This window comes from Macrobrachium rosenbergii, chromosome 26, assembly GCF_040412425.1.
Source record: "Macrobrachium rosenbergii isolate ZJJX-2024 chromosome 26, ASM4041242v1, whole genome shotgun sequence".
In the NCBI taxonomy this organism is placed as follows: Eukaryota; Metazoa; Arthropoda; class Malacostraca; order Decapoda; family Palaemonidae; genus Macrobrachium; species Macrobrachium rosenbergii.
Window position 1 is genome coordinate 8777498 of NC_089766.1, and position 72089 is coordinate 8849586.

The 72089-nt window shown below is 38.2% G+C and overlaps 2 protein-coding genes across 13 annotated transcripts in view; one reads left to right on the forward strand and one right to left on the reverse strand.

Annotated features, from left to right (window-relative positions):
* Positions 1 to 4873: 4873 nt before the first annotated feature.
* On the reverse strand, positions 4874 to 33794 carry LOC136853010 (kinesin heavy chain-like). 2 transcript variants are annotated; one of them, XM_067128146.1, is made up of 19 exons: positions 33081 to 33794; positions 24130 to 24217; positions 23640 to 23867; positions 23371 to 23514; positions 23041 to 23165; positions 21634 to 21887; positions 21332 to 21419; positions 20729 to 20864; positions 20388 to 20548; positions 20005 to 20211; positions 19408 to 19557; positions 18912 to 19178; positions 18607 to 18732; positions 18242 to 18379; positions 17905 to 18060; positions 16390 to 16578; positions 15015 to 15150; positions 8856 to 8981; positions 4874 to 8680 (listed from the first exon to the last, which is right to left on the reverse strand). In XM_067128146.1, exons 1-19 carry the CDS (start codon positions 33234 to 33236, stop codon positions 8667 to 8669), a joined length of 2889 nt encoding a protein of 962 aa, XP_066984247.1. In that variant the 5' UTR covers positions 33237 to 33794; the 3' UTR covers positions 4874 to 8666. The 2 variants fall into 2 exon arrangements, with proteins under 2 accessions (XP_066984247.1, XP_066984246.1); XM_067128145.1 differs by having other exon boundaries at positions 20708 to 20864; positions 33081 to 33770.
* A 9120-nt stretch (positions 33795 to 42914) lies between these two features.
* The window catches only part of LOC136853011 (protein PRRC2C-like), a 30228-nt gene continuing 1053 nt past the window's right edge, over positions 42915 to 72089 (forward strand). Inside the window, exons 1-17 of one of the 11 annotated variants that reach the window (XR_010857294.1) lie at positions 42915 to 43101; positions 48079 to 48214; positions 50061 to 50336; positions 50499 to 50616; positions 50814 to 51377; positions 51550 to 51642; positions 51894 to 52054; positions 52486 to 52742; positions 52921 to 54110; positions 58637 to 59096; positions 59448 to 59573; positions 60208 to 61999; positions 64741 to 65995; positions 66671 to 69340; positions 69989 to 70179; positions 70420 to 70780; positions 71277 to 72089. The exon at positions 71277 to 72089 is cut by the window's right edge and continues 1053 nt beyond it. Coding sequence is in view for 6 of the 11 variants with exons in the window: in XM_067128147.1 (XP_066984248.1) it covers positions 48134 to 48214; positions 50061 to 50336; positions 50499 to 50616; positions 50814 to 51377; positions 51550 to 51642; positions 51894 to 52054; positions 52486 to 52742; positions 52921 to 54110; positions 58637 to 59096; positions 59448 to 59573; positions 60208 to 61999; positions 64741 to 65995; positions 66671 to 69340; positions 69989 to 70179; positions 70441 to 70780; positions 71277 to 71398 (9696 nt within the window). In the remaining 5 variants the exon portion in view is untranslated. The remainder of the gene's footprint in view (positions 43102 to 48078; positions 48215 to 50060; positions 50337 to 50498; positions 50617 to 50813; positions 51378 to 51549; positions 51643 to 51893; positions 52055 to 52485; positions 52743 to 52920; positions 54111 to 58636; positions 59097 to 59447; positions 59574 to 60207; positions 62000 to 64740; positions 65996 to 66670; positions 69341 to 69988; positions 70180 to 70419; positions 70781 to 71276) is intronic. The other 10 variants (XR_010857295.1, XR_010857296.1, XR_010857297.1 and 7 more) reach the window with 10 other exon arrangements.

Genomic DNA, 72089 nt, shown 5'->3' on the forward strand with positions numbered 1-72089 from the left:
GAGCTTTCAACATGCGTCTCATTCGTTATGGAAATGGTGATGATCTCATAGATGTTAAATTATTTTGGTAATTGTCTTCCAAGAGCGGATGGATATTATTATTATTATTATTATTATTATTATTATTATTATTATTATTATTATTATTATTATATATTCTCGAACTTTGAAAAGGCAGGCGAATTCCATCCATCAAAACAAAATTCGTAAAGTTATTAACGGCCCAGCCAATCAGAATAGGCCTACGGGAAAAGGGCTAGCCAATGAAAACGCACATACTCTCATTTTCTCTGCTGTTAATCGCCCAGAGAAAGACTCGACTCTCTCGCCCACGTGTCGATCAGGTAGGTCATTTAACCCGAAAATAACTGGCGGGCGGTGATCAGTGACCTGTGACTGTAATGTCTTTGTATGAAGCTATTTGAAGGAAGTCATAGTACCGAGGTTCGTTATCGATATAGTATGTCTACCTGGAGTGGATCGCATGTGAAGACTTGGTAAGTAATTAATTTTTGCTCTTGTAGAAATGAAGATATTAAGTTTCTGTGACCCGGAACACAAGACCGATTATTTTTATAGTGGAAACTATAACCCTTTCTATTTCCTTACCCTTTATTTATACACGCTTGCTACTTTATCCATGGTTTGCCTGTAAATCGAATAACTAACATTCCACTACATAGCCATGTGACATTCACTGTTCATGAATAAACTGATTCAATTGTTAATTTTGCGGAGCTAGGAGTTAGTGACAAATTACGATGTATTGTTATTATTCTCGAACCTAGAAAAGGCGGGTAAATTCCATCCATCAAAGCAAATTTCACAAAATATTCCCGGCCCAACTAATCAGAGTAGGCCTACGGGGAAAGAGCCCGCCGATGTAAACATTTTCTGGTGCTACTCGCCCATAAGAAGACTCGATCGGCGGTCTTGCTTTCTCGCCCACGTGCCGATCAGGTCATTTAACCCGAAAATAACGCAGCGGACGGTGACCAGTGACCTGTGACTGTGTGAAGCATGACTACTTTAGGTCTTGGTGTAGAGTCTAGGCCTGAAGCTATCTGAAGGAGGCGCACAGTATAACAGATATCGATATAGTATTTTTATGTGAAGTAGATAACATTTGAAGACTTGGTAAGTAATTCATTTTTGCTCTTGTAAAAATCGAGATATTTGACTTTTCGTGGAACAATTTATTGTAACAGCCGTGACCCTGTACTTAAGGATGATTTTGTCTTTTATTATTTTTCGGTAGACTATACCCCTTGTTTATCTGTAAACAGGATAACTAATACCCCAACGCATATTGTGTTTATATATTTATATATGCGAACATGCCCCTTATTACATACGCTAATGATGCTCAGAAAAGGGTGTTTGCGGAAGAGATAGCACGGGAACAAGATGGAGTTCAAGGTTACTGGCTTATTGTCAAGGTACCATAGACGGACGGCCGTGGGATGCCCCAAAGGCAAATAGAAAACAAAAACACGATTTATTGGTCTCGACTGATGGCGCGTGGCAAAGGGTTCGTTTTCTTTGTTTCTCGGTTATCTTATCGACAAAACAATCGGTAATATATTTACTATACCCGATCCCGAGATAATGTTTTATAATTTTTGTTGGTTGTGTAAAGAAAATAAATATTTTTAAGCTGTTTCTGTTGATTTTTTTTTATTGTGATAAAACTTGACGAAAAGACAACGGCTGGAGACGGCGGAGAAAGAAAGCGATTAACAGGAAGGGACGAGAGGAGAAAGGAGGTTGGATTAGATCGGGTAATTAGCGCCGGAATAACCGACCTGGTTGTAGTAAACTGTCAATCCCCTACACTTTCTCTTCTAAACAACAATGCTACCGAGGGCGTCTTTGTTGGGTGTGAAAGAATGGGACGAGGAAATGAGCATGGTTTTGAAAGAGTATTTTACCTACATAGACTATCAAATATGCAGGTGTTTCTCTTTTTTTATAATTTCGGAGAATACTTAGGGTAATTATCTTTTCTAGGTGAAAAGTTTTCAACTTAATGAGCACAAAGGCAAAATCTATTTGTCGCATTGATGCAACCGCCAATTTTTCTTTTACTTCATATATTTTAGTATAAATAATGTTTAAAATGTGGCTTTGTCCTACCGTCCTATATTCGACCACCGCAAAAAAAAAACTATAACATCAGCCACTCCACACACCTACAAAGATGTAAACAGTCGCACATCACGCCGTTCGCACAAATACTGCGTCACTCACCTCGATCTCGTGAATGCGTCACTTCATAGCGTGTTGACTGAGAGAGTTATGGATATCCAAAGCAAGTCCGGTACTGCAACAAAAGTGTTAATATTGATAACAGAGCTACCTTTCAAAGTCATGTTAAAATAATACAGTACTGTAGTGATAAGAATAGAGCATCACATTCTCAGACTGACTGGTAAGAAAGGGGTAAGCCTGTTTGACTGTTTTGAGTTCCTGAGACCTCTTTAACAGAATGTTCTGAGCAGCTTTGTTCATGAAAAAGTATTTTTCCAAACCAGATTACTTCTTGCATTCATGTTACTGTAACGAGCATTTTATCTCTGAAAGTCTTGCGTTACTTCAACACAAAGCCTTTAAGATGACCCGTTTTCTGAATTAGTCCACACACCTTGATACTTTGGAAATATTTCTAGTTTATGCACTGTTATTTTTAATGTTTTCAGGTTTTCCTTTCAAGGGTCTACCTGATATGAAATGTGTTGAAGTCTATTGTACTTTCTGCTTGGAATTCAGTTTTTAGTACTAATATTCATCTGCACATTTCCACTGGTCTTTATTGTATGTACTTCTTATTTGACTTCATTTCTTTCACCCCCATCTAATCAAACTGGCAAAATATTTCAACCTGGTGTTTCCCAGTTATTCATTAGCCTCATGGACAACATGTTAATTTGCATTACTGCTCATTATTTCATTCCCTGTATTTCTTAAACGCAGTTTAGCTGAACCTCTATATTCTTATACCTTTGACTCAGCTGCATTCAGTTATACAGGTCTTGTACACACGCAAATCATTTTCATAAAAAAACACATTTAGTAATATAGGTCTTGTACACACACACACATATCATGATATCTTAACAAGAAGTCCATTAATCTGTTTTCACTTATAGGTACCTATTCACTTCATCTTCAAGTCTGGTACGTCACCAAGCTACAATAATGGAAATTTTTGATGTCCTCCCTGTTAGCTCTTCATGAGAATGGGCAGGAATTACAAAACACACAGTACGTATGCTGTACTTGTCACAGTTATTTAGGTACTTAGTGGACTAGACAGAGTTATCAGACAGTGGATATTCCATTCCGCACGCTAGTGGTAGCGGACAGTGAACAAACACGCTCGCAGGTGATCAAGGCGTTTCTGTATGTGCCTAGGACGGTGGGAATGCCTTGATGTTGACCGATACTTTCCTGGCTGGGGCTGTGAGGGTGGACGGTGAGCAAATGCATGCGCACATGTTCAATGCTTTTCTCTTTATGCATCACATTTGAAGATAGTTCTGTATGCATTTAATGTGGGCCTACCCCTTCTCTCAATATTTTAAACTTAGTGTAAGTTATTTGCCAGTCTTTGTTACTTGTTGGGTTTCTTTTTTTACTTACCAGAAAGGGCAGATATCCGGAGATGTCTGTTAAGTTCAGGTCACATTCTTGATATTGCATAAATTGATTTCCATTCGTCTTTTCAGTTCCACATGCAAAACATTTTTAAACCTGTACACTGGATGGATGAATGCATTGCAATTTGAGCTGATGATCATACACTGGAGCCAAGAGAGCCATTCACTTCAGCTGCACCAAATCTCATCGTGGGGTACAGCTTCTAGTAAGCCTTTGCAGCAACCCTCGGGTTCCCAGGTAACTTATTGTTTGTTGACATTCTTCCGCTATCACTTTGTGCTCTTTCAATTGTGTTGTTCAGTTTCTTTTCTTTTATACTTTAAACTTGATCTTTCACATAACCCCTCCTCTACATAATTGGACTAAATAGGGTCATTACACTATGATAACCATTCCCAAAACTTTCTCTGATTCTGCCGCCAAAAGCAACTCATTTTGCATTATCAGTTCTGCAGTTCTTGAAAAGACACCAACCTTCGTCTCCAGTTCTGTCAATTGTGGTTTCCACCTCGTGATTTCTTTTTTTTTTTTTTTTTTAGGTAGCATTGCCCACAAGTTATTACATTATCAATGCAGTAATGTTCCAGCCTTCTCTCCATAACTGTCTCTGTCTCGGTATAAAAGCTTTCTGTAGACCTTTGAAAACGTTTTTCACAGCCTCAAAACCCATCCATGAGGTTTGACAAGAGTTGTCTCCAAATGGCTTGAAATATCTTCACTTTTCTTAACCTTGCACCACATTATCCCTTATCTTGGCAAGTTCCAGCAGTCTTAACTGCTAGACAGAATTCAGTAAAGTCAACTCCCTTTCTACATTACTGCTGTATTACAGAAACTTCACTTGTGCCACTATTGATTTCCAATGTAATCTGACAAACTCTTCAGTGATGATTTGTCAGTGACCACCAGCATTTATGTTGTGGGATACCAGTCATGTCACATTCTTTCCATCTGGTTATTTCTTACTTTATCTTACCTTTCTCATTTTTTCATCCTTCAATTAAAGGCATTAATTTTTCTGCCAATCTTTACCCTAGACATTTTGACCTCTGTTTCTCATCTGCCGTGTGAAGATTTCAGTTTGATTACTGACACATCTACCCTCTCAGTCATGGATTGGGTTCATATATTGGAGGCCAGACCCAGAACTTTAACTAACACAGACTATAGCCGTTCATCTTCCGCTTCGTAAGGGTAATGGAAACAAGTCGAGTAATTTGGTGAATTTACTATGGTATCTTCTTCATAGTACAAGCATGTAAAGCAGAGGCAGCAACTTTAGTGCACTGTAATTAACCGATAATCAGTTTGAATGGTAGTGTTTTGTTTTTCACCGCTGGCCGCTGACAAGGACTAACTCTCGAGCATCGACTATTGATGACCAAAATGCATGGATATAAATGAAAAACTGACAATCAAGGTGATTTTACATGATATACTGAATTTCAAAATTGGCTAAAAAGCGGCACACCCCTTGCAATAGCTATTACCCAGTCATTTGCAAATGAATCTCTCACCAATTAAAAGGTATTCAATTACCAAATACAAATACCATATGGTTGCTTAACACGATGTGGACGTCTGTTTGGGGATAAAAAGTTATAACTATACTTTGTGTTAAATAACCACACTTCTCTGTTATTTCCAGCCAATATACGTAGTGTAGCAACATTAAGTATGTTTGGCATTGGACAAAGCCTTAAGCATGTAGTTATACGCTGTTTTTAGATACATGACTGTAAGCTCCGAAAATTATGTTATACTACTAGCATGAGCAACTTCCAATCCACTAGCAACAATCACGATACGCAAGAGGCTCTGACCTCAATTCTTCTTCGTGAAGAATTCAGCTGAGCACAAACAAATATGCTCTCAACACGAAGTGCATAGGGATACCGCTGAAGGTAACGAAGAGGCACCTTTTGTAGCACGTGTGTACATAGCCATTTATTTACCATGTGATTCAGGGGGACCTTAAGGCAACAGATTTTAGTTTTTGGCTACATACATTAGCTGAACATGAAGGCTGTTGACATATTCACACATTTTGAGTTTTAATCAAGGAAAACTCAAGAGGGATTTCCACCCAATGTTATATACAGTGAAATTTCAGGTCACTTTTAAATAGGAGCACAATGGACGAGCACTACAAAAAGCACCTTTTCAAGACTTCAGAAGCACCTTTTTTCCATGCTAGTGTATCCAATTTCAGGGCATTTTCGGTGGTAGGAGAGAACACAAAAAAAAGGCTCTTTTTAGGGAAAAAACCTTACTGGAATGCAAGCCATATATTGAACGTACCAATAGTTGGTTCCTATTTCAACTAGACTTCTGCAATCAAGCCGTAACTTGGTATTATATTGTTGCATTCAATGATAACCATGTCGATTCCTGATATGAATAGTATACTGCATAGATACCGTAAGTTACAAAAGAATATCTATTATATGTCTACGGAAAGGCATAGCTGTTCTGAAGTGGTACAAGAATTATACATTTCATAAGATTATAATGACGCTTTGATTCACTGTTATAAAAGAATATCTTCCAAAGGGTCAAAACAGGACTAGGCTAGCATATATTCCATATGGAATGCACTCCAGCATTTATGAATGGGCTCATCAAAGTGAACTACGGCTGGTACAAAAGGGGGACTAATGAGAATTCTCTGCATGTCTGAGACACAACTGAGCGGATCAAAAGAATGTTGGAAGGGGGTGGCTGGCACGGCTAACAACAACAAGTAGTGGTGATGGTGGGATGGACTGTGTGGTAGCTGCTCTCATACTATAAGGAGTACAAGTATAAATAAATAACTTAATCCAAATTAAGACGGTACATAAAAAAAAATCTCCACCAGGAATGGATTAAATTAAGACGATAAAAGTTCAGGCTGACTATAGGTCTAAGTATTAATTTTCAGGATATTAAAAAAAAAAAAAAAAGAGAAGTCGCTAAACCTCCACATAAATTATTTCCACAGTAAAACCAAGACACCTCAAATTGAGTGAAGTGAAGAATGGCTTCTATCCCTTGTTACTGACCAATCATTAGTGGTTACGTGGAACAGATGAACAAATCACTCCACTATTATGAAAAGGCTCAAATTAATAAATTCCATACATAATGACTATTTTTATCATTACAAACCAGCATGACCGCTGGCATATTTCTCCCTGGCCCTGTAAAAGAGACATAAAGCACAGGAAATCATCCTCCTACATACACTAACGAGTGCAATTGAAACATACAGAGGAACAGCATCTCAAGCACTGTCAGATCTGGCTCATTTCATTTTCGTTATCATACAGTACATCTATCAGAAGAACATTATCTGAATCAACTGGCTGCACCCAGTTCCCTATAATAACAATAATCTTTCCCAATATAAGAGACTACACATAAAGGATTTCATTAAGTAAAAAGTAAGAAGTAATAAAAGATCACGTTCCTGGCATAAGCTCAAGACTTCTCGCTCTCTATTGCAAAATACTAACTTCAAGGTCATCATGAAATGTTCTCTCCTCAGGAATAAACAATAAAAAAAAATATTAAACTTATCCACTGTCAAGCATAATCAAATCCCTCTTATAATCATTTGAGTATACACAGGGGATGTAAAATTTTCATTAAAAAAAATTTAAGTCAGACTTACTGATGCTGATTTTGACTGACACCTCACCCAACATTTCACAATGACTAGAACAAGGGGTACAATCAACTGGTTGAAAAGCAACAGCGTAATAACCATAACAAGCAGTTAACTTCATCGATCTCCTTAAAAACCTGACATCCAATGCTTATCAAGAAAAGAACCAGAGACTGCAATTGTGATGTGACAGGAGTGCAATAAAGAAACTTAGGTTGCCAAAAAATAAAACTACTCTATACTAACTAAACCAATTGAGAGTACCCTCATATAATATATTTTTCGAAAAATAAATCCCTCAAAACACACTGCATTCACTTCCAAATAAGACTTTACAGTATAATACAAATGCAGGAAACTGTCACTATAATACATTTAACGGTAAAGAAGGAAGGGGGAAAATGAAAAGACACATTGCACATAGAGTGGAATATTCTTAAAGTTCAACAGTCATGTGTGTGTGTGTGTGTGTGTGTGTCCCTCTGATCAATCATTAAAGCTTCAGTTAAAACAGATGTGTTGCCAATCGCAAAGAGTCCTTTTTGTTACTGCTGTTCCCAAGAAGGTGTTGCACAACCATCGTACAACATACAATCATTCTCTCCCATTCAGATGCAAGCAGGCACTGCTACCCAAACACTACCCAGACTCTGTTATCCAGTCTGCATTACCAGCAACTGCAAGCTAGTCACAGCCTATTACCTTGGTAACAAAATGACAAGCTTCAAAACCTTATTGCCTTCACCCCTCAGCAGCCGGGATTAAATGCAAGAGATTATTTACAGCAAAATCACACAAACCATATTTCATCGAGGACGCGCAATTTCTGACCTGACCACTAAAATGTAAAGGAGGAAAATGGCAAATTTCATGCCCTTTAATCCCGGACTCACATGACAATCTCACTTGGCAAAAATTCACTTTCTCCTTCATGTTTTGTGCTTCTCCTCAACTCTGTAGTGAATTACGCTGCATCTTCAGTTAAAGAACATTCGCCCTAGACAATTCTGACCTATGTAACTCCTCAAATTCTAAACTTTTGTACTTTCTCTGGTGTTTTAACAAAGTTTTACTAATAAAAGCAATTTAAAAGTGAATAAATTAATGGCAGAACTTGTGATCAATACAATCAAACTTAAGACTGGATAACATAAATTCAAACATGATCATCATAAAGAATCACTTCTACCCGATACTTTAAAAGATGCTCAAATTAACACCAACTGATAATAAATAGATTGAAAGAAAGCAGCCATACAATAATTATAACTTATGTTGGAACTGCTCAAAAAGAACTGGGCTGTAGCTATAAACGGAGGTGGTTTCAATACAAGGAACCTGACGATCCATTAGAAATTTAGCTGGAGTTATCTGAAACAAAAAAAACAAAAGAATGAGAGTAATGTTCCCGAATAAATCTGACAACCTCAAAAAAATCATAAACTTGTTGCACATTGTAAGTTCAACATCACCTAATTCAGGACAGCCTGTTTAGATATGAAGATTATCACTACTGACATCTTGAACAAGTATTCATTATACATACCCATTCTTGCCCCACTTAGTACTCTCTTTTGCATGGCAGGAGGTTGATAGGGTTGCATGCCCCCTCGAATAACTGGAGCAGTTGTATGGTTTGGCTGGGGAGCATGGCCAGCACGGATTGGCTTAGCTGAAGGAGAGAAGAAAAAAAAAACACATCAGCTCAGGGAACTCATAAATAATAAAGGTAAGTTGCTGTTATCTGGAAATTTGGCCAGACCGACAGGTCAAAAGGCCAAAACCCTTGACTCTCATAGGGCTGAAATAAAGGTAAGATAATCATCGATGTGCACATATATAAAATGTAAAATAAATTTTGTTTTATTAAAAATCCTAAACACTTTCAACAACCAAGTCCACTTTCCACATCAAGTCTCTTTACCTGAATTGGTGAACATGTAAAAAATGTTAAACATGTAAAATTATGGGAAGGCAACATTCACTGCACTTACCAGGTGTGAAATATACCCTGTACTACAATCATGTGTTTGTTATATTCCAGTACCACTGTCATTCTAAATGGCACAGTTACAGTAATGAAGCCAAAGGAGCAGAAATGCACAATACAGTAATTATAAGCAGCACATGCTGTAAGGCAGGGTAGATGTATGTTAAAATTAGCCCCTTGGATAAAAAAAGAATTACTTTCCACACCCTACATGTAGGTGGTAATCAAGTGGCCAATGTCATCTACATGTTTGCAAGAGATTCTCAACCTCAATGGAGTTCTGAACAAAAAGTTCTCATACAGAAAAAGAATGAGAGAAGGGTGGCTAAGGTTATAAAAAGGTACCCTCTGTCATGTTACAATTGAGGGTTTAAAATATTTCACTGAAAATTACTACTAGAATACAACAATGGAGCATTTAAAATTATGAAAAAAGTATCTGAATGATAATCACAAAAGTCTTGGTCAGAAAGAGGACTTCTTAATTACAAGCCAGAATATTCTTCTAGGAGTATACAAAGACACACATAAAAGCTAGGACCTCAAAAGTCACTGAAACCAACAGAAAGTTGGTAAACAAAAAGGAGTAATCTGTTAATAAAGAGCAATAGAGGGAAGCAGGAAGGTAAGTGAAGGGCATATGAAGAAAGGAGACAGACAGAGGGCACCACAAAAGAAGGAAACATACAACGGTGACTTCAGCATTGTCAAGTGATGATGAAAATCAGCAAAGAGATGCCCTTAGTAAATCCTATTAGAACAGTTAGGTATCCAATGCTAGGAAGTGGCAGGGGGTTACAATGAGAACCCAAGAAACATAGTTAAGGACATATATGTACTTGAGGCATAAATCATCAGTGCAACAATGCCTCTAGAAAGGCATTTTCCTTGAATGAATGAAAAGCTTTCATCCAGATATATAACTATTTTACAGTACATTTTATGTCAAAGTCTTTGTGGCTGCATGTGATGGGGTAGGATGGACATCCATAAAAAGACAACCCACAACTTTACCTAAAGTACAGGTCTGCATGTGTATACAATGTGTTTGACAGCTTTACTTCTATTGTGTAACTTTTGTTGGTTGTTAATTGCTTAAATAAATGTGATATTTTTGCATTCTTGCTCTTTCCTTGTATTCCTCCTTAAGGTTTATGTTGACATTGTTTTTGCTCTTTCCTTGTATTCCTCCTTAAGGATTATGTTGACATTGTTTTTTAATCTCTAATTTAATTCTATCAAATCTTCCAAATAAAGCTTTTCATATAAAAAAATTAAATTTCAGCATAACAATGACTAAGTCTGAAATGCATTCCCAAGTTAAACAGTATGTAAATCTGAAATGCATTCCCAAGTTAAACAGTGTAAATTATCTTCAAACATAAACTGGAGACAAAGTAATGTGACAAAAGACAGTGTAATGAAGTGAAGGACTAAGGTCACTTATTCTTTGAGAATAATACTACTGCATATCTAGGAGCCTGTCACTGTCATGCAAGGCTTAAGTGGATGGAAACATTAAAATTTATATATGGGCAGCTTTTTTGTTTCTCTGACCATAGGTAGTCATCATCTTCATATGCTCCACAAAAGTGTCATGAACAATTAAGTCACTGAACTCCTTTGTTAATTGTCATACCAAATAAGGAACTTCCATTTCCTTCCTTGGGCATATGGTTTCATAATTTAAATCAGCTAAATATTTTTAAGCATTGCAAGCGTACGGAGGATGGAAGCTTTCATACATTTCACAAGGGGAAGGAAAATACAACACAGACAAAAGAAGAAATATTCAATCAAAATAGCTTAAAAATAGCATCAAAAAGTAAAATTAAAAAGCACACAGGAAACAAAATTTGAAAAGTTGCAGAAATCAATGTGAAATGCTGCAAAAACTCTAGTCTGGAATGAAGCATTGTCAACAATCTAATTCAAATGACATTTTGTAGAATAACATTCCTTAAACCTAAACAGCAGATATGACAAAACCTGGAAAAATCGTCTTTTCACAAATAATCAAGATTTGTTTCTGCTGAAGCTAAAGGTGATTATTTATTGTAATGCAGAAACAATTACAAATCTACTTCAGTCTCTAAATCCAAATGTTTATCACTAAAAATTCCTTACTTAACTTATTTCAGTAATATTTTCTTAACATAAGAATGTTGATTAAACCAGATCTGGACTAAATACTAGAATTATTAAGTCACTACACCCTGTGAACCAATCTACATTGATATGAGATTCAACAGTATGTTATGTATATTCATTAGCACCTTGCACGACGCATTCAAGACAAAATAACACCAAAACCTTTAAATGACAATTTTCCTGCAATGACCATACAACTGACACCACTCACCAGAAAAAACTGCCTACCTTAATCAGACTACCAAGACAAACTTTACAAGTCCTGAGAGCACAAATGTTACTTTTACTGGAAATAATTCTCAATGCACTCCTAATGCACTTCTGATTTTTATCACATTTCAAAATGCCTCTTGAAATCAAAAGCCCTCAGAGCACAATTATTTTCACTGATAATCACTATCATAAGATCCATTTCATACTTTCTACATTATTCGAATACTTACCTACTTTTTAGTTTCTAAAAAGACTACGTGATTATTTTCTACCCTTATTTGAACCATAGAGAAATATTTACTGGAAACCCCTAAGAAGTTATTTTACCTAATCATAACTAAAAAAACCCCTTATATTTCCTAATCTTCATTACACTTAAGACACAAGCTTGTCAGAATTAAGTCACGTGTCGTTGAAGTACCAACTGTGGTAATTTCCTGGATCATTAATATTCAAACATTACTATCAAAATTCCAACCTTTAATCGGGCTGCAGAGACTAATAAGTAATAGTTCTCAAGAGAACCTAGCTTATTACCCTATCATATTACCATAATCTCACTAACAGATTTCCCAACAGCACTACAAAGAAAACTTACCAGTCCTCTGAATACTAGCCTGCTAACTTTCCCTTACCTTAACTTAAAAATCACCAAAACTACCTCAAAAAACATGACTACTCTTGAGACATACTTTTACAAGTAAAAGTCCTCAGTCAGTCACTGAGCTAATTCACCTTGATTGCTTTCCCTTACCATAACTATAAAAGATCTCCAAACATCTCAAAACCATGACTAGACTACAGACAAACTTTTACAAGTAAAAGTCCTCAGTCAGTCACTGAGCTAATTCAACTCTGATTACTTTCCCTTACCATAACTATAAAAGATCTCCAAACATCTCACAACCATGACTACACTAGAGACAAACTTTTACAAGTAAAAGTCCTCAGTCAGTCACCAAGCTAATTCCAGTCCTCAGTCAGTCACTAAGCTAATTCAACTCTGATTGCTTTCCCTTACCATAACTATAAAAGATCTCCAAACATCAAAACCATGACTACATTAGACAAACTTTTACAAGTAAAAGTCCTCTGTCAGTCACTAAGCTAATTCACCTCTGATTGCTTTCCCTTAACATAACTATTAAAGATCAACAAACATCTCAAAACCAAGACTAGATAGAGACAAGCTTTTACAAGTAAAAGTCCTCAGTCAGTCACTGAGCTAATTCACCTCTGATTGTTTTCCCTTACCGTTATAACTATAATAGATCCCAAACATCTCAAAACCAAGACTAGACTAGAGACAAACTTTTACAAGTAAAAGTCCTCAGTCAGTCACTACGCTTCCAGCTCTTCCCAGGCTACCAAGAAACTTTTCTACGTTAGTCCTCAAAGAATTAAACCTACAGCCTACATCAATTAGTCTACATTATAGTCATTTGTAAAAACAGATAAAAGCTGGATCAGATATGCTGAAGAACATTTAGTTATCAAACATACAACAAAGAATACCCAATCAAAAGTCCTCAGAGCACAATTATTTTAATTGATAATCACTATTATAATATCCACTCGCCACTTCCTACTTTATTAGGATACATAACTAATTTTTTGTTTCTAAAAAGACTATCTTAACATACATATCAAAATATTACAAACACATTTTCTACCCTTATTTGGCCTACAGAGAAACTTGCTTTAACACCTGAGAAGTTATTTTCCTAATCATAACTGTCACTCTTCCTTATATTTCCTAACCCTAATTACACTCAGGATACAAACTTGTCAAAATTAAGTCACGAGTCATTTTTCCTAATCAAAAATATCCTCACCTTAACCTGACAAGAGACATCTGTTATAATTAAAATTCCTCCAAGTACAAAGTGTGGTATCCCTTGATCATATAACTATTAAAACATTACTTGGACTGCAGAGACTACCAAGTAAACATCCTCATCATATTATCACAACCTCATACATTCTCTAACCTTAACTGGACAACAAAGAAAAAGGGCCTCAAGAACACTAACCTGCTAACTTTCCCTAACCTTAACTACAAAAGATCTCCTAACATTTCAAAACCAAGTCTAGACTAGAGAAAACTCTGACCAATGAAAGTTCTCAGTCACAGAGCTTTCCCTGATTGTAATGATCAGTATCCCTAACACACTTCCATCTCTTATCAAACTACCAAAACACTTTTCTAAGTCCTCAAAATTTAAATCCACAAGATATTGCAAATTCCAGAGTTAATACAGTGCTTGTTATTTTTCCTGAAGAGCTACGGGTTATCCTGTTCACAGGATATATTCCAACACTATATCTTCCTATCCTATTTGCAGAGAGAATGTCTCAGAAAACTCCAACAATACAAATACTGACAGCTTTCCGCTATCAAATGTATTTAGCACCTTCAATGGTGTTGAAGATTTATTCATGCCTGGAGGCTACAGACATGATTAAATATGCAATGCATTTTTGAAAATGTTTACTATCATATAAGTAAACATGAGAAAAGCATCTTATCTATACAACCTACATCAATCTACCTATGTAATATTCAACTGTAACAAGAGATTTAAGGTGGTTCAGATGTGCTCAAGCACATTTAATTATCAAACATACAACGTAGAATGTCCAGTAGCGTTCTTCCAAATACTCGGTCGTTTTCCTGGCTTATCAGCTCCTTCCTTCTTCAAGACAGGAAAAAATTTTCTCAAGTCTGCCCAAATTTGCCTTCAAGAGACTGTTTTTCTTCTGCTTCAAAATCTGTTACAATGGACTCATTCTTTTTTATACTAAATAAAAGGCTGAAAAGAATACATAGCCCTCATTTACAGCAGAGTCATGAGCTCTGGAACAAGACGATCACACACCAGAGCAAAAAAGGCTGAAAAATACCACTTAATCAATAATAAGGCCACGAAATTTAAAAAAGTACAGTAACACTGGAGAGAGAGACATCATACTGCTAGGAAAACCCCCAAAAGGAATGTTTAGAAGACTTCTCTTCTCACATCAAGACAGAAAGGAACAGAACAAATTTTTAAAATAATAAAAAAAGCATAAAATCAGGTAACATTTAACATAAGAAAAGGTATTAAATTCTCACATCACATTTAAAATCTTGAAAATAAAGAAAATCTGCACCTACTTTGTGTATTCAAGTCATTAAAAACCCACAATATGAAACCTTGCAACATGAAGCCCCAAACTAAGCCCCAAATAGAAATGAAAAAACAAAGCATGGCTGCAACACAAAAATTCAGTTACAGTTATAGAATGGGTTGCGGCCAAGGAGAAAGAATTAGCAAAGACAGAAAAAGTCCACCAGTTTCAACTGCTTACCTATCTGAGCTGCATTGCCTCTGCGTGCCAGATTCTTCTGCCGTACAGCTTCCTTAATTCTATCAACCTCTTGCTGATACCTTTTACGATCCTTCATTGCTCCTTCCTTGGCTTCTTTCAACGCTGTTTCTAGAGCCTGGAAGAAAAATGTTACCTGTAACTGGGAGTATTTGCAAGTTGTGGTACACTTAATAGTTTTGCAGCAACCATAAAAGTTACATTTTCTTTTCTGCTTCAATGTCTTCAAAGAGCCATACACACTTCCTACACTGTCCAAATTGTCCCAAAAATCTAGTTTCAGCAACAAACTTTAATCCGAGAAGATTAAGTGAGAAAAGTTCCAAAACTTAGACCAGATTGTGAGGATCATTTTTAAAACATTGATCTGTACATTAAAAATATTGAAATTTCTAAAAATATACCTGTACATAATAGGCAAGTATAACTAACACTGTGATGCAACCTGTAATCATCTCTTTACTTGCCATTTCCTAACATTCTGTAGACCAGGGTACATCGATATACATTAATACAATCCAGATCAATCCTTTATTTTAATGAAAGACCTAAAATTAAATTACTAAAGAACCACCAACATGTCTCATAATTTGACTAAAGGTGGCTTTATGGATATTAACTGTGTACTTCAAAACTGCAATGTATTTACTGGTAACCTGTAACAATGACTAATGTTCCACAGCAAGGAAAACTGTTGATGCACAATTTCATTATCCTTTTTCATTAAAATTCCTTAACCAATCAGCCATAGGACTACAGTACTTTAAAGTCAGTAATGAGTATCTGCTGAGGTACATATCACAGACTGTAAATAATTTAAACTGGCCACCTTTCCCGAAAACAAAGGACTCCTAATCCAATGCAAAGTTCTGAGTAAGGACATCTAAGAAACAACACTTGCATCAAAGATTTGTCATCGAGACCCAATGTAAGGTTTACATCACTGATCAAAATCTGTGCTGGAATCCATCCCAGGGTTCTCCTATATCCCTGTGGTCATATAAGTTTTACTTTTAGAGCATGAATTTAATCACCCAAGAGGGGAATACACCAAAGGAACACTCGCACTATTTATAACTATCAAAGCATATAAACATTCTTAATTAACCTCCTCAAGTTAAAACTCCAGTTTGTTTCCAAAAATTAAAACAAAAATTACTAAAATTATACACACATGTATCAATAAATTAAATGTATAGACCTACCAACCTTATGTACAAACTTTTAATACCTATGGCATTGTACTGTAATGCTTGAAACAGTTCTCTGCCATAACCTCCACAGTTGTAAAGGCTTGGGTAGCACAATGAAATATACACCAATACAACAAAGACCAAGTTCAACACTTTTGACTTGCCTTAACACGTTCCATAGTGGCTCTCAACCTTTTCTCCAACTTGGGAAGCTCACACCGCAGATCGGCATTATCACGAACCAGTTGCTTGTGAACCTTGGTGAGCTGATCCAAGTTATTTTCAAGGAACTGAATCTTCTGCTTTTGAGCCAAGGATCCTCCAGACTCATCGGTTTCCTCGCCTGATGCAGACTGGTGGGAAATAATGTGATGTGAGCTTCCAGCATAAAATATATATCTGAGTCAACGTACACTATATCTGAGTCTGAAAGCTACAACTTTGTGGGAAAAGCTAAAGTTACTTTTGCTAAGGTATTCATGGTGGTGAACTTATACATTATACTATACAGAGTGCGAGAAGAATGACAAGTCATGGTTTTGTGATTTGGAGATAAAATGACCCCAGTGCCTATGGCCTATCATTAACTATGCACAACGTATTGTTTGCATATTCTAAACTGATTATATTAATGAGGTTTACCACAATCAGAATTCTGATATGCCTGTTACTATATCCTAGATCTTTGGATCTAAAATAACAATAAACATGCATATTACATGCTTATGTGCGAGCTTATTAAATAATATAAAACAAGGACTGCAAGTTAAAAATCTGACAGTATGACCCTGTTACAAAAGAAAAATCTACTGCAATGGGACAAACGGTACTAGACTGGAATAAACATCTCTGACTTAAAGGCTACCTAATGTATAAGAGAAGAAAGGTAATGCGCAAGAACACTGCCATTCATTTAGTTGCCTCAAGGCTACCTAATGTATAAGAGAAGAAAGGTAATGCGCAAGAACACTGCCATTCATTTAGTTGCCTCTGCAACAACTATACCACAATGAAACATTATGCAAATTAACTACACCAAAAAGTCAAAACATATGAATATAGAATTTAGGCAAAAGCCCAAGCACTGGAACCTATGAGGTCATCAGCGCTGAATTGGAAACTGACAGTAAAAAGGTTTGAAGGGCATAACAGAGGAAAACCTCAAAGTTGCACTATAAATTAATTGTTCTGAGAGGGTGGAAAGTAAGATGGAAGAAAGAAAATATGAAGAGGTACGGTAAGAGGAATGAAAGGGATTGCAGCTAAGGGTTAGAGGGGAAACTGCAAAGAACCTTAAGCAATGTCTACAGAGCACTGATGGCACCAACCCCCAATGGGGAATATGATTCATAGGAAAGACTATGCCCAATGGTTTCTTGTTTAAACAGGATAATCTTTATGAACTCAAATTTTTTAAAACTAAAGTACCTCTCTGGAATGCTGGCAACTGCTGGCGGATTTCATAAATACTAACGTATCTAGGAAACTTAAGAATAAGCGCCGCAAATTTGAAGTTTCATTTGTAACAGATTGCATATAACGTATCTAGGAAACTTAAGAATAAGCGCCGCAAATTTGAAGTTTCATTTGTAACAGATTGCATATAGAAAACAGCATATCAATTCACCCTTAACTGCAACATGACATTTTGTAATAACAGGTTCTACTCTGCTGATTACCTTTTTAACCCTGGACTGAAGATCTTGTACAAACAGCTTCCTGAGATTATGAAGAGTTTGCAATTCCTTGGCTACAGTCTCCTCAAGACCCTTGAGATCTTGCTGGGCCTGCTCCTTCCTATCATGGAGCAAGGTCAATTCACTCAGTTTCTGAGTCTGAAGAGAAAGACAAAGATAAGATATCTCTTATGACAGTTTCACTGATAAATGATAAATGGAAATTGGAAATTACACTACAATATTTGTACTGTATATTCAACGCCATTACAACGTCAGAGTTAACATATGAAATGATTCCGTCCTCAGTAACGAAAATGACTATAAATACTGTAATTACCTTCTCAGCAACCTCGGCTTTTATCTTCTCGTACTCAGCCTTGAGCTGTTCTTCGGTGACCATTCTCTTCTGGTTCTCGTCTTTAAGCTCATCTATGTTCTGCTGTTTTTCCGTTATCTCATCACGTAATGCAGACAGCTGTAACCATAATTACATGCACGTATTAAAAGACAGTAATTAACAAAATGCTACAAAAAGTTTCAACTAAAAATTCATTTTACATTGTACATTAATGAGAAAGGTACAAAAACCACAATAATTTCTTCAAGGAAAATACAAGAGAAATGTTAATTGGACTAAGGTGCACTGTAGTGCTACTATCTACATATGTGGAGAAGATCATTAGACAAATAAAACCAACACACCTGCTTTTGATGCTGTTCTCGGTGCTGAGCAATCTGTTTTTCTAGAGCTTCCCTAACCGTGCCATCTTGGTCTGACACCTTTGAAACGGCTTTCAATCTGGCCAATTCTTCGTTCAAGGAATCAACCTGTTAGGAATGCACAAGTTCAGTATTAGAACCACAATAAAACCAAAGGTCAACTTGAGAAATTACTGTAAAATTATGAGAAAATTACTTCATCTGAATTCAGTTCAGTGCCCTCCCTGGACACGTAAACCATAGATACGTGATTTTCATGCTGTAAAACAAACAGAAATTCTTCCTACCTGTTCTTCCAGAGATCTCTTCTTAGCATCATTGTCCTTCATGGACTGAGCTAGAGTCTTCATTTTTGCTTCATGTTGCGTAACCAACAACTTATGTTCATTTAGTTCCTTCTCTGCTTCGTCCATTTGTCCTTTAATTTCTAATTCCTTAGCTTCTAACGTAGAGCAACGAGTGGTCAGGTTTTTAACCTCGGAGCGCATCTTTGATATGTATAATCTAGCGACTGTAAACTCTTCTTCAACTTTACCTTCTACGTCACCCAGGTTCTGTAAAGACCAGATCATCAATGAGAGAGAGAGAGAGAGAGAGAGAGAGAGAGAGAGAGAGAGAGAGAGAGAGAGAGAGAGAGAGAGAGAGAGAGATAACATTCTTTTAAAGCAACACTACAATAAGATTGGCAATGTAAAAAACAAAAACTGATTAAAAGTAACAATACAACTAACTATTCCTTAAATATAAACAACAACCACATTTACTTGTAGCTCAATTACCCACCTTCATGGCATCATTTGAGGTGCCAATAATGGTTCCCACTTCCCCGAGGTCCTTAAGGAGCGACACCAGCATTTCGTTGATTCGCTTCTTTTGGTGGACTTGAGAATCCTTGACTGTTTGGAGTTCAGACGTTGCGGAGTTCAGCGACGCCTTTTTGAAAGCAAAGGAAAAAATATTACACCCATTAAGATATTTTTACAATCATTGTCAGTTTGCAACTCTTCACTTCAATAAAGATAAATGCAATTATCTTAGGAGAGTTCTATAATGGAGCCAAACATTTCCAACAATCCCTGCATGCAAGAATCAAATACCTGTTCCCTATTCATGATTTTGAAAAATTTCCAAAACACTACGACGGCAGAAAATGAAGCTCACATACCTATCATAAAAACAGTCCAGATACCATGATATGACTCCCATTTAGAAATACATTTTATAATTACTGCTGAAATTAACCCCTACTGTGTGTGTGTGTGTGTGTGCAGTTTCACAAATCTGTGGAGTACATTCAGTACACTGCAGGACTCTGTACTGTTCAGTGAGGTCAAACAGGTATAGTTTTTGGAGAATCCAATTCATTTGGAAAGTTCTTACCTGCTTCTGGTTGAGCTCTTCTGTGAGTGCCTCATTCTCCTTCTCCTTCCTGTCAACTTCCTCTGTCTTCTGGTCATAGTTGACAGCAAGCTCCTCCAAGGCCTGCAACACCTCCTTGACTTCCTCTTTGGCCTTCTCATTTTCATTAGTTAGTCTGTTCATTTCTACTTGCAACAGCTCATAGTCCCTTCTGGTGGATGAGATCAGCTGGAAATAAGAATAAAAAAAATGTGACATTTACTAAAATAACAGCCCAATGGATTCCCTTGACGTTTCATGACACGGTTTTACAAAAACATTGCACTCATAAATGCGTCATACCACCAGACATCCAAGAAATGATCATGGTAGAAAGAGTCAAAGTATAATACACGTTCCCCTACCTCTTCCTGTTCTAACATTTGTTCTTTCAACTTCTCGACCAACTGTGACTGCTGGTTGATTTCATCATCTTTCTCATCAAGACTCTGATACAAACGTTCCCTTTCTCTTGCCCACTCGGCAGCATCACCATCAACAGCCATGGGAGGTACAGGTGCAACAACTAAAAAAAAAAAAAATAAATAAATAAAAAAAAAAACAACCATTAATGAACATCAATAAAAAGTCTGGTCAGGGGTAAATGTATCCATTCAGTTTGATTTCAACACAAATCTTCTATGATATACATTCTTTTTATACACTTGGGATCTTCACCAAATACCTGGAGATAAACACAACATACTCAATTGCTGTGAAGTGGCAGAGGCCTCCATATCGAAGGCCAATCCCACTTGTTCGTCTGTGCTAACAGATTCACCAGCACGCCATCTGTTGAGTTCCCGGTCCATCTTTTCTAACTGTGCTTTCAACTTAGTTACCTGAAACACATAATTTATCCAAATAAATCAAGCTGTGCCATACCTGACCACCTCATTTCTATTTGCAATTCAATAAATTACACTTAAAGTTATCCATCTCATAGATAGAAGACCTAGCCTTTGTATTCTTGCTTCTTGCTTGATTCTTTTCCTGAAACTTCCTTGAAGGATTTGAAGTTCCCTTCTATAAAAAAAAAAACCACACACAACCTTCATGAAGATAAAAGTATGCTGGCTTTGTGCAATAAGTCGGTTTTTATAATTAATGAAGCAATTACAATTTGAAGCTTAAAAGATTAAGACTACTGTTAACCCATTAATGCTTAATCATCACTTCCTACAGCAAACACTCCACTGGATAACTTTCAAACAGTCCACCTACATGTGGTTAACTTTAAAATGTTGCAACAGAGTAAAACTTCCTTGCCACAAATACATGAACATTACTGCAGTGCGTAACAACTCACCTTCTCTTTCTCCTTTTCATATCTTCGTTTCCATTCTTCGGCTGTGAGTTCTTCATTAACAGTAACAACATTCTTCACAGTCTTTGCTCTGTAGGTTAACAAATATTTTAATACAAATGCTCAACATTAAGTATCAATAAGTCAAAATCTCCACTTAGCACAACCCTTATTTCCAGACCCCATAAAAAAAAAAAAAAAATCACCTGTAGTAAAATTTTCTATTTACTCAAAACACAATTCTGGTTCTGAAAATTCAGAAAAAAAAAAAAATAATAATACCCTCTGTCAATAAAAACAGTTACCTCTTTCCAAAATCTAGGGTAGACTTGGTTTCAGGCTCATTGAAAGATGCTGGGGAACAGCAGATCACGATGGTGGTTCTCGCGTTACCACCGAGAGACTCCTGCAAAATTCTTGTGAGTTTCGAGTCTCTGTAGGGGACGTGGGTTTTCGTACTATCGGCCAAGGCAGATATCACGTTGCCGAGCGCCGAAAGAGACTTGTTGATGTTTTTGGCTTCGTCTAAAACTGCTCCCTCAGCTCCGGTTTTACTAACCTATAAGAACACGCAACAGCATTAAATAATGAAACAATCTGGCTCAAGTTTTCTTTACTTGTTTGATCTCAGATAACAATAAGTGTTATCTCTAACAGAACAATAAAAATAACTGAGAATTATCAGTACCTTTGCTCAGCTTTGATAAAAATAACCTATCGAAGTTGATCATTTTATCATCTATTGCAGTTAATCAGAGTTTTTAAAAGAACTCGATCCTTTGTCTCTGCTAGATAGCATTTGCGATAATGAAAACACTTACGAATTTTCTCTACATCTACATTAGACCTGCACAAATACCTGCACTAGCGGTGCACATCCCCTTTTATAAGAATCTCCCCATAATGGGGCACCACATACTACAGTTTCTTTACAGCTACCTTTTGACCCTAATGGCTGCTGACTTCTTCAAATTCCTTGCAACAATTCTCTGTCCTTAAATTTCTTCTGACAACCCCTCATAGGTCACCTGAAATGTGACTGTCTCACAATTTTGATCATTAATACTATTTCAGCTATTTTCCCAACCTTTAACTCAAGTGACATTTCAATTACTTTTGATGTTGCTGTATTCCTGCCTAATGTTTTCCTGTTAAAGTCTTTAAAATGAACCCATCCCCACCTCTTTAGTCTGAGAAACTCAATCTTCTCTTGTAACCATTTCTAAAATTCTTTTAAGATTAACCCACATCAATCCCCTCTGTCTGTAAAAACAGCATTTTCTTGTATCTATTTCCAATACAGTCCCTATGGAACTCCCTCATTCCCAACATTGAACACATCCTCTGCAACACCAAAATCTGTCCAAAGCCTAATTCTGATACAATGAGAACACTTAAATTGTTCAAGCTAGCCAATGATCTATATATAAAAAAAAAATTGCACCTTGTTCCAGGTAGGGCAGATGACTCCAAAAAATCAGGATTAAGACTACAGAAGAAGAAACCAGTAGTTAGTGCTTGAAAATATTAGAAAGTTAAATAAACGGACTCCTCAGATCAGTTCCTATTCTCTAATATGATTAATCACTTGAATCCCACCCCTTAATTCCATTACAACTGGTTGCGGCATTCCACAGAGTTTACTGTGAAGCAATTACAAAACGTTCCAGCTCACTTGAAATGGATACGAAGCAATGTCCTGTATAGCTTACCTTCTCACTACCGGCCAAATCAACCAAATAGAGTTTTCCCAGGAGTTTCTTTTGCGATTCTATATTTTCTTGTTTGACTTGAATCAAGAAGACACTGTGACTTCTAGAACTGTGCTCATTCATATCTGGAAAAGGATTTTCCTTCATTACTAAGACAAATCATGCATCAAAAAAATTCAGCCGGTAATTTATTCAAAAACATTAGTTACCCTGAAAATGTGAACTGTAAAATAATGGCACCATTTAAATTCAATGCTCTTCGGAATACTCAAGAAAATAATCAAATGAGTAATTCAGTATTCTAATCCAACTGCATAAAAAACTACTTACTTGTTACTGCAACATGACGATTACTTTTGCCCAATTCTATAACTTCAAACACCTCTTCTGGCGATGACACGAAACGTTCCGTGGCCCCTTTCACGAAGGGAACCCTATTTTTGTCTTCATGTACAGCAAGATTCACTTTCGACACTGGAAATAACAAGCAAATTACCTTTAAGAACTTCCTGGATTAACAACTCATTACCTGATGAATGACAAACAAAAAAACTGCAGAATATATCAAAATACACAGCCACAAATTGAGAATCACTCACCATCTAAGAGATCCCGAATCTTGTCGAGGTATATTTCAAAATACGAGACCTTTATGTGGAATTCCAGGTTCTCGTCCATGTTATAAATGTGATTGAAAATATCTTGTATGATACGTGGAATGATGCCCTGGAGGTTAGGGTCTCCGATAACACCTTCCATTGTGTGGGTTTTACCAGACGACGTCTGGCCGTAGGCAAAGATGGTTCCATTGTACCCGTTCAGCACATCTGGAGGGAAAATTTGGAGGAAAATATTTATAATTCTGGCTTTAAGGGCAATTGTAAGAATTCTACCAATTTCCAAAATGGAAAAAAAAAAACAATTCTATACAAAACTCATAATAAAGTGAACTTCCTTTCCATCAAATTATCTTAGAAAAAAAAAAAAAAAATTTTTTTTACAAAAATTAGCTTTCGTGCTTGACCAATCCTGCAAAATCAAAAAGTATAAAGTATGCTTATATAAAAATATACATCAACTAGATCTTACCTATTACGATATCTTTGGCTGCAGTATTATAGACCATTTCTTGCGTAACATTTGGCTTAAGGATCCTGTCGAACTGATATACTTTGCCCTGTGGAAATCAAACACAAAACATTTTATCACTGTGAAATACACAATTCTACGACCGATACAGAAACTAAATTATCTAGATCATTACTGTACTTGTAATCATACCTACTGTAATTTGCATTACACCTCTTACTGTACTGTACAGTATTGTTGTTTCTGGAAAAGCTTGAGACCACCTACTAGTAGGAGCATAATGATTTTATATTCCACAATAACCTGAACAGCAGGAAAATGTTTAGCCTCTACAGACACAAAACTGGTTATCTGAAGAATTTGGACTGCATCGTTACCACAACCTACCTGGTAGTATAGTACAGTGATGGTACTGTTACTGCACTATACTGTATTAGGATTGAGTCCAGTACTTGAATGCACTTCATCTTACAGGCCTTACTCAGTCAATTCCCCTAAGTCATACTAAATGCAAATTTTGTACAGTATGTTGAATGCCCCATCATAAAATTACTGTATTTCTTCTAACTACTATTTAACCTTACCGGACTTTGTACTTTAAGCCCTATACTTTACGGCATTTACAAAGAATGCCCTTAGAAATGTAATCATGTATTGTTTTAAGACTTACCTGCCAATCATATATTTTAAGACTTACCTACCACACAAGTTTTTCAGGTTAAAAAATAACTTAATTCATCGCTATGTAATTATTTAGTCATGACCTACAATTCCTGGCATGTGGATTTTTCACTAATGGCCAAAATGACAAAGTGACAAATTCATATCACAGGCTTGTTGGGTGGAAATTAAATATTTTGCAGCATATCAAAAGTATCTTGTAACTATAAAATGTCAACAATGCTGATATGGCAACTTGGCTATATTGCAAGACACAAAAAAAAATACCACAAATAACCTTTACCTTACTGTTTACTACTCTGACCTAATTAAATACCTGACAAAAAAAAAAAAGTTCCAATTTAAGATACAGTAATATCTCCTAATGATTCATCACTAGCAAATTACAGTACTCAGAACAAAGGTAACAAGGTTTACCTTTGGTGAAGGAAAAAAGTATTTGAAATTCAAGCTCCAAAGACCTCCACATTCAAATGAATGAGGGAATTCAACTAATTAAAATACCTTGGTTCAACAACTGGTGTCCAATATAACAGCTTCCTCCACTCACTGAGATATATTTGCTATAATCTATCAATAACTATTCTGCTTTACAGTCACTGTATGACAGATTGTAGAACTGGTCACAAATGTGCATAAATTCATACAATTCATTTTATGTACAGCATGCAGCAAAAGTCGTGCGACCTGATTTCAGTGATTTTCGTTTGAAAGTCACTAACTGGCAACTCTTACCATCTTCACATTTCTAATGACTCCAAATTGCAACAACGAAACATTTTGCAACTTTGCTCAAAAATAGCTACAGTTCGTTAAGCATGGTTTTAAAGTATCTGTGCTATATTTTTTTCAAAATGTCAGCCAGATCATTATAAAAACATTAACACAGTTTTTAATTATGGCAAATATGAAAAGATGTAAATACTTAATGAATTTGACTTTTTAGCCACCATGGTAATGTATTTAACGTAATGAATGTATCGGAGATGTAGCTGTGGACATGGTCTAACCAGATGTCAGCTGTTTAAATGGCTCAGTTTGCCTCCCCTCACCATGCCCGTAGGCCAAGTGCATTTCGCGCTTCTCGATTATATCATTCTTACTGAGCCTACAGGTCTACAAAGAACATAATGACAGAAGCATACTACACCATGACTGCGGAGGAATTTCACAAATCCTACTTTATGGTCTTATAGACACTCTTTATAAATTACAAAGATTTGACTCGACCAGATATTTTTGCTATCTGAAATATAGCCCAATATGCTATAATGCCAATAGCATAGGCTGGGACTCCAGAGCCACATTACTACTGTTATTATTACTTATATGTTGTATTCTGCAGAATCTGCACACAATAGGCGTGGCTGATCAAGTCCAACCTGATTACAGTAAACCCCCCGGATTCGCATTCTCACAATTCGCAGACTCAAGTATTCACGGATTTCTCTTTGGAACGTATCTACCCATTATTTGCGGAAAATTCGCCCATTCACGGTATTTTTCACCGAGAAATATTCACTAAATACTGTATTTTCATCTCATTTTCATGACTAAATGCACTTTTTGTGATAAAACTATTAAAATACTCAGGTAATGCTTGAGTTATGATAATTCCCCTTACGATAATTCGATTTTGCAATGGGGTAAGCAATTAATACCGGCACCCAATATTATTTGTAAAGTATTTTTAAATTTCGTGCAGGTGCAGGCAGCAGCGTAATCAGGCAGTGAGAGAGACCAAATTACAATAGACAACTTTTCCTCCATCTCTTTACCCTATCTTCTAGTTTAAAAAGTAAAAGAGAATGATAAAAGTATTGTCAGTAATGTTATATTCTTGCGTAAATGCGTACAGCCATAAACAACACACCAAGAAACTGTTGTTTTGCTCATAACTGAATCAGATAACAACAGCCATTTACCTGGCATTTCAACCATCGTGTGGTAATAACAATTACCGTAGGTTATGGCACAAGTGACAAAGTAGAATAGGATTGATATATTTTTACCCTATACCCTTATTCAGTATGGATAAAAGATCTTCAAGGAAATATACTGCTAAATTTAACCTGCAAGTTGTAGCCGAAGCTGAGAAAACAATGTTCAAGCTGCTAATGACTATACTGTAAATTATCGTGCACTGGCAACATGGATGAAACTCGATCGTAATTAAAATGGGAGAGAAAGTATTTTAATCAAAACTACTGGGCATGAAAGAACACATTACTGTTATTTTTACGCCGGTAAACGATAAATACATAAAGCTTCTATTATGACGAAATCAAGTGAAAATAGCATATGGAATCTTGAACTTTTTTTTACACAAATCAAACGCCCCCAAACAGCCATCGTCATCTACTAACGAAAATAAAAGGTAAGTTAATTTCATAACGAGACATATTTTAGCTATATTTTGACTTAAAAACACTTCGTATAATGAAAAATGACCGTGCCCCACATAAATAAAGTATCTAGAGATACATTTACGCTAACTAGAAGCAAGAAAAGCACTCTGAACTGAGTTAAATCGGGGAAATAAACACCGCGTAAACATTTTCAAACCAAAACATCGATCGCTATGATCGCAATTTATAATACAAAAGCAATATAAGAATATATACAATATTACTGGATAAAGTGAATTAAGGCATAACATTTTAAAGAGATCCATGGAAAAGATGCAAATTCGTTATGTTGACGTTTGTATAATATGATATGTGAATACTGTATATAGGAGAGTATAATGTAAGCTACGCTACGGTGTATGTAAACAATATACCATAATGTAGGCTAAGCTAATTCTTGTTTGTTATTCAATTTCTCCTTGTATTGAATTATCATAAGTCACTTTGCATGAACCTCCAAAATTAGCTGATAATAATTACTATACTGTGTGCATAAAGAGTATATTTTATAGCGTAGGCTAGGCTACTATATACTTATACAGTACATGGCACCTAATACCTTAGTGTAGACTAGCCTATGTTCAAGGATACGTTTTGTTATTTCTTACGTTTTTTCCAACAAACTATGGTTTTTTTTGGAACCTGACCCCATCGTAAGTAGGATAATACCTGTATAAACATTTTTAGTTTGTTTTGTGTGTCTGAACTATCAAAATAGGCAGTTCTAAGTGTTTTAAGAAGGGTTTTAAGTATTCACGGGTTTTAGCTATTCGCGGAGAGGTGTGGTACGCATCCCCCGCAAGTACGGGGGGTTTACTGTATGGTATAGTCTTTCATTCCTAAAGTAAAAGTAAAATAATAAAAAGGCAGAATTAATTGTATTTCTAAAAGGGAAGATTACTCTCCACCTCACTTATCTATTTACTTAAGTCATTTTTTCTTCAAACTGAAGAAACCCCTCGGGAGACTAGACGTAGGTAGCATTGGCTACAGCCTAAGCTATGGCTTGTAAAAATTTATTGCAAGTTTCGAAATCATGATCCTGACTAACATTTGTTTTAGACACAAAACCACAAAAGCTAAAAGAAGTAACTTTGAATTCACATCCCAAATGCATGAGTTTTTATCATTAGACTATACTCTGCTTAACTTTTCTTTTTCACTCCATCGCGACGTCCCATTTCACAGTTTGACTCTATCCAGACTGACGGTTCCACAACTCACGGGAGTCACAGTGAGCCAAGGGATTCCTGCTACACTAACGTTTAGTTTTTGTTCCGAAATATTATTGTAGCATAAAATATTTTTGTTTTTCACAATCCAATATATTTCAATGATAAGATTCTACATAAGTGACCAACTTTTCCTCATACATACACATTTTCAAAGTAAAATATAAAGTTTTAATAATGAGTGACAACTTGAGAACAATGCTTGTCCAGTACAAAAATAAGTCACACAAGTTTTGCTGCATACTGTACAGTATACAGTATATATAATAAAATTAAAATTAAATGTCAGAATCTTTTCTCAGTGGCAGTATGAATTATAGTGCTTTTTCAAAATGTATCTGACATAATCCGTTTTATCTCAAATTATATACTGTAATCATCTTTAATACGTACGTTGCATTTTGTTACCTTTTTCCTTACCACACATATAGCAAATACTTGATGGTTTTTCCTTTTCCTTTATGAGATTTTATCCCCCTCCAAAACAATTGCAATATTCTCATATTGAGCTAGAATAGTTTTATTTTCAACTCTTGTTATTCTTTTCAGCAACAATTTGCTCCTTGCATTTACATCAGACCTGCTTTGCCTTTATACGACTCTAAAGCTACATCCAGACATAATGTTCCACCTTGGCTAATTTTTGCATACAGTATATATATGTTTGGGCATATACCTATATCTTAGTCAAATAATCACTGCTGGCCCTTTCTCCTGTTCTGGCTAGGCCTAGCAGTCATTATTTATCATAATATATACTATTCCGTATCAGTTTGTGTAAAATCTTCGATAGCCAACAGCACAGCTTCCAGGTCAAAATTTCACGAGCCTATATAATGGGTGACAAGATAAAATCCTGAAATCTGATATAAATCACTGTAAACGCATATGCATTTCCAATTTCTTGATAGAACCACAACAATATTCATTCAGCAAAGGTTCAGATTAATAGCTAGAGTAGTCTAGATTCTGTAACGTCTGCTTTTAGCTAGAGCCAAAACAATCATTCACTAGAGAGGTTAAAAATAGCAACAGCCTAGATTCTGTAATGTTTGTTTTTAGTTCAGACACTACAATCACCTTCCCTTGCCAAGATACAGGCTCCAGTGTAAACAGATTTCCTACCCAGCCAAGTGGCACAACATCTAATAACCTGTAATCTGTAAAGTATGCAGGCTTTTTTTATTTTTATCTTATTCTTTTTTTTCCAGTGCTTTTTCCCTTTTAAATTTCCTAATCAGACTCAAATGCTAACAATTAAATTCATAGTTTGTCAGGCTAAAAAAGTATGCATTATATAATTTCTTTGTTTGTAGAGTACAAAAACACCAGCCTTGCCAAGACATGGCCTTAACATAAACAAGAGCTGACTACTGTACTTACGTGTTTCATCAAGCAACACTACACGTAATGTACTACCTCATTCCATTTCAATTACATAAATGTTTTGAAATTATGGATGATATTGAAAGTGTTTAAAAGTAAATAGTTATATGACTGACAAATTCTTGAATACTGTCTGTGGTCATACGATATTCCTTGCACTCAAACCAATTTCTATTTAACTGTCTGTGGTCATATTCCTTGTATTTAAAACCTATTTCCATTTAAAGTTGATAAAGTTATGCAAGATCCATAGCTTCAGATAGTTAAAAAGAAAGGCTGTGGTTATGTAGCCAGTGACAGCTACGCAGTCCACAGACTTGGTGGCCTCTGATGTAATGGTCAAGGCATGGTCACATCCTTTCCTCCTGTCAACTTGGCTAATTTAGGGTTTCAAGTCTTACCTGAATGTCATCAGGTACTGCCTGTTAGTAGTACAGTGCACTACTGTACTTAAAACATACTGTATTACCACAGCTGTACAAATTCCCTATTGACCCCAAGGCAAATTTGGTAAATTACTTCAATACCACAATTCAATGCGTGAGTTTTAACTGTATTGTGTTTCTAAGTCTCCCTAATATGCTTAATATGAAAAGCATACCAAAATCTAGTGGAAATTTACTGTTACCAAGATATTTACTACTCTTTTGATTAAATTTTAATAGTCACTCTCAAGAGACTGGTACTAAACCCAGGGCCCCTGGGTGTGGTTGTAGTGTCAATTTAAAAATTTATAGCAATTGCTCTTCAAAAGAATTTTGACTAAAAAAACACCATTAGGGAACATATGAAGTTAAACAAATCCAACAATTTTCTTAAATCACAACATATTTGCTGTGGTCTGTGGTCTTTCATGGCCCAGTTTCACCTAAAAACCTACAAAAAAATTCTTAATGCCTCACCAGACAGTATCACAAACTTAGACCAGTGATCAAAGACCGAACTAAGGCTGAGCCAGATGCCTAATCCCAAAAATGGTCCCTTCTCCTTGTGGGTTACATTCTTACACTGTCCGAAATCCAATCACTTGTTGCCAAGTTAGCAGGCCAACTTTGTTAAAATTTCATGAAAACCAAGACAATATTTTTTGCATTGCCTAATCCCATATAAAACAAAAACCAAACTCTAATATAACCTCCTTTTTGAAGATAATTTCTACCAAAAATTCAACAGTGCCAGGCTTAACCTCAAAGTACACAGGTTCATCAGAATGCAATGTAGGCCATTTTTAAAAGTCCGCTGTACCAGGATCTAATAGCGGTACCCAAACTCTGCACAAAGGGGTATACCCAAACTTACTGGTGTAAGAGAAAGTGGTTTAACCAATTTGGCTGGGTAGTATTCTGTTGGCAATGTGCACATGTTTCATATTCAGACCTGCATGGTTTTGCATAAGGCATCTAACTGGAAGTAGTTCCATTACCTAATATACAGTTATGAAGTAATACTTATTTCAAAATACCTGCCAATTAAAAATAAAATTAGAATACAATTCATAAAGTACTAGATATTTTTCTCCCTTTTGATGGCTACAAACAAGTCCTGCACAAGCACACTGGCTTATGGATTTAGCCTGTGCAATTAATAAACCTTTTTGGCTAACAATTTGCATACTCTGCACAACAAATGAACATTATCTCTTACAAACTTTAATTATTCAAGTGTTCCATTGTTTATGCTACTGTTGCATTTTGAAGGTCTAGGCTATAACCTACTCAACTGGTGTGCAAACTTGTAGACGTGAATATTGTTTCCTAGAATTCTTCCCTCAAACCCTGGTCATTCATTTCGTCCCGTTTGACGATGGGAAAATACAGCCAGCACTGAATGACTTTCAAACCTGTTCGAGCATCTTTCAAATTATCTATTGACTACAGAAAGTGAACAAGGCCCTTTCTGTCTACTATATAAATTTTATGTGAAGGCCTTTAAGATCTTATTTGGGATGAGTAGGTCCATTAACACGGAGGAGCTACGTATTCAGACTCTGACCTTGGTGCACCCTACGGGCCACAGGCTAGGGTACCAACCTGCCAAAAACCTTCGTCTTACTAAAAGCCTAACCTTGAAAGACAAACTTCCTCCGCATCCAGACTGTGCATAAGGCTACAGCTATCTGAAAAATGTCTAGTTTGCCTATCACTGGTTACTTTACCTAGCCAAACACTGGCCTAACCTAAACGGGACTTCGTTTTCCTAGTGTGAACTCCCTGAACATGACTTTGTTTTTTCTTGTGTGAATTCCCTCAACTCTTTGTTTTCCTATTGTGAATTAACTAAAGTTGACTTCGTTTTGCTAGTGTGAATTCCCTAACCTTGACCTTGTTTTTCTAGTGTGAATTCTCTAAACTGTACTTTGTTTTCAGTGTGAATTCCCTAACCTTGACTTCATTTTTCTAGTGTGAATTCCCTAACCTTGACCTTGTTTTTCTAGTGTGAATTCCCTAAACTCTTTGTTTTCCTATTGTGAATTCCCTAAACTTGACCTTGTTTTTCTACTGTGAATTCCTTAAACTCTTTGTTTTTCTAGTGTGAATTCCCTAACCCTGACCTTGTTTTTCTAGTGTGAATTCCCTAAACTCTTTGTTTTTCTAGTGTGAATTCCCTAACCCTGACCTTGTTTTTCTAGTGTGAATTTCCTAAACTTTTTATTTTCCTAGTGTGAATTCCCCAAACTTGACCTTGTTTTTCTAGTGTGAATTCCCTAAACTGTACTTTGTTTTCCTAGTGTGAATTCCCTAAACTTGACCTTGTTTTTCGAGTGTGAATTCCCCAAACTTGACCTTGTTTTTCTAGTGTGAATTCCCTAAACTGTACTCTGTTTTCCTAGTGTGAATTCCCTATACTTGACCTTGTTTTCCTAGTGTGAATTCCCTAAATCCTACTTTGTTTTCCTAGTGTGAATTCCCTATACTTGACCTTGTTTTCCTAGTGTGAATTCCCCAAACTTGACCTTGTTTTTCGAGTGTGAATTCCCCAAACTTGACCTTGTTTTTCTAGTGTGAATTCCCTAAACTGTACTTTGTTTTCCTAGTGTGAATTCCCTATACTTGACCTTGTTTTTCTAGTGTGAATTCCCTAAATCCTACTTTGTTTTCCTAGTGTGAATTCCTCAGACAGTATTAGCCTTAACGTTATAAATTACAGCTACAATTCGACCTTATTCACTAGAGGGCTACTCTAAAGCCGCCCAAGGCCAACACCCCCGGAAAAAGGCCTCTCGAGGTCAGAGGTCAAGACTCACCCCTATGCCGACTTGTTGGTCATCTTTGTGTGGGAATGTAACGATGAACTTGGACCCCGCCCTCTCCTCCGAATCGTTGAGCGGCCTGAACCGCGCAATCACCTTAATACTGTCCTCATTCCCCCCCTTCTCCTTCGAATCCTCCCCGGCCGACATCTTTCACCGATTCCTGCGATCAAGGACAACAACACCACCACCACCACCTCTCTGGCCTCGGCCTCCTCCTCCTTCAGCGCCTTCGTCGCCGCCCGAAACGACACGACTGTCTCATTCAACGCGACGGGGAGCCCTGACGGGTCTGTCGTAGTGCATCGTGCGCACTCGGAGGGGGAATAATGCCGACGGGAAAGACGGCCAAAAGTCACAGCGAGGTCGGGTTTCGACGGCGTCTCTTCCCTTTCCTAGGAGTCAGCTGTGTCGACGTCGAGGTCCTTCGTAGGGTGGTTCCCCCTCCGCTACTTTCTCACGCGTGTTTCGCCCCTTCAGCACCTCTTTACTATAAATATATAAATAACCTCTATAAATACGTCACTTCCGCCGTTCTCGCTTCACACTTCCGTACGCGTTCCTTCGGTAGGAGGGCGTCAATTTGCTTCAGCAGCCACACTGGTCTCTTGTCTCAGTGCTGCTGTACGGCCATTTTCTGTCGAGGTGCATTGTGGGAGGAAACACACGAAGTTGACTCACCGCAGCAGCGCCACGGCCGCGTTCATTAACCTTAAAGAACGAACGCGTTGTCTACATCCTTATCTTCCCCAATTAACATTAAGATTTGGTGTGATGTGACGGGTTTAAGTCCCTTAAAATCAACTCTTATTATTATTATTATTATTATTATTATTATTATTATTATTATTATTACAAGTGTTCTGTGTAGGCGTATGTCATTCCTCTTGCAGAGATGACCGTGGCACTGAAGTCATCCCGATTATGAGAAATAATTTACGTTATAGCGGCGTCACACTTTGTGTGGCGTCAGTTTGGTTTCCTTCGTATTATCATTCTTTTCACGTGACTTAGGCTTTGAATAGCTACAGCAGTTTCGATGATAAGTCTTTGACAGTGTAAACACATGATAACTGAAAGTATCAGCTGCCAGTCACGTAGGCTAAGGTTTTTACTGTTCCTGTTTACCACTGCAAAAAAAAAAGTGGATGTGTATAGTATCATCCATCAAAATATTTAAATTATGAGAATAAATTCACGTCAGACCTGTGTTATTTACCTAATAGAGTGCGTATCAATGAATAAATTGGTAAAATGGTATCATATTCCTCCGAAACTTCTAAAGTACTCTCAAATGATCAAGATTTTACAATTATTAAACCAAAGGAGACAGATCTGTATGGGAGATGGTTTAAAATAAGGTGAACACGAGAAAGCAGAAATTAAAAGACCAAATCTCTACCCTTTTATAAAAGTTACGAGGCTCAGAAACAAGAAATACAGGAGTTAAACTTGCGTAAACGAATTACACATGTGTATACTTGTCCGTGTGTGTATGTAGTGTAGGCTACATCTTGATAACTGTGTGAATAATTGTTATTCTTTAAGTTAGGAAGATGATTGTGCCATAATAATAATAATAATAATAATAATAATAATAATAATAATAATAATAATAATGCATTAAAAATAACAGGAATGAGATTCTGTCTGCAATTTTTGGGATTTTAAAATCTTCAAATGGTTTAAAAACCATTCTCTTGCATGCTTCTAATAATAATAATAATAATAATAATAATAATAATAATAATAATAATAATAATACAGCTAGCATTTAAAACTTGCTGGGAGATAATATGCAATTTTACTATCAATTTACATTTACACACACACGTGTGTGTGTGTGCAAATATAAATTGATTGTAAAATTGCATATTATCATCCAGGTAACATAAAAAACTCTCTCCCAGCAGGTTTTAAATGCTAACTTAACACACACACACATATATGTATGTGCGTGTGTGTAAAATTCTGTTTTGTAGACTCTTACACCTGAAGCCTGCTCACTGAATGTCCGTTAGGTATCATAACTAAACATTACAATATAATTTTCTGATAAAATGCCACATGCAATGCTATTTTATCATTGCAGAAGAACGTTCATTTAAAAGAAGCAGATCAGAATTTGACATTCATTAATCATTACGAACGAGATACGTAACTATTTAGGAGCAGTTACAGTACAGATGTTGACGATCACGCAAGCGCAGTTCAGGGTTCGCTGACTGTCATAGGCTACTCCTTTCTTATGCCACATGTTTGTACCTGGAAGAGCCAGTTATCATGGTGCTATTATGTGCTATTCACGGAAGATCGCTTATACTTATGGACACGAGGAAGAGATAGCTCTAGAACTTCACATATGTTCACTGTACAATCACTAGCATCTCCGTGGCCTGCAGTGGCCAAGATTGTAATTCTTCTTTGTTTTTTATGAAATATTACGTTAACATTCACAGATTTTTTCAGGAAGTTTCACCTTGCTTTGTTACTTATCTTTGTAAGGATTTTAATTCCTACTGAAATAGGCCTTTGCCAGGGGCACCTGTTTCTCCATGGTTAGTTAAAAGTTTAATGTTATTTTGTACTTTTCAAATCAAAAGATGTCACGGAAATATCAAATACTAAAAAATTTCAAAATCTGTAAGAAAACATTCTTGATTTAGTTGAACAAATATAGTTGATTTTTCACTTTCATTAGGAAAACTTATAATTTCTTTAAAAACAAAAACATACAATGTTTATGTTACCGAAATGTAGTACAGACGTTACGCGGAGATGCAGGCAAAAATCTACAAGTAAGACAGAAGTCTATTTTGAAGCAGCACGTGGTAGGTTAAATATTATAGATAATAATAAAGCATGTATTAATTGCAATACTTTGTGTTTAATCTAATTTACATACGAGATAAAAATAATAAAATATTGAAAAAACCCTTGCTTTATCGATAAATTGCAAATGGTCATTGCGAAACAATTTATAACACTCTCTATAACATATTTCTATTCAACATGGTACTTTCTCTGCTTTCAATAATGAAACTCCAAAAGTGGGCTTATATTGGAATATTCCAAGCAGCCTCTATAAATGCGTCGTAATTCAGTTGGTGTCGGTTACCATGAAAATTTCACGCCAACTAGAAATATCATATCAGTCAATGCTCTGATACGATGTTTACACCGGCCCCTGAGGACTGATGTCATTATTTACTGTGACAAAGATTTTGGTTAGCAAAACAAATATTCTACATTACTTGGTAAATCATTTGGCAATAACAACACATACTATGTTCTGGTATGTGATAAGAGTTGTTTGATTATGGTAAGCATAGATTAAACAGCAACAAGATATGATAAATGAATCCTCCGGATAAAGTAAATTTATATTGAGTATCTCTATGAAAATTACGACTCGCTCCCACTGACAGCGAGAGCAACTGAACGCGCCCTTGCTCTTTAACTCATGATGAAATAACTTTTTATAGATATAACCCCCTACCCTACCCCCTCAGTGTTTAAACCTCATATTTAAAAGGGGGGAGCCAACATGTGCTTACCTGACGTCATTGATACAATCATAAAGGGAATGAGAGACCAGCTGGGTCCATGTTTATACGCCATAGAATTCATTTATCTACTTCTATGGCCGGAAAACTTTTCTGCTTTTGCGTGCGAAACCGTTTCCTCTCTCTCTCTCTGTTCACCTTCCGTTCCGGAAGCGGAATTAATTATTTGTGTCCGCCCATATGCAAAAATGGTTTTCGGTTAGGCTGCAACACGTTCCACATGGGATAAATGTCTTTGTTAATCTTTCCCTTTTGTAATAATCCATCGCATAACGACAAAAGGCAAAGAGTATTTGGCTCCAAAGAAATGATTTCATGTGGAAGAAGAAGCGTTCAGTTGTTTCTCGGAATGGAATGCAGAGCTTTGTTAAAATTCCCTTGTAAACATATTGATTTAAATGTACACTCCCACTGACACCCCTAGTTGGTGAAGTCCACATTCTTCCCTGACTGACATGGAGGGGTTACAAAAAAAAAAAAGCAGTATAAATAAAAGTTTCACGATTTTATGTGAAAGGGAGGTACCAACAAAAGTCCCCCCTAATAGAAAGCATAGCACATTTGCTATATTGCTATTGTTCACATTTCTATAAAAAAATAAAAGTTCAAGAGAGACACGTTATTTCTGCACAGAAATGGAAAACGCACACCATAACTGTTGTTTAGGAACTGCCCTAGTTTTCTGTGGGGAAAACAGCAGTGAATAGCAAAAGAGACGATAGTTTACAAAGAAAAAATATGTGTGCGTGTGTGTGTGTGTGTGTGTGTGTGTGTAACTTGAACTCTACAATAAAGGCTATTTCATGAGAAACTGCATCAGAAATTATCTGTAGCTTTCATAATTGAAATTTAATGAAGACCACCGAGTTTCTTTAATCAACAAACTTTTTTTTGTTGTGGAAATTGTCTGAATAAAAGTTCATTTGACAGTGATTCTTTTATGACTCCTTGAATTCGCCTTAAGTTTGGGAAAAGACAAATTTCTGCCAATAGGCCATCATAAAATTTAAAGATATTTGATCTCCTATGACCTGTAAAGGAATAACTAGAAGCCTTTTACTGAACCCAACATAAAGTTACATAAGCTCTCTGTGACCTATGTTTGAGAGAGGCCAATTCAGGGTCAAGGGCGTCAGCTATAACGCACAGGGTCATTTTTGAGCTGAAAAGAATTTTCGTCAATTTCCCCTCGCGCCTCACTTAGTACCATGTAGCCTCTAGAGTCACTATGGGTCTTGCTCGCATTCCACGGGGGCTCAGAATTCAACGGCGCAGTTCCACTTCATTTCTTCCACTATTCTGACGATTGAAGACGTTTATTCCCCCATTTTGTTCACTTTTAATTAAATTCTTGCTCTTCGAACTTATATGAGTCGCTACCTTCTCATTATCAGTAATAAAATAGAATCAGAACTCATCGTAAAAATAGAAAGAAAGAACTAGTGCTACACAAGCACGTAGTCTCATGTTTACGTAGTAATATGATCACTCGGTGTGATAAGATGTGAAAGGGATGAGAGAGGCCTGGCGTGGACCGCCAGACTCATCTCTCTCTAATGCTAATCTATGCTTGTTTGCGACGCAAAGTAAGCATGTGCAAAAAAAATGCATTTCCGTCAACAGAAGCCTATTTAATTGGAGGTGAGCCTTCTGAGAAAATAAGAACACCGAGTATGAGATTTATACGTAGATGTGCACACACACACCGTGTATGTTCAGGAAGATTATTCAAAGGCATTTTTGCTTATTCTCATAATAATCTTAATTGAAAATGCTTTCGAGTTATCTTCTTCTTGAGACTCCGCACTTTATTTTATAAAAATTTGGAGGATCTTGTATTTTTTTCACATTTTATTGAGTTTACATAGCCTATATGCAGATACAAAGACTTGTCCATTATCAAGGACCGTCTGACGTTACAAGAGGTCCACGTCAGGCCCCTTATGCCCTAAGGCCGGCTCAGTCTAAACAACTACGTCACACGCACGTACGAACACACACGCAACTCCCACCGATAAGGTTCCATATAAATAACACCAAGGGCTAAATACCACATTTAGACCTTTTTCAAAGCCACCGTGGTTCTTGTGAATAGAATATCCCGAATCATTCTGGTTTTGCCAAAGTCATCAGATATCGGTCTATCCCTCATCGTTTAGTATTAGCATTGCGCTTCTCGCTTTACAGCTGTCAAATGGCACTCAAGTGCTTAAGGTTATTCTCAATTTTCTGTTTATTTCTTTTTTAAGCCGTTAGTTTTTTGCAAGCTTTTACCTAGATAGGAGCTTTTCTGTAGTTAGAGCTGCAACAGATTTTTTCTTTTATTTGTTTAATTTGATTTCGTTTATTTTCAATAAACTCTGCCCATATCTTGTTAGCACTCACGCCCTTCCCGGGTATTAAGGTCAAAGGTCCTCTCCATCACCTCTTTCAAACCATCTATAGGTCATCATCCATTCCTTCCTTATGACTGAGTCATATATATATACTATTATATATATATATATATATATATATATATATATATATATATATATATATATATATATATATATATATATATATATATATATATATATATATATATATATATACATTTACTTCAGATAATTAATGAAAGTCATGACATTTTAATGATTGTACAGCTAATTAATGTAAGACGCAATTAAAAAGCGCAAAAGCTATTTACCCCTGAATTCGTTTCAATACATTACAGAGTCTATATTTAAGTTCGTGTTTAAAGATATAACCATGACACACTTAATTTCAGAGGACTCGTATGTCTTCTATTAAACACAGAAAATAGGAACTAAATTTCATTGTTTTCTATAAAACATGATAACTGAGAGTCAGGAAACGTGAGTTTTATACTTGAAATATTATTTTCCGTGTTTTTTCCCAAGTAGACGTTACACTTTTGCAAAAACAGGCGGAAAAATCGATGCTAATTCACAATTTAACGTCTTGACTAGAAACTAGGTCAAAGGATTACTAAAGTATCTTTAGACCTTGGCTAAAAAAAAATAGACCTCCCGATAAAAGCGCGAAGATTCAAGAAAGATCCGAATTTAGACTCGATCCTTCTTCAAAGATGGATGTTTATAGGCCTATAGGAAAACTTGCATCTCAGACATTTTTGAAACCGATACAATTATTCACGTATTATGAACTTTAATTAGATACTGATTTTAAATGAATCGTAGCTATCAAAACTACAGTTATTGGAACTGCAGACGTCTTACACTCGCTGAAACTCCAGAAGTGTATGAAATCCGCTGGAGCGTAAATGCGAGTTCCCTTATTCTCATGTCTCGCATGATTGGGTCGGGCGCCGTGTCGCGAATTTTAAAATGGCGTTGCGACACCTATAACTCTTCTTTTGCTTCTCCAACCTCCATCCCCCCATTCCACGCCCTAGAACCTCTACTTAACCTCTACAACCCCAATTGCAACCACCATCCCCGGTAACAAATCCAACCTTATTCCTACGGTTCGTTTTCTTCTTCTTTCAATCGCAGTGTGCTCCAGTTTTCTCAAAATCTCAGGCAGGTCCCCATTTTCTATGTCTTTTCACCTTCCGTTCGTGATTGATATTTCGGTATCTTCCTATCATGGTAATTGGTATCTCTGTTTAAAATCTAGGCTCCAAAAACAATACATTAGCTTCAAAATACCAAACCAGAATTCAGTTCAACTAACAGCTCTTCCCTCAAGTAGCCATTTTGGGTTGAATTTTCGAAATCCACTTTCACCGGAGCAGGCATCTAAAGAACAAAAATTTGCAGACATGTTTCCTTATTTATTTATTTTTTTACTTTCACTTCAATAGAAGAGCCAGTGTGTGTGTACATAAAGTCGCGTATACTTGTTATGCATGAAGATTTATGTATTTAATAGATTTAGGTTTATTATGAGGTAATTCATTCAGGGTTGAAATCCAAAACAGAGATCTTCGTATCTGGGTTAAATTGCTTCGACGTTTACCGAACATATAATTATTGAGTAAACCCCAATGTCTTATTATCTATTTCCAAATCACTGAAATATGTTAATATCGAATTTAGCGTTTATTTGCACAAGCTACGATTATCTAGACGCATACTCAAATAGACAAGATGGCGCCGCTCGTACGTTATTTATGAGTATGAAAAGTCTGTAGTACCGGTGTCCACTGTGTAGTTTTACTTCACGGTAAACAGTAGATAAGTAAACAATAAATAAATATATGTATGTATGTAGTGATGAGAGAAGTCAGTAAAGGGAATATGATTTAGCTCCTGGCATCTGCAGATGCTATTGGTAATCGACGCAAGTGAGAAGAAACTGCAGGAGCTGATGAAATACACGTTTTTCAAGGAGGTGAAACTTAATGGTCAGACTTCACTTCCATAAAGGAGAGTTGGCTCAACAAACACACTGGTTATGAGCCGCCTTCAGTGAATGCAAGGAGTGTCTGCTGTGGACGTTCTCCGCCCAAGGTTGCTTAAGATGCTCATAAACAAATAAATAATTACATAACCAAACTTAAATTTAAGAATCCCTTTACCATATGTAAATATAGTTTCAATAATAAGTTAGGTTGTTTGATTAAGTTTCCTAATATCTAAAATTTGTATAATTTTATTTACACTTGCAAATATTGCATGTGCATATATTTCTGATAATATTTATATTTATATATATATAACTATCCTAACTATCATGACCTACACTATAATTATTATATTATGAAATACGTCTTGTATTCCGGAGCCATTCAATATAGTGATGGATGTGATGGTTGTATTTCATTATGCATGGATTTATAAATAAAATCGAATTGTATGAATTATACCTGCATATGTTTAACATAATATACCATTTCTATATAGGTAAGAATGTTATATTACAAGCTGTATATGATGCGCATATTGGAGATTCCAACTATTTCCTAGTCCAAAGTCCAGGTGTGCGTGTGTCGTTAATGGCTTGCATGTTTTTGTTAATTAAATACGTATGTTAATTTACTTCGTTAAATTTAGTTACTATACACACACACACACACACACACACACACACACAGAGAGAGAGAGAGAGAGAGAGAGAGAGAGAGAGAGAGAGAGAGAGAGAGAGAGAGAGAGAGAGAGAGAGTCAGTCATGTACATACGAGGAGTCACAGTCCCATCGATGCAGATAAGTGAAAGTTAATGACACTCGCCATAACCGAGGGAAATGTGACTCTCAAGAGATAAATATCGATGAGTCAGTGACGCAGGTGGCCTCATGTTAACGATACAGTTTGTCTGCGCTTAGGAGGACCTGAACGAGGAAGAAGAATAACAGCGCTTAGTCTAAGCTCGGTCTAAGCTTTCGGTCTATTCCGGGTCTAAGCTTTCACCAGTGGACCATGATACCGTTAACTCATCTCATTAGGCGCTGAGTTCGTTTAAAAAGGATACTGTTTAGTTATTCTGTCACGAGAAATAAGTAAGATAAGTTAACGAAAGTCATATGAGTCTATTCACCGGAACTATGAGCCGGATAGTCGTAAGAGGAAATTACGTGCCAGGGATTTCACAACTGTACCTGGAATTCCAGATGAAGTCTTGGAATCTAACCTGAATAAAACTTTAGGATTTTGTGAGTTCCCAAGTTTCTTAACATAAGGTGTGGCCATTTATATCTTATATTAACAAAATAATTATAATTTATTAAAATATTTCTTTTACTTTTCCGGATAAACCGGTGAATATTACGAGCACAACGTAACTAAAAGTCTCATTTTGGGCTTTGCATGTCGCTGAAAACCGTAGAATAAGTTTCCAAATGACAGACGTTGATCTTTCTTTGTAGATTCACATTAACTGTAAACTTTCGAGTTCCTTTATGTTTGTTATATGCAGTATGCACAGTTTTCATTGAATGCAAGAGCAACAACGAATTGCAGGTCATTTATGTCTGATAAAATATGTGCGTGTGTGTCGTACTATGCTACTTTTAGCCATATTAAAGGTCAATCTTTTGTGTGATCCTCGGAATTAAATGACCCCTGTTGACCAGGAGCATGTAGGTTTTACTTCGGAAAAAATTGTTATTTATTTATCATTGCTTACTAACATGTAGATAATAATAAACTACTAACAAAATAATAAGATATAATAAGATCTTTATAATCTTATGAATGACTATAACGAGGAAAATAAGATAAAATAAAGAGAATAAAAAATGTTATATTATATTGTCCAAAGTAAAATAGTTGGTCTACGGTGTGATGGCGCAGCGCATTGTGGGAGTGTGACGTCACGCTATCGATCCCAAGAAGCTTGGTACTAGTTCGCCATTTTGAGAGTCGCTCGTAGGAGCGTAGTGATAGTGAGAATATCTTATATTTCTGTCGCCATCCGTCCCTTTACCTCTATTATTAGGATAGGGTTAATTTTTTCAGTCATCCGTCATTGGAACGAGCCCAGGTAAGTGGATGCTAATGTTGGATGAAGCCCTAAATTAGACGATATACTAGCAGACGACCCAAATTGCAAAGTAGCCGCTGTTTCTTCGTAGTATAATAATATTCGAATCGGGTCGTGGATAACTGTTTTGGGCGGTGCCCGACCAAGTGTTCCGGGGTATTTTGCGCGTTTGGCACGAACGCCAGGGATAGGAGGGGTATGGAAACAGCTTTGTGCCTTTAATAAACAAAAATTCGAGAGTTGTATGAAGAGGAGGTCACTTCCGCCGCCCCCTACCCCTTATCCTCCACTTGGCACCACCCCCACCCCCGTTCCCCCTCAGAGGCATTCATCTACGCTTTTTTCGGGATTCATTTCCTCCTGGAAGACCCTCTTGCAACCAGTGGGACGAGCAGTTTCGAGAGAGGTCAGTGTTTTCGCCCTGGTTTGACACCGAGGAACCCAGAAAACTGCTCGGGGTCACGACGAAAGTTTTCTCCTTTTTTTGTTTTCGGGAGTGACGATGGCCCCCCCTTGGCATTGGCACTCGGGTCCGCACGCGGTTTTTGCCCGCCAGACGGTTTTTGGACGTGAAAGAAAAAAAAAAAGGGGGGGTAATTGCCGGAGTGTGTCCGGAGCAGCGAAAGAAAGAAGAAAAGAACGAGGGGTTCCGTGTGGTTTTCGGGTCTGGTTTTCGGCCGTTTTCGCCCCCCCCATTTCCACCTGCGAACTGCTCCTATGACCCGAATAACTTCCCTTCGCCATAGGCCCGGCCCGTGAGTATTTTGCCAGGCCCGAAAGTATTCCGGGGATTCCGGAAATTCCCCTTTTGAGAGGCCGCCGTAGCAGAGAAAGCCTTGGCGGAAGGTCAGCAGACAGTTTCCATTGTCTAGGTAAGCAGAAGCAGGCAAAAGTAGGCCTGGGCCTTGCTTTCGAGTCCTTGGTCTGCCGAGGCAGTTTCGTTGGGCTTTTTTTGACGGAATAAGCCTCAGCAGTTGAGTTGATCATTCTTGTTGGGTTAGGTATTGATTATACAGTGGAATTTGTATTCCTTTTTTGAATTGCTTGAAGTTGGCCAAGGCTAGGCTGTGCTAAGTTTATCTCTGAACCTTACTACTATTTTATAATGGCTAGGTTAGGCCGGGTTGAGGCAGGTGCATTTTCCACAGGCTTGGCCTTCGTAGCCTGGTTTTCCTTTATGTGGTTATCTTGAGGTTTTCATCGACCTCAAAGTCCACCCTATTCAGCCTTAATGGTGTGCTAGGCAAATCAGTTATGGTAGATTACACGCTGAACGAATAATAGAACAGGAATGTGAAATATTTTGTTGTCCATTTGTTACGAATTTCGACCTTTTCCCAATGTCTCGGAAATATCACACCCCCCCTCGAGTCATAACCATAATAGGGACTGCAAGTGAGAAACCAAGAATTTTAGGACGGAAAAAACAAAATTCTGGAAATTGAAGGGTTTTATCCCAAATTAACCCAATGTAGGGCTCTTGACCATCCTCAACCCAGTATGCATTCAAGTGAAGTAGAATATAGAATAACTGCCATTTCCTGCAATAATTGGATGTTTGCTGTCATCATTAACCCCAGCAGGAATTACGACTTGAAAAACTCCAGCCTCCTCTCCCACGTCCTATTTTTTCAGTCATTATTGGTAGACCAGGGGACTTGTAGTGGGTCGCTGTAATATTTGCAATAAAGATGAGTATAGAATTATCAAAATCACAATGGGAAAACCATATTTGATTGTTAAAATTCCTTGCATCCTAAATATGCTCATTTTGAAAACCTGTATGTGGAAATCGTTAGGTAAAACTTTAGCTGCGCAGCCTGATTCCCGCAACACTACCAGGTCAGGTCACGTCGCCCCAAGTTAGGTTAGGTAGGTAAGATCGGGTTATGTCAGGACCTGGCATTATAGGAAGGTTATGTATGAGGAACCTGTTCCAGTCGACGACTGGCGGGAATCAGGCCACGCAACTGAAGTAAAGTTTTACCAAACCTTACATTAAGGACACTAAACTGACTGCATAAAACTACACCATGTTTTGTTTTAAAAAAAAAAAAAGGCTTTTTCTTTATTATTAAAAGGGAGGTGAGAGCTGAGTGGAGATTTGCAGAAGGTAAACCACAATAACGATATGAATGGCATAATTTCACAGCGGTCCTTATGTCACACGTGTTTGGAGGTGGTGGTTATTCTCTGTGCAGTCTATAGTTGATGTATCAGTTACAGAGATTGGTTAAGCACATATATTTACAGGGAAATTAGAGGTTGGTGTAGGAAGCAGAATTTATCCCACAAAATGGTCATAAAAGGATTTAGTTACCTTCAGAGACAAAGCTTTGGACAAAATGGAACTCTCATGTTTGTGTATTTCACATTTTCCTATTTATAATCAATTTCAGTAGTAGAATATTTTAATTTGGTAAAGAGCACATTACGTATTCTCATTCTGGAAGATTAAGGATTCAGCAACAGATACCCTTGGATCAGAAATTAAAATGGAGCAACAATAACTGGAATTTCTGTGTGTGCTAAATTGATACATTATGTGTAGCCCAGTACCCTAATTTATGTAATTTATGTACATGATTGCATTTTTGTTGGAGTACAGAACATGTTTCTGATAGCTATTTTTGTTGGAGTACAGAACACGTTTCTGATAGCTAATGAATAGGTCCAGGATTAGGGCCTGAGCAATGCAGCTCAGTGCTGACCAATCTCTTCCATATCGGTGGTGGTATGTGTCATGGGTAAAGTGTTTAGGAAAATGGAAGTTTCAGGAAAGTTGGGTTTTCCGTAGATTGTTCTTTATCTTGTAGTTGTTCTTCAGAGAGATTTACCGTAGTAAAGGGCATATGTGTCTCTCACACTATATCTATTGCTGTAGCTGAAATTAGCTAATGGTGTATACCTTCATGAAAGCCATTCAGTTAATATGATAAGGTATTAAACACGGGCATGTATATTGGTTTCAGTGTCCATTGCTAGGATCTCTGTCCATTCAGAATGATTTTTTAGCATCAGTGCTGGAATTTGACCAGATTCCTTGTGTTCAGTGAAGTGTCTAAGAGAAACTGCCTGTCTCAAATATATTTCCTTCATCATTCATGCTTTCACTTGTAAGGAGACTTGAACTTGTATCTTAAGTTGCTGCCAGTTTCAAGCAGGACTCAAAAATTGTGTTGGCTTTTGACCCCAAAAGACAGTACAACTGGCAGTTTGCCCTACAGGGCTTGCTGTAGATGGTACTGAAGGTTCTTTGCAGTGCCCTTTTGGCCAGCACTGCATTGCTTTTTGCTATTTTTGTTTGTTCCTGTTGTCTTTTCACATCTGTTCCTTTTCTCTTTACATGTCTGTTTATCCAACTGTGTTAGTTGTCTTTGCTTGCAGTTTTTACCTTTTTGTTTTTAGGACAGATCTGTCAGATGAGGCCAATCTGTCTAAAGTCATTTAGCGTCCATTTCAACTAATTTATAATAAAAAAATGTCTGATAGACCTATTGGCCTGTGTTAATTTCACCAGACATCTCCCATTAATTTTCCATTGAGATTAAACAGGACACAGCCAATAACCTACTGCACAGTCCTCTTTTTTTTTTTTTTTTTTTTTTTTTTTTTTTATAATTTTGTTCTGGCGTGAATGTATCATCTGTAATAATGGCAGAACTTTTGATGACTTTTGTTCAGTAGTAACCTCCTCTTTGGCCTGTGTTGTTTACACGTTAAAATAAGTACTGAAATAATTGATATTAGGTGAAACTTGCGTTCAAACTTTAGTGAAAGAGAGCTTGTCAGATAGGTTGTCTTCGTTCATTTTTTCTTTCTGTAAAGGCTAAAGTTGTCAGCGTTTTATATTTAGGTCAGTTTGTTGGACGACACTGCTCTCCCCATCTCATCCTGAAGAAGAAAATGGTCCTAATCCTAAAGGAAGCATTAGATCATTTGTGTAACTAAAGTTGTCATAAGAATGAGCGTGACCTCCCGCTAAGGCTTCATGATACAAAGGGAATTCTGCCTTAAAAATAAACGCCTGCATAAAAGCAGGAACAAAGGCAGCTGGAAATTTTCAAAAAAGCAAAATGTAAAACTGATTTGAGGTTTAGCATGGTGTACTACTTACTAGAGAGAGTGAGGCCACCTTTTAAAGAAGATAATAGGAAAATTGTAGGATGCAGATTTGCGGGGGGAATGACCTCTGGTCTGAAATTTGGAAGATGGTATTTTGCAAAGTTTTCTGCAAAAATTTTATCTTTATTAACTAAGGCATATTAATGTTATTTTATGACAGGGAAATAAGATATCAACATTAATATGCCTTATTTATTAATAATGATAAAATTAATATAAAAGTTGATTTTTGGTCTGAAGTAATTCGAAAAATATTAGTGCATTAGAGTTGATAATGATAAAATTGATGCTGTATTATGGTATTACAGTAGATTTTCTCTTGGGTATAGTTTTTCATGAAATAAGTTTCAATATATATACAGTATATATACAGGCAGTCCCTTGTTATTGGCAGGTTCAGTTATCAGCAATCCGGTTTTACGGGGCATGCCTAGTGATGAAAATCATCAGTTTTCGGTGCCGAAAATCGCTGATTTCTGCTTATAGGCACCAATACATTCCTAAGAGAGGCACCGGTTACTGAAAATCGCCCAAAAAGCCCCGAAAATCACTGGTTTTCAGTTATCGGCGTTTTTCAGTTATCGTCACGCCATCAGAACGGAACCCCCGCTGATAACCGGGAACTGCCTGTATATTTATGTATGAGTATATATTCACATGATGATTGGGTCTTGACTACAAGTCATTTTCAGCTTAGCAGTTTGTAACACAGGTTCCGCAGCATCTAAATGAGCGTCTGTGGTCAGATGTAGTTTGTCGTAAAATTACTCTTCACTTAATTTTTATATATGCATATATATGTATATAAAATATATATGGTGATTGGGTCTTGACTAGAACATTTTTTTTCAGCTTAGCGGTTCGTTCCACAGGTTCCTCAGCATCTAAATGAGCGTCTGTGATCAGCATGTCAGCATCGTCTGGGCCACAAGGAAAGGGGGAGAAATCAAAGAAGTTCCAGTCACTCAACATAAATAATATATTTAAGGTAAAACTCTCCCTACCCAACAGTTGCCTTGCATGTATGTAACAGCCTCAGCATTGGTTATGACTTACCCACGCATATCTTGAAGCTACTCTGTGTATATTGCAGGACTAGGGAACTAGCACATACTGTAAATTATTTGTTCATATGCGACACAAACCCTCGGTCTTAACATTAGGATGAACTTCTAGAGCCAGCTGGAATCCGGTAAAATCAATAAAATTGTATTTGTCATTTTAAGCATATTGTCTTTAGCAGTATTTGAAATATTAATGTAGGCAGAACTGTAATGCTGTCGGTAAGTAAAAAACAAATCCCAGGTAACTTGGGGTGGCTATGTGGATGATGATTGTCGTATTTGCCAAAAATGCCCTCCCGTAGACTACTGTAGGTTTGGCTATTTCCATAAAGGTAAGCTTAGGCCTGCTTAGATTCATACTGTGTTCATGGAAACAGTCATGCATTATTGGTAGATTTTACAGGTTATACATTTTAATTTTTAGTATGCTAAAGTGAAAGGGCTAACCCTGGCAACTTACGTTGTTACCCCAACATGAATATAATTTGTATATTAATTGCTGTTTCAAAATTGGTTTCAGTAATACCAAGTTATTTGTAAACTAGAGGTGACCAGAGAATTATTTCTTGATTAGAAAATGGGATGAAGAAAGTTATAGTTCACTAAAGTCCTAGGATAGAGGTAAACAGGAAGAGTAAAAGGTAAAAGCAGTGCAGCTGGGGCCAAGGGATGTTGGAAAGATCTTTTCTGCCCGAGGCATAATCAGCAGCAAAGAACCCCTTGCCCCTCTGTTAGTTCTCCCCTAGTTTGTACTGCAACTTGTCTGATTTTAGGATGTGGTTATTGCTGTACTTAGTCTCATCTCCTGTTTGAGAACTTGCTGGTGTACTTATGTTACCGACGTCAGGAATACCCAGTGTAGCTTTATTTGTCAACAAGAAAAACAGTGGTAATTTGTATGAATTCTGTATTGAACCTAGTTCACTTTTATAATTTTGTTTTTCCGAGATCTCACTGATGCAGTGGTGAACGTCAAGTACACGAGTACTTGGGTTGTTTTTCCCTACCTGCAGTATTGTTTAAGGTTTTACAAGGTTCTTTAAGGCTGGTTTGGGATTTTGTTTGATTTTGCCATGCTACAGAGTATGACCAGAATTTCATACTTTTTGATATAATGCATTCATATTTGTTTAACATTAAGTAAAACTGCCAGTTCTTGCTTTGGTTACTTTAGTGTATTTTGTGTAGCATATGAATGATAACTGTACAGAACAGCATTGTGTAAGAAGTAGCGGATAAACTGGGGAATTTTTGCCAGCTGGAAAATGCAGGGTCAAATGTGAATTATATAGATGTAAGGCTTTGAATGGATTTTTCAGCTCAGATGCCTGTCATTTATTAAAGAAAAATTCCTTTGGAAATTTTATCTTCTTTATTTTACCCCAAAATTATTGGGCAGTGTGAATCACCCTTGCAACTATATTTGTAGATTCAGATTCTATCTGAATTGATAAGAATTTACTGTAGTATATAAATGGAAACATTCTGAATCTGTCTTTTGTTTAAGGATTGAGTTCTGAACTGTAATCTGTTAAAACTCTGAAAGATAGCCAGGATGGTTTCCTGCAGGCCATCACTTTCTTGAAAGATAGATGGGATGGCTTCCTGCAGGCCATCGTTTTCTCAGATAAGCCATTTTCTTAAATTTAGAGTGACAAACAGGACAGTATAGTATTGTAAGATACTCTCCTGTCTTATAATTCTGCTGTATTATGAATTTGTAAATCCTTGTTCTGCCTCTCATAAAGCACTATGTTTATTTCATTATAGGGTAAATCCATTGAAACAACTCAAAAAACCGTAATCCAAAAACATGGAATGCAAAGTTTGGGTAAAGTGGCGTCTGTACGGCGCATGCCCCCGCCTGCAAACTTACCTAGCCTGAAAGCAGAGAACAGCGGCAACGACCCTAACGTAAATTTGGTACCAGCTGGTGGACAAGGATGGGGCAGCAAGGTGGAGGAGATGACCCCCGGTGGGTCCTCAACACCTCAGGAAGTGATGGTGACACCGTCACCAACACCACCGCTAGACATCACTCCCAAGGTTTGTTCATTTCTACCAACACTGCTACTGAAGTCCCATCCCCTTTTTGTATATTTTGTAGCGTAATGGACTGATATTTTAATTTTAGGTATTTTGACTCATGGTTTTTGATTGTAGAATATTTCAACATCTAATTTAACAAGCTTGGTATTATTTTTCCAGGCACCCGGGGCAGGGGGACCTATGAGTGTGGATGTGGGCGGCCAAGCATCAACCAAGAACATAGTAGCCAGCAGCAACAACAACAGTACAAGCTCAACTCCAAATTCTCAACCAGCAGGTGAGTGTTTTCTCTCTCTGGACCAGCCTTGTTGTCTGGGTACTTTGTCAACACCTTTTTCAGTGTTAATTATAAGAGTATGTTTGCATAAAATAGTTTGCCATGGTCCTGAACCAAGACACAGTTTTCTACCCAAGATTTTATTTTAAGTACATGATTGCATATGAAGATACTGATTCAAATTTTGTCTTGTGCAGTTGGTGGTGGTGGAGTGGTGGACAATGGGAGCGGTGGGACTCTTCTAAATACACCTCTGGCAGCCAACAGCAGCGGCAACATCATCACAACCACCAGCGTCAACAACAATGTCGCTGCCAATACAAACAACAACAACACCATCCCTGGCAGCATACCTTCCAATGCTGCTCCAAATGCAACGCTGGGCAGTGCTGTTGCAAACACAGGAAACAAAAATGCCAACAATCTCCCTGCAAATTTGAACAGCACACCAAACCTTTCCACATCTGCTATGAACAGCAGCAACAACAACAACAACAACAATGTAAGTGGGAACAGCCTAAGCAGCAGCAGCAGCAGCAACAGCAACAGCAAGCCATGGAGCAATGCCGCAGCCGGTGGAGGAGGAGCACCAACCAGTGGTTCCCCTGGAGCACCACTCCCACTGGATGGTGGTCCCCCACAGTCCTCCTCAGCCCAACAGTCGCCGTTTTTTCATCGGGAGTTCCCCAAGCTTGGTGGTGGCAACTCAGTAGCAGAGTCATCGCCACAGTACGGGCCTGGACCCAGCTTAAGGCCACAGAGTAAGTATTGATTGAAGCGGTGTTTATCATTTCTAGACATAGGTGTCATGTACATTTTTTACTAAAATTTTATAAGTGGAAAAGATCTGGTTTTCCTCTGACCAAATACCCTTATTGTTGTATTCATGCATTCTTCTATGTATCGTAACTAATTTTCTTCTTTTGGCAAAAGCCGAGGGCAGTTGGATACAGGGTGGGGGTCGTGGAGTAGCACTGCCGCAGGATGAGCGTCTGTCTAGTCCACAGAACACAACTACTTTTAATGGTAAGCCTTTATAAATGGTAGCTGCATTTAAGAACTTGCATTCTGGTTACTTTTAAAACCTTTTTATGTCAAGCTGATTTGAATTGATGTTGATGCATTTGGGAATTTGCATTCTGGTTACTTGTAAAACCTTTATTTGTCAAACTGATTTGAATTGATATATTTTAACCCTGGTATCTGGTGTGTTTATATGTAAACATAATTTTGAGTTTGTTGAAAGTACAGTTCTCACTGTGGCATATATCTTGCAGGTGAGGTTCACCCTCCTAACCGCAACGGTGGGATGGGAACTAGAGGAACCCCTCCTGGCGGTCCTCCGATTTTGCCTGGAGGACCCATAGGGCCCCTAGCACCTCCAGCCCCTCCTGCAGGGGCTTCGCCTCATCAATTTCGAGGAGTTGTGCCTCCTTACGTGAGTATGCCATGGCATTAATTCTTGGTCAGTAGGACTTTTATTTTTAAGTGGATCTTAGACCATGTGTAAACACTGCTTGTCAGATATCCTGTTAAAATTAGTCTCTCCTTCCGTTAAAAATAGGTTAATATGTTTCCAAGTAGTTTTAGCAGTTAGTGGGTTTGGGTTAACATCATTGAGAACACTTGTGCAAAGTTGAATATGATAGTTAGTCCAAATAATTAGGTTTGTCTGACGAGTGTTGCTTTAAAATAAATGTCTGGTGATGCAATACTGCAGTATGTCATAGATTTGAGTTTAGCATTAAGTGGAGTAGGTTATGTATTTTGTATGATGGCTTACTTATATAATGGTGAGCATTCTGAACAAATAAATGCAAGTTCTGGTGATGATATTGTACAAACTAAAGGGATCATGTTGGTTTGCAGATGATGCGAGGTAATTTCCCAGGTGGTTTTGCACCGCCCAACTATCCTGGTCACGGTCACCCACGTCCCCCCTACGTGCGTGACCAGCGGAACAGAGGGGGGCCTGGACCTTCTCCTTCCAGTGGTGGTAACTCGGCCCCAGATGATGATGTTGTGATGCCTCCCCCTATAATTAAAAAGGAGGCCTTAGAGGGCTTTGAGGATGCTCCATTTGTGGCTGAAGGTTGGGCCACTAGCGCTGGGGAGGTGGATTACAAGTAAGTGTATTTTGATGAAGCATATTATTAATTTTTTGATGGTTTAAGAATTTGTATAATCCAAAAACATAACTATTTAAGGGTTTGTTTAAATCCAGCAAATAATGAGCTTGATTCATGAGACAGCAGAACATTTTAACGTATTTATTTATGTGCCTCTGATTTTACTTCCATGTAGCCAAAAGCTGAACTTCAGCGAAGATGAGGGAACCGCGGAAGAAGAATCTACTAAGATACGCAGCTTGGATCGTAAGTCAGACAGACGTGAGCGATGGGAAAAGGACAGTAATAGGCATTCGATGCGCGATTGTGAAGAACGACGTGATGAGCATCAGGTGTCTAGGGACCGTGACCGTGATAGAGAAGCAGCTCTTAGAGAAAAAGATCCTCAGGGACCCAGAGAGCGTGACAGTAGACGTAGTGATGGTGATGAACGTAATAGGGATAGAGATAGAGGTGAAAGGAGGTTTTCTCCTGGGGAGAGTGGAAGGTGGCAACAGCCACAACAGCCACAGCAACGTGGAAGTTACGATTATCGAGGGGGACCTGTTAGAGAGTATGGTGGGGGTCAAGGCTCAGGCATGAGAGTTCAGCCTACTCCCCAGCACCCTTCCCAGATGCAGCCACATTCTTCAATGCATAATTCATCTCATGCTCCTCCAGTGCATTCCCCATCACTGAATTCTGTGCACCCTCCTCCTCCTCATTCCACCTCCCATGGTCCTCCACACTCGAGAGATGAGGATGACTTGTGGCGGGAGAAGCGTCCTGTGGATGACGTTCAAGTGGTAATTGAGAGAGCTCGGCAACTACATGAAGAGGAGGAGAAGCGCTACGAGGAGAAAAAAAGGTATGAGCAGAACAAGGCAGGTGGTGGTGTTGGGAAGAAGGGGAGTAGAGATCCCCGTGATGCTCGCTCGGACTTTGTGATGGATGAGCGGGATAGGGAAGATGCTGCTGACCCCATAATTCAACGGTCTCGTGGTAACAGTGAGTCTAGGGATGAGAAACCCCCTAGTCGTGATGGTGGTGGGAGAGATTACAGGCCATATCAAGATAGAAGAGATAGTAATAGAGACAATTATCGTGACTCCTATCGCGACCACCCCAGGGAACAATATGATCGGTCATATGACCGCCGTGATGGTCCCAGGGATCAACAGCCTGTTTTCTCTTCACAGTTCAAGAGCAAGCTTCCTCCCAGGTTTCAGAAGCAGCAGGAAATGATGCGCAGTGGAGGTGGCGGTGGCAGTGTAAGTGGGGGAGGCCAGCCTCCTTTCCGACCTGGAAGAGCCCAGACACCTCCATCTTTTGAACCTCGCTTTGGTGCAAGCTCAGGGAACAGATTCATGGGCCGAGACAGTGAGGGTGAGTTGCATGTTTTGTTGATTTTTTCAGTTGTTTGCCTTTTTTAAAAAAAAAAGCGCTAAACTTGGCAAAATTTTGTCTCTACAGCAGTCCTCCTTAACGCTAGGTTCTGGTTATTGTTAGCAGTTACTTGTAACATAGCCATCTTATATGTAGCAGTTTTAGAAATGCCCAGCATTTGATAGAGTCCAAGTTTGAACATGGCTGAATGCATGCTCCTTGCAAAATCATGGTTGGCTACCCAAAGCCAGTTTTTGTTTATTCTACTAAAATGTGCCATGTAAGAATTCTGGCTGTCAGAGAGTTAGCTGTAATTTTTGTTTGCATAGATGCACAGTATATACAATCTTTTTTTATAGGTTTATTATAATATTAGTGCTCAAGTGGAGGAATAATAAGTACAGGGTTTATGAAAAGTTCCAAAAGTAATAACAACTAATTCAACAGAAAGTACTCCAGACAAACTATAATTTTAAAGATTAAGGGAAAATACTATTGATGATTTTCTATGCCTCAACAGAAAGTACTCCAGACAAACTATAATTTTAAAGATTAAGGGAAAATACTATTGATGATTTTCTATGCCTCAGCCTTTAAATGCCTAGAAGGAAAAAGAAATGTTAGTATTTGGATAAACATTTACTATTATTTGTGCCATTACTAAAAATATGCAAAAGTCTGAAAAGCTCTCAAGTAGTTATATTTCAAGTGCCATATATTTTGCTTTTATAGCAGTTTCTGGTGCCATATAGGATATTCTGCCTTTATGGCAACCGAAGTATAACTAAGGAGCTTTTCAGATTTTTTGCATATTTTTGTGGAGGGAGCCAGAAGGATATGAATCATAATGTTGAATTGGACACTTTTACATATAACAGCTAGTCTTACTTGTAACTGAGTGCAGTATTATTCCTGTTACCCATTTATATGTAGTATGGCTTTCACCCATATACAAGCAGGCAAAGAAACTGTTAACAAAAAACTGTCAAGATTCGAACCTCAGCATTTCATCCGAGAAAATGCTTAAAAGGTTTTTGTATTTAATTTCTAGAAATCAAGCGGTGCATATTAACCCATTTTAGATTCCAGAGTGCACAAGATTAGGTTGGTAAAAAGGTCTTTGTTGTTGTTTGCCAATATATTTCATGTCAACCTTTTGTCACAATTTGAAGCTGAATAATTTGATGTGTTGTAGTTTGTTTAAAAATGAAAACTAAAGTTTGTGAGTGCGTATAGTAGGCTATCTAAAGTAAGGGGAATAGGATGTTGAAGTCGCAGTTCTGAAGGAAGGTAGGCTAATGTTGTACTAATCACAAAATTTATTTTGCTGTTTGTTGTTTAATTTATAAAGGAAAATGAACGATTCTGTTGTAAAGTTGGTTGTGAGCTGTGACAAATTATCTGTTTGTCGTAAACTTTCTAAAGTTTCATGGACATAACAAATTTTCTTACAAGTAAAAGAGTAGAAAATATAGCAAAAACGACCTACGTTATACCCGTAGCTTCCTAATGAACTGTAACATGTGAAGATGGTGTGTTTTGCATACCTGAAGCTATGTGAACTATACAAACATAACTTCTGGATTTGCATTCATGTGGGCATTAAAGTAAATTGAAATGAAGGTGAAGTGCACAAGCTTTAGTTTGTAAATGTCTCTGCCAAACATAAAAAGTACCTCAGTTCATTTTGTCGTAGCCTAATCCCATTACAGGTAACAAATGGGGAAAGGTCATGGAATTTTGAAGCAGTCCGTACGTTTAGAGAATGTAATGTATTGGTAATGTTGTATTGGGCTGACTTAATTTCAACATAGAGATGAATAGTAACGCCTGGTCCACCCAGAAATTGTTAGAATTACAAGCCATTGCAGCTAACTATTTTGAAAAAATTCTCATCTCACACTTATCCCATAATTGTCTTCAAACACTGTGAACAAGGTCTTTTGGGTTCCAAAAAGTATGTGGCAAATCATACTTGGGCTGCATTTGTGATGGCAGTATTTTATTTTTAGTTGTCTGTTGCTGTACATTTATATGTCAGTTTGAAGCAAAATACTTGCGTTATTTTACTATGATAAGAATTGAAATAACAGAATGCCGAACAGTGTTTTCACTTTATTGTGACTCTGTGGTCATTAACTAATAATGAAAGTTGTCTTGTGAAACATTAAATTTCATGGACTTGTCATTTTTTGATAATTATGGTTGTACTATTTTATAAATCTAGTAATAACAGCACTGTAACTTTTTATGGCATAAATGTGTCTCCACAGTCATTCAGTTTTGCGATTAAACTTTTTAGCTGTTCTTTTTGCAAGCCCCATCGCAACAGTAAGTCTAGATGAGATAGCATCCTTTAAAACTAATGGAGAATATTTTTCAGTGAAATATTATAACATCCTTTAAAAGTAATGGAAAATATTTATCAGTGAAGCTCTGCTCAGAATTGGTAGGAATCTCAGTATACCCCTTTCTGTAATGGACCATCAATTTTTTTGGTTGTGTTTTATGTCGTGTCTGCTTAGGTTCAAGTTTCAAGGCACTTTGCAAGTAACCTGATTCATGATTGTCTGTGCAGCATTTGTATCATTTACATTAGTTTGGCTTTTATTGATTGACAGCATGAATTTAACTGACGTACTTGATTACAGTGTCTCGGAAGTAACTTGCTGAGTGCTAACGAATAAGGAACTTACATAGAATTTTAAACTATTGTTGCTGTAGCGATATGAATTAGAATTTTAAACTGTTGTTGCTGTAGAGTATGAATTTTACAAGATAGTCTCATGTCAAACAAGTCTTACGCCAAGCAAGTTTATATGCACAGCTCGGTGAAATTTGGTTTTAAAATACTGAAAATTAAAGAGGTATTAAAGTGTCTTAGTATTAACAAGTGTCAGTTCATGCACTTTATCTAGGGTTTTAATTTAGATTTGTTTCATCACAGCCACATTAATCATATATTGCCTTTATTGCAAAGGCGTGAAAATCCTTGTCTCACTAACTTTGATTCGTCAAAATACAGAAATCTGTCAGTGTTCATGTTCTGTTGCTTAATGGTGCTTCCTGGTCTTTTTCTTTTCCATCAGAATTGTTACAGTCAGCAACACGATTTCCATGATCAAATTGCCTACTCCTAACACACTGTGTATATATTATGAAATGAGAATTAAATTCTTCATATGAGTTTTCTTGTATTTGTTAGTCATTGTGATTTCCTGTGTATATATATGCTTGTTTGGTTGTGGACGTCAGCACCTTCAGTTTGCAGGTTACTATAACCACAGTTGATAAAATTTGTACCTCATTCCAAGTGTAAATATAATTTTGTTTGTCATAATTTCATTCTTTTAGTAGTTTTATTTTTGGCTGGTTCATTGTTAAGACTCTGGTTAGTGTACCACTGATTGTCCAATTTATATTGCATTTCATTTTGGTTGGTTCAATTCCCTGTGGGTTTTCTTATTGTAATTAAAGTTGTTGTTTGTCAATTTTTCGGGAGAGAGTTTGTGTTGTCTGGTTAAGCCAATTGTTTACCCCATTCTTTTTTTACCAATATTCCTCTTCGTACATGGTAGACTAGGAGCTTGTTCATATCTGATTTGACATGCTTTGGATGTACCTATCTTGTTTGGGTTGGCTGTACAGTATTCCTTGCAGCAGACTTTTGAGATGTTCCCCTACAGTATATCTCATAGAAGAGGACTTGAAAATGACATTCCTCAAAGATTCCAGCCATTGCATCTTCAAACTTATAAGGTTCTGGGTTTTCCAAGCCTCTTTTGCTGGCAGCTTCAGAGACTGAATACTTTAAATCGGATTATTCCAATCACAGGCTATCCATCTTGCTGTCTTGGGCGGGACGTATTCAATTGGTGCATTTGAACATTTGTTCTGCATTTGGTGTGACATCCTGACTTGTCACTGGTTGTTTCCATTGATGTCTGTTGTCAAGCCTTTACCCATTCCATCATTGCTGCTGCCCACCATGCCTCTTATTTTGTTTTATCTGCTGCACTAGTCATGAAATGGCATGCATAGAACAACCTGCCCAGGACAGGAACGTACAAAGAGACTCAAAAGCAAAAAAGTAACTTACTGTAGGCTAAACTCTTGTCATTTATTTACTGTAAAAGTGAAGCAAAATGGATGTTGAAAATAATGCAGATAAATGAATGGGTAAAATATAAAATCACATGAAAATATTGTATAATCTGGGTAGTGATGAGCTGCATGTTGACTGTTAGGCTTCTAGAAGGAATGAAAGGCCTGTATGGGTAGCTCAGGCACAGCTGACACATACAAAGTGGTGGACTTTTATCTTGTTGTCAAGTGTGTTGAGGATCCTAGGCTTTTTTTGGTCATGAAAATATGGCATCTATATGGGGAGTGGGTTTTGTGATGAAACAGACTTGTGTGTTAAATCATAACATCATTATTAGTTTTTGTTGCAAGAGCAGTGAATGCTAGATTAATCCCCTTTGGAACCGTCAAGCTTTATGAAGTTCACGTGGGTTTTCTTCCAGTTGGTGGAAAGGACAGGCGTCTCCGAACTGACAGTGACACCTCTGGTGAGGTAGATGAACGACCAGCCAGTCTTCCCTCGGCTGAACGGCACCGCGATGACCGTGACGATCGTTTGGATCGCTCAGACCAGAGAGATTTCCGATACGAGAGACAGGAGAGGAGCGAACCCCCCAGCAGAGCCGACCGGCAGGAGAGGCCCGAGAGAGCCGACCGGCACGATAACAGACCCGAGAGGTCTGACAGGCCTGAGAGAATTGACAGGCCTGATAGATCTGAGAGACCAGACAGATCTGATCGTATAGATAGGCAGGATAGACCTGACAGAAATGATAGACTAGAGAGGACTGACAGGCAGGAGAGACTTGATCGACCTGAGAGACTCGATAGAAATGATAGATTGGAGAGGTCTGATCGCATGGATTCGCGCCGAGATGATTTCTACGAGAGAGAAAGAGATGGGTGAGTGAACGAGAACGTTGTCTTACAGCATTGCCGCAGGGTTTTCCTTTAGGCTATTAGACTGTGCTTTAGGTAATAATATGACTGTTGTGTACAGTTATAGCATTATGTGGTATCATTTGACCATTGTATTTTGTGTTTGTTGTGTTGTTTATATTATTGTCATAATGAACATTGCTTTAAATTTTTCCCTTGTGTTTATTGTAGAATGTGTTAGTTGAAAAAACAGGTCATAATTAGTACTCAGAATTAGTGGACCGTATATGTTTTGGACATGAAATCTGTCCAGTCAGTGAATTTGAGAAAAATGGTCATACAGTACTGTTAGAGATTTTAATTTCTCTTTCAAAGAAGGTACAGAGGACGTTCTTCTCAAGGAAGCTACAGAGATCGTGACAGTTGGGGTCGTTCTTCTTATTACGAGAAGTATGACGAACGGAATAGCCATGACCAGAGAGAGTATGATTATGATAGGAGGTAAGCTGAAATGTTTGTTTTTTTTTTGTTTCTTGTTAATGTTTGAGCACAGGATTTTCTGCTGTGACGTTTTAGAAAAGGCCATAGGGTAGTCTGTATTGAGTATCTTATTTTTTTGATTTTTATTTATTTATGTAAATTGCCCACATTTTTGTGACGTGCTTTTTTCAAACTGGACTAACATTTTGGTACTGAGTAAAAATTTGAATAAAAAACTTGAAAGAATTGTGATTACTATATTCAGGTTGTTTCTTGCCTGGTTCTTTTCATGTTGTATCTGCAATTACAGGAGTTGATTTCTTGATTAATCCTAAATTGAGTCAAAGTTTTTCATAGTGTTTGAAGAGGGAGCCCTTGAGTTTGGACATTTCATTGGGTTTCCAATTACGTTTGTGTCTGGAAGCAATTTTATCAGTGCTAGTGCACATCTGAGACTGATGTGTGTAAATTAAATGGAAGTAACTGTAAATGAACAACTTCAAAATTTAGGGAACTTTTGCTCCTCTTTCAGTAGTAAAGTTTTTGGTAAAAGGAAGTTGTAAGGGATCATACCTATATTCTCCCAATATTTGAAAATCCTTTTTGATTATTTGAATTGCTGTTGTCACGTTACTATAATTGTTGTTTGTTTCAGGAGAAATGTAAATGGAGAAGACTGGGACAGCCGTGGAAGGGGAGAGTTCGAACGTGAGGGCTCAAAGAATCGTCGCATTGACAACCGAAAAAACTTTGATGATCCAAGGTCTGAGAGGGGAGATAATTTTCTCGAAAGGAGGGAGGGAAAAATAGATTCCTGGGCACGTAGTCCCTACGAATCAGAGCCTCTCGGAAAAGAATCGAATGACTATGAACAAAATGATTTAAGAATGACCCACAAAGAATGGGACAAAGAAGTAGAAGCCACTGAAAAACTGATGGAGTTGTGTGATGAGCCAAGAGACCGTCCTCAGAGGCCGGACAGCAGAGACAGCCGCACCAGCCGTGACTCCCGGGCCAGTAAGGATTCTTTTGAGAGGTGTTCGAGCCTTTCCACATCGCGAGAAAAGAAAATGGAAATTACCTCTTGGGCAGATGCTACATATGAGTATGATGATTACTACAGGTCTGAGAATAACAGTAACAGAGATGAGTTTGCTCGTGACTCCACGTATCAGGAGTCTCCAAAAAAGGGAGATTGCAAGGAAGAAAGACCAAGTAGCAAAGGAAGTGCAGAGAAGGAGTTGAGCCCAAAAGAAAATGCCATGACAAGTGAAGAAAAGGAGGCCCAGGAGACCTTGAAGGAAGCCTCTCGTTCTACCCATGCTCCTGCACCTATCACGCGAGAGAGGTTGGAAGCTTCCGATAAGGAAAAGGAGATAAGGAAGAACATGACCACTTTGAAGAAGTCTGTTCAGGGAGAAATAGTCAAGAAACCCGAAGTGAAAGAGGTGGTCCACAGCAAGGAACAGAGGGATAACGTATGGTCGAGCCGTTCAAAAAACGCCGAACGCTCCCGCCCCGATTCCAGCGGCACGGGAACAGCAGCCAGCAATGCAGGCAGCAGTTTGACCAAAGCCGTGGAGTCCAACATTTGGGGCGCAGCCAAAACAACACCCACAAACAGCGAGAGCACCACCCCAATCACCGCCGCAACCACAACAGCAGCGGTGAGCCAGGTCAGCAGCAGCAGCAGCAACACCACCACCACAGCCAACACCAACAGCAACAGCAGCACCAACAGCAGCAGCACTACAACCACCCACACAAACACCACAACACCAATAGAGGCAATGCCAGGGAGGGTACCTACGCCACAGGGCATTGGTTCGAAACCCACGAACCCTCCACAGCCACAGATTCAGTCTCAGCAGCAGCAGCCTCAGCAACAGCCAATGCAGCAAACAGTTCAACAGCAGCAGCAGCAACTGCCTCAGCAGCTGCCACATCAGCAGCAGCAGAAACCACCTCAGGCGAGCCCACCACCACCACCATCACCCAATCCACAATCAGAACAGCAGCAGCTGGCCAGGACCACATCAGACACAACCACCCCCACCACAACTACGGCCACCGCCACCACCCTCGCACCAGGATCTTCTCCAACAGTAACCGCTGGAGGAGAGACCGTTGAAGGAGTAGGAAGTAGTGGAGGAGGAGGGGGTGATGTGGCTGAGCGGGAGAGTGCTGAACGGGGCGGGGGCAGTAAATCCTTATCTTCTGGGAGTCGGGCAAGCAGAGGAAATAGAAGCGAGTCGTCTCGAAGTGGAGGACGTGGTGGCTCTAGAGGTAGCACGTATCCAGTTTATCGTGGAGGACGAGGGACCCGTGGGACGGAGTACACCCGGAGAAGCAGGGGTCCCCCACCAAGGTTCCAAAAGAGAAGCTACCGAGATGGAGATTACTATTATTATGAGGAGTATCATCCTCGTATGCATAGAGAACGCAAGGTGAGTTGAAGATTTTATGAAGTTCGTAAACATTCTTTTTGTGGCTGTACTTTGTTCTTTTCTTCTGGGCATGTCTTATAAAGTCCCCTCTTTCTGTTGTCCATTACTGTAGTACTTTTTACTTAAACTGACTTCTTGTTAGTCCTGTTGAATTTAGTATTACTGTAGTCAGTTGACTGAATATTTCAAGACTGATGTAGACCTGTGTAAGCTGATTTCTCAGTTATATGGAATAAGGTATATTTTGTGATGAATGTTATAAATCTAGTGGGCTTGATTTTGCATTTTAATAGCAGCTTTATTTTTCTGTGAAGCTTTAAATTTTAATAGGGTTTGCAGTTTGATATAATTACAACAAATGTGTTTGATAGTTTTATGGGCGTTTGTCATTCTTTACTGTGATGCCTTTATGAAATGAACCTAGGACCTCATATATTTATCAAATACAAGGTTTGGTGTTCTAAAGGAGCATTTGAGTTATTAGTCCTTCTTGTCAGGGAGGGCAGCTTCTTATTTCTGAACAATTTTTGATACTACAGCAGTGGTATAAGCATTTATTTCTATAAGGTATCCTTTAGTGATAGAGTTATATGAGAAATTGTATAACTAATTTTTTAAAAGGCATTAAAAACCAATAAAAAATATACTTGGTTATGCAATCATCTTCCATCAATTTGCACAGGTTTTGTGTTACCCAAAAAAAAAAAATGTAATTGTGCCATATAAAAAAGTGAGAGCTCTATAAGGAAGAATAATGCATTAAAACATTTTCACTAAGAATTTTCAAATCATATATTAAAGGTAAGTTTTGATTTTCCTTAGTGTAGAAGAAAGGAACAGATGGTATGGTATCCATTGAAAGCATACATTGTTCCTTAATGGAAAGAAAATTAGTGATATTGTTTGGCATGGCCGAGATGGTAGCTTATTTTGTGATAGGAAGTTACAAGTGTGCATTTTTGTGTAGAGTAGAAGGAGGGAATTTTGAGGGATATAGTAAAACTACTGGATAAAATGGAAGAGTGAAAAGAAAGAATTGGCAAAGGTGGTTGAAACCTGGTTGAAAGTGTTAGTGAATTTTAAGAGTTCAGAATGCTTCAGAGAGTATGATTACATGGAACTGACTAAAGAGGGCAATAAATTTAGGAGAATATGAATGAAAAGTAGATTAAGGCTCAAGATACTTCTTTAGAAAGAATGCATTAGGAATTATAAAAAAAAAAGCAACAGAGAGAAGAATAAGTATCCACAAAATAATGAAATGAGATATTTAGAAGAGAAACGCTGGCTTAAAGTGCTGTTTGGTGGGGGAGGGGGGGAGCAGTAGTGATTAGAGGTAATTTATAAGAGGATATGGTAGTTAAGACATGAAAAGGTTATTTTGAAAAATTAAGGAGTAAATTTGAGAAAAAGGTGTTAATTGAAGGGAAGTAGTGCAGAGGCAAATGAAACTTTGTGGTAAAGGAGTGGTTGCTGGGTACTATGTCAATAACAGTGCAAGCCACTATTGTATTACTTTAGTATGGTAGGTGGTACCATCTTCAGGGAAGTGGTGATAAGACTTAGAAAGCATAGCATTACAGTAGTTGAATTTGATGATGTTACAGCACAGAGGAAGAGCCAGGGAATGGGAAGGCCAGTTTAAACAAGTTTGAATGTTATCTGAAATTTGAGAGTGTAGAGGATACGCCTTGTTCTCCGGGTCCTGGAGAAAGATTACAAAAGAATTGATGGGGATGCAGTATAGAGTGTTTTGATGTGTCATGTACGAGGTAATCTATTTCGATCAGTATTATTTTATGAGAACAAAGCTAGGATGACTTCTTTTAGGTGTTATAAGTATGTATGTAGATTCCATGTGTCCTGGCTGGTAGGATTGATCCCAATTTGAGGCAGAATTATATTTCTATATTTTGCAAGTTATTTACCAGTGATTTTTGGTAGTAGCAGCATGATGAAATGATTAACTCCAGCAGGTAACTACAGAAATGAAGAGATTCATTTTTGTTTATGCCTTCAAAATGAATTATTCAGACTGAATCATTCATTCTTCCATTGCAAAGAAATGAGATTCATTTTTGTTTATGCCTTCAATGTGAATTATCCGAATTGAATCATTCATTCTTTGCCATTGCAACCAAACAAAGTAACATTCCTATTTATGTTATTTATTTCCACCATCACTTTCTGGGCCACAGAAGTGGGAGTGATTTTCACTAGATTTATCTTATTTGTGTGCAGTAAACTCCGTTGTATGAGGAGGGACAACCTCATGCATACAAATCCAAAATAAGGAATGCAAGTTATTGGTGGCTATTCAGTAAAGCTGCAAAATATATTATTGAGGGGCTTTCTTTTTCACTCTTGAAACCGTCTCTGGAACACCTTTTTATTGTAGGATTGTACTTGAGTGGTAATTCCTTAGCCTAAGTTTGTTGTCTTTGACAACTGGAGAGACTGTTGTAAATCATTAACAATGCACTTGTGTGTTTTGAAACCACGTCACAATAGTAAGTGCACAGAGGTTATAAAGTCAGTAAAGAGGAAGATTATTCATGAAATGTATCTATTACAAGTTTTTCTCTTGACATTTAGCGACAGAATTATGGAGTGTTTGGGTAAATGCAAGTGTGAAAGATAGGTAATTTTATAGAAAAACTTTCATTTTCACCTGTACCAGAAACTTACTGCTACAAAAGATGATGCCCTTTATGAGGAAAGATGTGCTCTCTTACTTTCAGGATGACAGAACTGCAAGCTGTGACGGTGACTGGAGCAGTACCAACATGCCATCCGAGAAAGGAAGTGGTGGTGGGAGCAGTGGAGGAGGAGCAGGAACCGTGAACTTCGGCAGTGGGTCATCCTTATCCAACAGCCGGGAGGAGAGCGGTGATGGTGAGCGCTCCCAGTTTGGTCGAGGTGGCGGCCGGGGGCGAGGGGATACCAGGCGGGGAGGCTCCAGGGGTGGTGGAGGTTCAGGAGGAAGTGTTGGACCTCCCAGCCATGGAGGAGGAGGAGGGGGCCGGGGGCGGTCAGCACCAGGTGTTAGTGGAGGAGGAGGAGGCGGAGGAGGAGGAGGAGGAAGTGGTGGTGGTGGTGGCAGTAGTGGCAAATCGGGGCAAACTGAAGAGGGAGGAAAACATGCCAGTGTTGATGGTGGGTCTCAGGATTCAGCTGTTGCTGCTAATCGCAAATTGCAGCAGAGCAGGTATGACCGTATGCCACCCAGATTCCAGAAGAGGAGAGATTTTGAGCGGGAGAGGCGTGGTGGTGGTGGTGGGGGTGGTGGCGGAAGTAACAAGAGAGGGCGTGTTAGTCAAGTCGCAGGTACAATGTCTGGATCAGGGTCGGCAGCAACATCAACAGCTAATTCTGTAAAAAATGGCATGAAAGAAGGAACCCCCGAAACAACAGAAGAGGCAGATTGGGAGACGGCCTCAGAGAGCAGTGACCCAGAGGCTCGTAAGGAGAACAAAGAGAAGAGCAGCAGCAGCAAGATAGAACATCACCAGCCCTCACATCCACACCGCAAGGGTAGCAAGACTGAAAGGAAGATAGGAGGTGGAGGAGGAGGAGGCAGCAACGGCAGCAGTGGTGGAGGCGGGAGTGGAATGTGGCCTCTGTCTTCCTCGTCAGCAGGTGGGGGCTTAGCACTGGGACGTAATTCCCTTGGCAAAGACAATAAAGCGGAGAGTCCAGGTGCTCCCCAGAGTTCTAGCCAGCAACAACCACAACAGCAACAGCAGAGGTTTGGTGAGAAGAAGGCTCCTCCCCCCAAAAATGAGAAAGCTATTAAGAATGGTCCCTCAGGTGGTGGTGGTGGAAAGGGCATCACTAAGAATGAAACTACTACTGTCAAACAAGTGCATGAAATAAAGATAAACCCTAGCATGGTACACCAGGCTCTCTCTGAAGTCACCAACAAAAGTAGTAGTTCTAAGCCCAAGCAAGAGAAAGCCAACCCATTGGAGGGCATCGACTTGAATAATTATGCTAGTAAGTAGTTTCCTCAGTTGCCATTTCCACAACAACAATCCATGTTCACACACCAACTCTTGATCAGAATGAGAGATTAAGATTCAGGCTGTAGTAGCCCTCTTCAGGTGATGAGATTGCTTTAGCATAAGAGCTAAGAAAGAAAAAGGAAAAGATTTTGGAGCCTTTTATTTCACCAAGCTGATTGTCAGTGTTTTTTGCATTGAACTTTTATAATCCTTGATTTTTTTTTTATGGTTTTTTGAGAATTCTCGTTTGATTTTTTTTTTTTTTTTTTTGCATGCTACTAATACACCTGGGATTTAGAAAATTTTAGTCATTTAGATGGAACTAATAATAATGATAATAATAACTGTGAATTGGTTTGTAGTTTGTGTAATGCTTGTCTGCACTTTAGTTGTGTGCTTTTCAGTAACTTTTGCTAAAGCAATTGAGCCATATTAAAGTTGGACATAGATTGTTCATTTTAATTGTTATTGTTTGTTGTTATTATTATTGTTATTATTATAGTTTTTTTTTTACACATTATTGTAGATGTTTTCTAACTTTTCCTGTAGATGTGTGGTTTTTATAAAGCCAGTAATGGGTGTTTATTAATATTATTAATGCATTGAATTTCATATGGCAAGAGAAATAAAAGTATTTCATGTATGTTTCTTGTTTTGTAACTTTCAGGTGTTGTGATAGTTGATGACCAACCCCAGGTTTCGGAACTCATCAGCGATATATTGGATGCCAACGATGGGTTCAAGGAAGTAACAAAGCGGAAGACTGGCAAAGAGAAGAACAAAGGTCCTCTTGATGAGCCGTGTGGTACCATAACATCTGTTACTGCTGAACCTGTGTCTGCTGGAGTTGCAACCAATGTTGGTAGCCCAGCGCCAACTGCTGCTTCTAAGAAACAATCTAAGGAAAAGAAAAGTCGACCTAGTAAGTCTGGAGGGTTTGAGAGGTCCAGGCAGAGTAAGCTGCCTCCCAGATTAGCTAAACAGAGAGAAAACAATCGCATTAATGCAATGAAATCGTCTGCTGCAGCTGGTTCTAGTAGTCCTGTGGAATCTCCTACCAATACTCTGTTCCCAGTGAAAGACTCCACATCTGGTGGTGGGTCTATACCTCCCCCACCTAAGAATGCATGGGACAAGCCTTTGACAGCTGCTCTGCGAGCTAACTCGCCATCTCAGGCTACAATTACCCTGGATGGAACAACTCCATCTGCTGCTAAGCCAGTGTCCTTTGATAATCATGACAGTGGTGTAGAAATTAGTGATCAGCCAAATTCTGGTGGGAGTAGTCAGCGTTCAAGCCCTAGTGACGATCCCACTACCACTAACTTTGCTAAGGTGGACAAAAGTACACTAGATGGCACGTCTGTTCCTTCACAGACAATTATTATTGAGAACACAAACTTCAAAGCTGCAGGAATTGTTAATGCTACAGTTGGAGCTGAATACAAAGCCAAGTTTGGAGATGCTCCGAAACCTCAGAGGCAGAGGGAGAACAGAGACAGGAAAAGCGTATCCCCTGACTCAACGTTGTCATTGAAGGAAGAAAAGGAAAAGTCTGAAAAGGCCGAGCCTATTGAGCTCCCCTTAAGTTTTCCAACCAAAGTTGAGGAGAGTGGTGCTGATATGAAATTAGATTTCACTTTTGATTCTGGATTAGCTGAGGTTCCTGGTTCTGTAACCACAAAGGGTATCAGTTTGCCTCGGTCACTTGTTATGACCACGGGTAGTATGCAGAGCCCAATATCACCATCGACAGACGATCTTAATTTGAAGATTGCGTCTGTCAAGAAAGTGTGGGAGACCATGGCACCTGTACCTGAACATGCTGAAGATGTTACAAGCTCAGTAGCATTTTCTAGTCCCAGTTTGTCTGCAGTTGACAGTGTAGCTGGACTAGATCATTCTCCTGCATTGGAAGCCTCTTTCACACCTAAGGATTCGCCAGTTGTAGTTGGCTCGTGTGAAGATCCTACCCAGGATGTGGGAGGTGGTTATCAGGGAGGATCCCCACTGCAACAAGGAGCAGCAATGGCCAGTGCCATGGTCTATACATCTGCAGCAGCAGCATACACCTCTAATGCAGGTGCCTCTTTAACAAAAGCTGAAGTCAGTCGATCAGGAAATGTCTGCAAGGTTAAACCTCAACAGCAAGCAACAAGCAATTCTGTGTCACCAGGCCCAGGTGGTTCTTCTCTTGGGATAACAGGGTCTCTCTCACCTCCTTTAGCTTCTGGTTCTGCTGGCCCTTCAAGTAGTATGTATCAGACTCTAGGAAGCACAGCTCCCTTTGGAGGCATTGGTGGAGCTATTCCTTCCCCTCCAATGATGTTTAACTCAAACCAACAACTACCCCAAACAGGTCTGTACCAGCCATTCCTGGAAGGAACTCCAGTACTTGGGCAAAGAGGTGCATCACAGTTTTCCCAATACCCACCTTATGGCTTAGGTCAGGGATTAAGTAGTAATGCCTTTGGCCAGCAGTCAATGTTTTTACAAACTCCTCCACCTCTCACTACTCCTGATTTATATACCAACAATCTATCACAGTATCGATTGCAGCCTACTGCAGGTGTTACAGGTTTTGGGCAAAGTCAACCTCAGAACCAAAACACTGTGCTTATTTCATCAGCATCTAATTCACTCATGTCATCTGCAGTGAAACCTTCGTCACAAACGTTCGGCAACTCTCAACAGAATTTCGGTACCATTGGGTCTAAGGCTGGCACACCATTCCAGCAGAGTGGCTTAGGGACTGCCTTACAGGGTGGACCACAGCCCTCTCAATTGTACATATATGATCCCAGCCAGCCCATGGGTCTTTTAGGGTCTCAGTTGGTCCAAAGGCCTGGTGTCCAAAATTCTGTTATTCAGGCTATTCAGCCCCCAAGCTCCTTCTACTCTAATAATGGGGCAGCAGGTGCTCCAGGGGCACCACCTCCAACAGCCCCTCCCACAGGCCCTGGGGGACCACAGCAGGCATCTGTGGCAGCTGCAGCAGCAGGGTTTTATACAGCTTCGGGGTCACCACTTCAGGCAGCAGTGCAACAACAAGCCCAGCCACCTTTACAAACACCACCAGCAGCCTACAGCTTGCAAGGCTTTGGCAATCAGTCTCAAGGACCAGCAGGTGTAGGGATGCAGGGGTTTGGGTCAAGTATGAGCCTGGCAGCACAGCAGATAGGAGCGCAGGCTTTTCGTGGAGGTCCAGCTCTTCAAGCTAGCTTTCTCAAATCTCTGCAACCAGGAGCCAACATACAGGACACTGCAACACGGCAACAACTGAAATCTCCAGGGGCAGCACAGAATTCTTTCACGTCTGCATTTTTTCCCCCATCAAGTGAGTTTTGTACTTATTGGTTTGTAGTTTGATTTGACTCCCTGGATTTCTTCTAATATAAGGAATTTACCCCCCTTGGAGTGCTAGAAAGGCATCAAACTCTAATTTATCATTCTTTGGGAAGCAGTAAATTGCCAAATTTCCTCCAGAATAGCTTTTGAGAAAAGTGCTTTGATACATTTCTCATGTTAGAAATTGACAGCTGTTTTTCTAGTATTGCTACCTAACACCACCTTGATGTCTCCCAAGAAAAGCATTTTGATGTAATAAGAAATGTAAATTTTAATGTTACTGAATATTATTATCATCTCCCCCTCCATCAAACATGTAGCTTTTAATTTGAAATTCTAAATAGGATGATATATAATGTAATGTATTGCCATTTTTTGAAATTCCATTTTTGATAAAATGACAGATTGCATTTACCTTTTAGGCTAAAGCCTCCATTTTTCTCCTTCGTCTAAGATAATTGGTCAAAGTTTGATTTATTTTTTTCTGAGGTTTCCTCCTAAGTTTATGAAGCACAGGCACTGGATAGAGTCATTTTAAGACGTGTTCACCATTTAGGTTTTTTATTGTTGAGACGGAAACAGAAGTAGCAAGTGCTTAGTTTTAAATTATTCTTGGAATATGCCACTCCCTTTTCAGGTGGCATATCATCAGTGAACAGCAGTGGTAACAGCAGCTGCAATACTAATAGCAGCAGTAATCACAGTGGCTCTGGCATCCCTCAGATATCGTCGCCCAAGACTCAGAATCGCAAGATGACCACCCAGTCAGGCTTATCTCATCAGAGCTCAAATCGAAATGCATCTTATCCCACACAGAATGCATCACAAGTCAGTATAAGATTTTATTGTAGTTTTTGAAGATAAGTCTATGACTTGTATTCAATTCTATTTTTTTAAAGAGAGTCTTGTTGCTCTCTCAGCTTGATTTTCACATCCAATCTTTGCATATATTTTTTGTCTTTAATATTCCTCAGTTGAACCAAGGTGTGAAGTATCAAAATTTTGAAATATTTTTGTTCCAAGTTTCATCAGTATTCAACCATTACAGGTGTAATTGTACAGTTTTAGTCTTTTCCAAAATTCTAACAGATGATGAGTGGTAGCCTTAGGTCTTCAGGGATGGTGATGGGCCTTAGAGGCCAGCTTCCGATGGGGAGCCAGAGTGGTGGCTTAGGGGGACCTGCTGCTGGCATGGGTGGAACTAGTTCTCGATTTTCCAACCCAGGCCCCATCCAGCGACCTCCAGCCTCTCAGGGACCAGGAGCTAATAGCAGTCATCGCAGTGGCCGAGGGCAGTCTCAAGGTCAACAGCAACAGCAGCAGCAGCAACAAACCCAGCAAAGGAGTTCAAATCCTCCGAGCTCGGCCCAGCAAGCAAAGCTCAGAGCTGATGCTCTGAGCACAACTCAGGCTTTCTTTAACCGAGATGGTAAGGACAAATGCTGCAGCTGGCAACAAAGTCTCTAACATGTTTCCTAGAGTTCAAAGTAGGTTATTGCTTATCTCATTCTTCCATTCACTCTCCTCCCCTTTCCTCCTTTATTCCCCATATCCTTAGTTTTTTAGGATTTCTGTATGGTCAGTATGTTTAGCAAGTGTTTTTATTTTTATGTAAGTCATGGGACCATTTTCTTTTACACCAGAACGATGACCCGTCTTTCTGTTAATTGTATATTTAGAAATTTGGCAAAATAATGACAGCCATAAATTAATGATTGTTATAATAGCATAGAAAATAGTTTGGTTGTTGACTGAGGCAAATACAGAATGGTTTTGTTTGGGGTTGTCTCTAACTTGATATATGAGTTATATATGTTGATTTTCCGTATATGTATTTAAATTGCTTGCCTGATGTACTGTTATGGGAATTTTTACTTTATTTGTATTCCCACTTTTAATACCATTAACATTTCATCTCCCTACAGCAAATAAACCAGAGAAGAAAATAGAGGATAAGCCTTCGGATTCTATAACATCCAAAGATGATATGTCGTCAGACAAAGTGTCTGCAACACCTGCTACTGTTGCTGATGGCCCACCAAAGTGAAACAGGCTGAATCTGATATTTTAAGAGAGTAAGAGAAAAGTAAAGAAATAAGTGAATTTTCTCTTTGTATTTATACATAGGTGATATGGACTGGGAATTATAAATCTGATGGTGGTGACGAATAGAATTTCAGTTATTGTTTATTTATGACAAAGTGTATAAATGGAAAAAAAAAAAAAATCATGACATACTTCTGTTTATGTCAAGTGGTAATGAGTATTTTGCCAGGAACAAAATATTTGTGGTTTATATGTAGAAACAAAGTGCATTCTGTATTGCAGTGATTTTTCCTTCTTTTTGAAAATATGCTTTTTCAGTGCAGTGCTAGAAACATAGACATAACCAATGCTATGGATTCTTTTACTCTTAAAAAGTGTTTTATGCATGTGAAACGGTGCATATATAGTTACTTTGGGTTTATTTTTTTTTTCTTTATTGTATCTTGCTGAAAACTTAAAGGATGGTTTAGTGGGAAAAGGCACTCTCTCAAGTGCTGGTTCATATTGTTATATTACACATCTGGAAGAAGTGTGTGATGCACCAAGTCTCTCTTCTACTAGTTCTTAATCCCTAATGTTGGGTTTTTCTTAACTCCAAACATGATCATGTTAATGAAAGGATCAATATTTCTTGGACGTAGTACAGAATAGGATTAGAAAGGATCGTTTTTCTTTTTCTTTTTCCAAAAAAG

Excerpts from the sequence above, each read along its gene's own strand:
- LOC136853010 (XM_067128145.1), bottom strand. The coding sequence starts at position 33,236 with ATGTCGGCCGGGGAGGATTCGAAGGAGAAGGGGGGGAATGAGGACAGT. Across the intron at positions 23,166-23,370 it reads TCGTCATGTTGCAGTAACAA|ATATGAATGAGCACAGTTCT; the intron begins GTAAGTAGTTTT and ends ATCCTTTTCCAG. Across the intron at positions 19,179-19,407 it reads CCTCAAATGATGCCATGAAG|AACCTGGGTGACGTAGAAGG; the intron begins GTGGGTAATTGA and ends TGGTCTTTACAG.